The 72,089-nt window shown below is 41.2% G+C and overlaps 1 protein-coding gene across 1 annotated transcript; it reads right to left on the reverse strand.

The window, feature by feature from the left end:
* Window positions 1–11,503: 11,503 nt before the first annotated feature.
* On the reverse strand, window positions 11,504–55,284 carry KDR (kinase insert domain receptor). Its single transcript, XM_036085200.2, has 30 exons — window positions 54,927–55,284; window positions 50,686–50,779; window positions 48,190–48,386; window positions 45,094–45,224; window positions 44,692–44,860; window positions 43,981–44,120; window positions 43,147–43,324; window positions 41,618–41,732; window positions 41,364–41,527; window positions 39,370–39,523; window positions 38,329–38,452; window positions 37,721–37,829; window positions 36,529–36,870; window positions 34,260–34,406; window positions 33,787–33,918; window positions 31,180–31,286; window positions 30,615–30,750; window positions 30,140–30,244; window positions 28,715–28,828; window positions 28,051–28,139; window positions 27,327–27,480; window positions 25,321–25,418; window positions 23,026–23,148; window positions 22,768–22,879; window positions 22,320–22,419; window positions 21,812–21,917; window positions 20,404–20,555; window positions 15,543–15,642; window positions 14,948–15,033; window positions 11,504–13,185 (listed from the first exon to the last, which is right to left on the reverse strand). Exons 1-30 carry the CDS (start codon window positions 54,991–54,993, stop codon window positions 12,963–12,965), a joined length of 4,068 nt encoding a protein of 1,355 aa, XP_035941093.1. The 5' UTR covers window positions 54,994–55,284; the 3' UTR covers window positions 11,504–12,962.
* Window positions 55,285–72,089: the final 16,805 nt, after the last annotated feature.

The raw sequence follows: 72,089 nt of genomic DNA on the forward strand, positions 1-72,089 counted from the left end.
TTTCGAAACTACTTTGTCAAGCGTTACCTTTAACACAATGGTTTGACTGTATTTTAGTAATTATCGAGTCTAGTTTTAACTATCAAGTGAATACAATATTTAAATATTTTATGTGTTTGGTACCTTGTGAAAGGTACAGGGCTCTGGAATCTTCACACATTCCGTTTTTATAAATTGCCAGCAAGCGTCGAAAAGATTTTTTCATGCAAGAATATTCGTAAAATCACTCTTAGTGAAGAGGCTGTTATGAATGGTGCCTGCTTAAAAGAGGAGTTCCACAAACTCTCAGAAATAAAATCTGCCACAGCATCAAATCTCACCACAGATTATCAAAAGCACCGTGTGGGTCTGAGCAGTTGGTGGGTACAGTGGGGGACAGGTAGGGGTGTGGTGACTTAGATATATTTTGAGGTAAATAGTGGGGAAAAAATCAGAGAGCCACAAATAAGAATGGCAACTTTCAAACTGACCCATCACCCTCTCTAACCAGGAAGCAAGCTGGTCTAAGGAAAGACAACCCTGCACCTCTCAGGGACCAGCTGTTCATGGGGATGGCTGCACAATTAACACAAGCTGTGGGTTGCCAATAAAACATAATAAACCAGGCCCACAAGACGGCGGGATCACTGTGGGAACTCAGTCAGGCCTACCACACTACTGATGGTTTTCATGCCATTAAACAGCGAGTGAGTTCATAATTGCAGTGGTTTATCTCAAAGCTCCCTGCTGCTCTTAACACTTAATTCAAATGTAATGTTCATCAGCTGCTGCCAGTAGGCAAGAGGGAGAGCTTTATCAGAAAATGTAAAGATCACTTTGTGATTATTATTTCACCTTGGGTTACGCTGCCCTAAGTGCCCCACACAGCGCCTGGTGGGACGTTATCTCCTGAAGGCTCTGGAAATGAGTACCTCGGCATTTAGATTTCCCTCCATGCCTGCCCCACTTCACCCCCCCGCCCCCCCCCACACACTTTTTCCATTTAATACTGGGCTGTCTTAAATCACGCAAAACAGCAATTGATAAGATACGGAGTCAGCTGTGTTTTCGTCTGGGCATAGCCTGGCTGACCTTGTCACTCTATTCCAGGCCCACCTGGTTCTTGCTGTCCACAAAGCCACTTACTTCCTTGCCATCCTAAGTCTATTGGACATACTCTGTTATCTGGTGTGCTAAATGCTCTGGACCGTCATACTGTCCCCTTGTGCGGACTCAGTGTTTTACAGCGCAGGGCCCAAGCAAGACCGTGGACCAAGAACCCCAGTAGGTTGTGGCGGAGGTCATTAGTAACCTCAGACTGACTCTTTTTTTTTTTAAGATTTATTTATTTATTTGTGAGAGAGAGAGCATGAGCGGGGGGGGGGAGGAACAGAGGGAGAGGGAGAAGCAGACTCCCCGCTGAGCAGGGAGCCCGAGGCGGGCTCGATTCCAGGACCCCGGATCACGACATGAGCCAAACCAGCCGAGCCACCCAGACACCCCTAGCCTCAGACTAACTTTTAATTAAGTGCCTGGTGGGAAAATCTTCTGTCCTTTCAGAGTAATCACAAAACCTTCCTCTTAGAGTGATTCGGTCCCTAGGGATTTCCTATCACAGGGCAGTGGATCAAGCCAGCATCATGAAGTGAGCCGTTGCGTCACTAAGCAGTCATATCACCATCTGTCCCTGCAGTGAACGCAAACTGGATTCTCAGATCAGACATTTTTAGTGTTCAACGGTTTCTGATTGGAAGATGCATAAAGGAGGCTGGAAGAGAAAGAATGTCAACTCAAAAAAGTAGCATGCCAATCATTACCCTTGAGCATCTTATCCTCTCCAGACACATGAACTCCAGAGAGCCTGACTATTGGGAGTGATAGCTGGCCGTTTCAAAGGAAAGACACTGTCTCTAGATTTTGCTTATTAATCCCAAATTCTAACTTGCAGTGATCTCCCCATCATTCCACCTGACTGTTGGTTATTTGCCTAGAAAACCTCTATAAAATTTGAAGACACTCAAAAGACATGATTACAACTGCTTTTCACTGATCACTTTGTTCTTTCATCATCTCAAAAAGTTCCCAAACAACATAAAGTCAACTATGACAGAAAAGCCCCAAATGAATTTCCAAAGAGCAGGCTAGACCAGGCAGACAAAGAGGAGATATAGAAGAACGTATTGTTATGGACTCTACCAAGGTATTTTTTTAATCCTTTTTATTTTTGGTTGATCTTGATAACAACTGGAGTCTGAGAAATGGCAGATTTTTTCCACAAGGCTTGTGGAGAGAGGTTTCTAATGAGCCTTAAAGTATGATAGAAATTTTAGCTCTGAATCAGCTTCTGGGATTAAAACCTGTATTCACTACTTACTAACTGTATAACTTTGTACAAAAAGTTAACCTGCCTAAACCTCAGTTTCCTCATCTGTAAATTAGTGATGATATTACTACCTAACTCGTAAGGTTGTTATGAGAAATACATCAGATGATAGATCTATAACTGCTTAGTACTCTGCCTAGCAAAGAGTAAGCTCTTAATAATTGTCCATTATTAGTTTATATTGAATCAATGGAAGTGCCATGGAGATGCCATTGGTACACGCAGTGAGGGCCATTTAGTAGCTACTTGGCCACAAGTGAGACTTTCCGTCTGACAGACTGCAGCTTCATCCAGCTGGCAGTTCTAGGGGGGCTCTCAGCCTTCCCAGAGACCACCCGGCAACCTCACCACAGTGCCAAACCCTGCGTTAGCAGAAAACACTAAGTGAGCTGGCTCCATAGTGAGCCTTGATATGACTTATTTGAAGCCTCCCTCAAAGATGACTCTCTGACCTTCCCAGTATTAGAGAAACAAGAGCCCCATGGGCCTTGGGTCTTTCATGGTTGTGGCTCCCCTAGGTCCTGTGGAGTCTCTTGGTTGCTGCAGCTACCATAAGCTCAGCCTGTTGGTCCATCAGCAAGTTGTGATTCTAATGATCTGGCAGGAAAAGATACCCACTCTCAGTTCCCCTAGTGTGGTCTCACATGAATTTGTGAACCAGAAAAGCACCCCTCCCTTGCTACTTAATATGCTTAACAGCTAATTACATCTGTGTAGGGATTACACTTTACATTGTCCAGCTTTATGGAAACAAACCCCCAGGCTTCCTCAGATTCCCTTAAACAGCTCCTTATCTCTGAGAGAGAGATTCTTATCAGGGCCATATGTTAGAGGTCCTGTGCAGTTTCCAAATGACCCCAGGAAAGTCTGGGGCCTAATCCATCTGCAGGCCCAAAGAGGGGACTGAACAGAGTCCCAACCTGAGCCAGCTGGGAGCCCAAAGCCTTCCACCATCCATAAACCTGTCAAAGGCTGAGTCTGGACTGAGATGACCCACATTAGCTCCTCTCCCCAAGTGACATGGGCTTCCTAAGTTGACCTTCATGCAATGTGGAGCTTGAGTGTGCAAACCCCAGGGGATTATGGGGTACCTAACCCAAAGTCAACGTGAAGTCTTTGCCCTTTCCAGGGATGCTGTGGAAGGACCATTTTGGTAGTAACACTTGGCTTTTTAACTCACAAGCTAGCTAAGTGCCCCCAACCCCTGAGGAAACAATCCTACTGTCTTCCTTTGGCCAAGATGGCAAGGTAGGCCCCAGCAAGAGAACCAACTGGCCTCACACGCAATTTTCTCAAAGCTTGGGAGATTCCCAGCCTTGGCAGACACTAAAAACACTCATTCCCTTGGCTTATAACAATTCAGTTAAAGACCTTGTCTTAAGGAACTCTTGGGGGGAGGGGAGGTGCAGGGAGTGCAAAGAGCAGGAAATGTCTCCCAGTGTGAGGAGTCCAGGAGCCAGAGGGTCCCTGCTGGAGCTTTCCAGCCTGTGACTCATGGGGGCCACTTCCCTGCCTAAACCAGCCTGGACTGCAGCTCCTCAGCCGCTGTGTCTCAGTGCCTCTTCCTGTCTCCATCCCGCCCAGACTACCGAACAAAGCAGAAGTCTGGAGTCCACGGCGAAGTCTAAAGTGTTGTGTATATATTCAGGCGTCATCTGTGGAAGCAGCTATTTCGAAAACAAAAAATAACTTCCCTGCCCTCAGAAAAACTTAGGGAGCCCTTGGAAGTGTCTACCTTAACCATTTGAGACTGAAACCTTGGTTATCACCCCTTGAAAAAAGAAAGGTAGATATAGTACATTCATTTTCATTGATTCAGAACAATAGGTGAGGCATTTGTCTAGTGCTTATTATGTGCCAGGCACTGAACTAAGTGCTTTATGTCTATTATTTGATTCAGTCCTTACAGTAAGCTTATGAGATATGCAGTGTTATTATCTCTATTTTATGAATGAAGAAACTAAGACTGTATTACTCGAGAGCGCAGCTTCTTGATCTCTGATGCGCTGCGCTGAGACAGAAGTTGGAGGTCACCTTGTTCAACTGGTGTTCTGATTCCTTAACTCCTTACAACTTCTTAACCCCTCTCCAACAACCCTATAGCACAGAACACTCTCTACTTACTCCAAGGAAGGGAAAATCCATGAGGCACAAAGGAAAGGGCATGTGATTGGGAATCAGATAACACAGGGTCTGCTACTCTCATGGTTTCTGTCCACTGACTGAATTTTCCCTTTGGGAAGACAAAAGAAAGTCAGAGTACTTTCCATGGAAGCCCCTTCATATATTAAAAGAGAGCCCTTGCATATTCCTTAAATCTTTTGCAGTCTGTTTCCAGTTTCCCAGCCATTCTTTATGTAAGATTATCCTGGTAACCTTCCTCTGGGTACGCTACCACTTGTCAAGTTACCCTTAAATGTGGTTACAAGAATGGAGAGTCAGAATCCAAGTGGGTCTGACCAGCGTGGAGACAGTAAAACAATTCCCCCCATTGGTATCTACATGTTTACCTAGTTACACAGCTTAAAATTTTCCTCACCTCTTTGGAAACCCCAACATACCCTGAAAACACAGTCAACAAAAACCCCTACATTTTTTTTGCCCCTGCTGGTGCCTAGCAGAGCAAACCAAAATGTCAAAAATCAATTTGCAGAGAGCCAGTTGGCTGAAATTCTATTCACCAAACGACTGATTTAGTGAACCTACTATTGTCAGGCACTGTCGTAGGCATTGGACATAAACCAGTGAACCAAAGAGACAAAAATGTCTGTCCTGATGGAGCTAACATCCTTAATATAATGGAATTGTGCCAGCCACTCTTGAGTTCTTCTGGTTCCTTTGAATGTCATTTCAACAATGCCTCAACTGGCATATAAGCCTAAATTTGGCATTTCTAGCAACTGGAAAGAAAAATTCATCATTTCATATTGATGTGATTAGCTTGGATCCCTTCACAGAATTTTCATATTAATGGCAATATATAATATAATCTTATGCTGAATTGATGAATGTGAATGAATCCTTGAAAACAATTAAATGTACAATACAAATTGTTGTAAACTTTATAAATAATGCTTAAAGATTTGCATTTATTGGTAAATTTAACTTGATGAGTTAATCATTGGGCAAATTGACTTTTAGCAAATTGGTCATTGTCCAACTGATTTTGGCAAACTGACACTTATTAACCAATTTAAAGCTGTTGACCAGCCACTGTGCCCCATCCCAAAATTGTGCAGAAAAATCAAATTGATTTATTTGACTCAGCATTTGAATTCTGACCAGTGAGGTCTTTCTGAATCCAGACTCTATCACATTACAGTCTTCCCAGGCACATGTCAACCAGCAATTTGTTCCTCATGCTATGAGAGTCCTTATGCAAGTTTTAAAATCTAAAGCACAATGTAGACCATTAAGTTCCATTGGAACTCCATCCAGTTTGTCAATGGTAAATTAAAAATCTTTGAGAAATGTCATTCAACAAGTTTTAAATCTAACTTACCTATCACCAGCATCATCATAAGAATGTAATAATGACTACCTTTATTGAATGCTTTCCACCTACCAGGTAGTATGGTAGGTGCTTTGCACACGTATCTCTTTTAATTCTCATCCAGATGAGGAAAGCAAGACTAAAGAGGTTAAGTAACTCACCCAAGACCATACAGCTAGTAAATAACACACTGTCTTTCCTCTGGTGGTTAGATGTTTATTGCACCACTAAGCTTGTATGTTTAGTCATTGTCTAGTGGATTTATCTTATAGATAAAGCTGCCTGAAAGATGGAAATATTGGAGCCAACACATATTAACTAAGACACTTAAAGGTACCAGGCCACCTTAATATGTACCTTTCATTTGGTTAGTTGATTTATCAGAGGATGAGTCAGCTCACTGCCTTCCATCAAGACAGAAGATTCCATCCTGGTTCCTATCTCAAGTATGAATATGTGCCCAAAGTGTAAGTAGACTGGATTTAATCCTGGCACCACTTTACCTGCTGGGGCTTCACATCTTAACTGCTGATCTTCATGCTGGTGACATGGTGGTAATGGCACCTAACACAAGGGTCCACGGTAAGAATTCAATGAGATGATATCTGAGGAATGCATAGCTCAATGCCTGGCATATGGTAGATGATCAAGGTTAGTCCTCTGCTCTTCCAGCTACTCAGGTCTGAGTGATGGCAGAGCTACTTGAAACATCTATCACCACGAAATAGAGAAACAGAGTGAAAGTTAAATCCATAATATATATTTATCTAAAAATTCTATTCTGTCATGATTAAACTTGCTCTAAGATACATGTCATCCAAAATTAATGCCCACTGGTACTTAAAGTTCACATTACTAACTAATTCTGTAAGATCTGACTCAGGAATGGTTGCTGGCATGACATCCTCGTGTCTTGCTCCTCAAAGAAGCAAAAGCTCTCCTCGGGTACAAACAACTTCAAGAATAAAAGGTGGGCAGAACACTGAAATTCACTGATGAATAAGGGTGATAAGAGAAGAATGGGGATTTTTTTTCTCTCTTCATGACAGATCCTCAAGGCAATTTGCCAACCATACTACACAGGAGAGAGGGGGGAAAGGCACAACAACATACCATGATCTATTCACGATGATTGAATAAAAGAAAGTTCACTTCTATTGACTTCAAGCACAGGCTACTTAAAAGATTCTCAGTGTAATTTATACAGGAGTACACTTTGATCTGTGAAACAGATGTACTTATGAAATGTTGCATGGTACCTGATAATATTTTGAAATACCCAAAAAGAAGTCATTATATAAAAAAATCCCTACTGAAGAATTCCTAATAAAACTAATAACAATGATGGAATTTATTCTTTCTGTACTTTGGATTTTCATCCTCTGGAAAAGTTTAAAATGTAGAACAGTAGTATAAAGGACAACACAATGTTACTTACAATAAAACCAAAGGTGCCCTCTGTGTTGGCATAGCAGGCCTGCCAACTTGGAATTCTGGAGCACTATCAGAATCTCATCTTGCTTTACGAGCCAAATGCAAATTTTGCAACATGAGGTGAACCAGACAAATATAAGCCTAATTTCATCAACCCTCTGTGAGATGGCTTCTTACCCGGTTTTTCTAATGAGCACCCTGACTCTAAAGTCAGGTTAAGTCCCCCCATGGTGAAATCTATGGGTTTTTGAACTCAGATCTTTGTTCAAGAATGACTGAATATACAATGAGCCAATAATGGGAACTATGAATCAATTTAAGGTGAGATCATAAGGATATACAGAGAGTTCTGGAATAAGATTGGAGTGCCTCCTCTCTATGGTTCTGTTGATAACTCTTAACCCGTGCGGCTAAGGGAATAGTTAGGACCACTGCCTGCCAAGGTGACCAGCACATCATAAATGCCTACCAAACACTCGTTGAAACCATCAGTGAGGATCTTTTTGTGAATCCTAGTCTGGCTTGCCACCTGGTCTACCTTGTGATGCCTACATCTTTCTTCAAGGTCCTTATTATTCATTACATGAATTAATATTAATAAACTTTTAAAAAGAGTATCTGGCACATTGTAAGTTTTTTATAAGTACAGTCAAATATAAACAAATAAAATATTACTTGCTTTAAAAGTTTTAGTAGTAAGGGCTGAACCTTGGTACCTGATTTCTGTGGAAGGCCTTGCTTTCCTCCAACACATGCTTCAGGATATTGTCTGCCAATTTTCTTGTCAATGAGGGGGATGAAGGTGAGATGTTGTTGCTCACCTTATATCTAGCCTGAATTCCCTGCTTTGCATCTGGGTTTTCATTTCCATTCATGTTCTCTCTGTGGCAATGAATGGAATGTTTTCAATCCCCTTCATCAGGATAAGGCATTTCAGCCTAAGAGATGCCCTGTGCATAGTGGCAGGTAATAGTAGCTCAGAGGGCACTTGATGAGTCATTTCATGCCCCACATCCTGTGAGCTGCACTCGGGCTCAGTCAGGCAGTGAGAGTCCCTTTAACACTGAAGAACCCAACCCACGTTCCTAAAGTTATTCTCCCTAAATGTCACTTCCTGAAGAAGGGAGAGGACAAACACAGCAAAGAATAGAAAACACTGGAGCAAAGTCCAGTTTTCTTATTCCCTGCCCTTTTTCTACTGCAATATATCCAAAAGTGGAGCTTCAAACAAGTAAGGTATGAGGGTACGCTGTCACTGCTATTGGTAAGTATGTTTGTTATTGGTAAGCATACTGATCATAGGTTTTAAGTCCTTGGAATAAACCAGTGAAGCTGAAATAAAAAATTAAACCACAGATTTTCATTCTTTTATTTCTAAACAAAAACACTGGAGTGAAACTACTGAATTTAATGTTGTTTTTACAGGTGTCAAGATGATACATATAGGTCGTACATAGTGTTGTAAAGAAAATAAAATCCAAGGTGTAATTTGATTCTTCTCACTAACATTTGCTTGATATCAATCACAGTTTACTGTTATAGTTGCCTTACCCATAGTCTTCATTAGACTTTTTTTTTTTTCTCAGAGCCCTTATCTCTGAGCAGACCTCAGCTGGGGCTGGTATGTTCTACTATTTTAGCTCCAGAGCTTCAGGCCAACTTAGCTGTTGAATTTCTCTCTGGGTTGCTCGTCCTAGATTCCTCACTTCTCTCCATTCTCATCAAAATCAGAGTAAATAACTTTATTTTACCTTTTTAATTTCTTTATCACCTAGGAGCATTCTGTAATTTATCCCCCAAAAAATGGACTTCAAACTGCTTTCAGGGCACCTGAGTAGCTTAGTCGGTTAAGCGTCTGACTCTTGATCTCAGCTCAGGTCTTGATCTCAGGGTTGTGAGTTCGAATTCCGCATTGGGCTCCACACTGGGTATGGAGCCTGCTTTAAAAAAAAAAAAAAAAAAAAACTGCTTTCAAGAAGACTGCCCAGATTTTCACTTAGACGTAAGTGAAAATTTGGGCAGATTAGATTAGAACAGATTAGAGCCCCCTGTACCTGAGAAAGCATAGACATGGTATGCACTGCCCCTACAGGGAAAGAGAATGCAAATATGCAAAGGTGTATATGAAAACCCAGTCTCTGAAAGGCTTTAGCCTCCGGAGTTTGCCTACATTTTATCATCTTAGAGGTTAATATGTGAGTGAGAGGTAGAAAGAAAGACATGGTAGGGGGAAATAGGAAAATAGGGTTAACTACAAAGTTGTGGGTTTGAGATTTTTTACTTTTCTACTTTTCTTTCATTGAAGAGGACAAATGAATGTGTCTTGGTAGGAAAACTTAGTGGGGTAATGAGTTTAAATCCCCCACAGCTCTCTCTGTCCCGTGATGATGGAGGAGAAAGGCTGCAGTGGGTGGGGTCGAAGGGTGCAGGGCAGAGGAAGGTTAGTGGAAAGAGAAATGGAAGGTGAAGGGCCAGAGGAGTTTGAAAGGAGGCAGAAGGACAAAGCAAGTAAAGGGAGAGAATGAGGGAGGCCAGGAGCCAAGGGGTGGGGGTGGCCGCACCTAAAATACACCAAATGTCTCCAATTAAAGCTCTGAAAATAAGACCATGCAGGAAGCACTTTCAAAAGCCACAAAGTTCTCTTCAATTCAAGGGCAAATGAAGAGAGAAAAGTAGCTAAGAACGAGGAGCACGGAAGACAGAAGAGAGAGGAAGGAGAGAGCCAAACCTCACCTCCTAATCATTCTGCCTGAGGTGCTAAAAGCATTTCTTTATGAAGTGTGAAGTTTCAGCTGAATCCAAATTCCCAGCATTGGAGACAGTGTCAGGGGCCGCTTATTAGAAACAAAATCTCTTTTTCCTAAACTGAAGAAAATTCTGTTTTTCTATGAGGGCGTCTCTATCTTGAACCACCTAGACTCTTCTTTCATTCATTTACTGGATGCCACCATCATAACAGGAAAAGACAAGGCCAGCCTGACAGATAGTGTTAACAACGTCTGTCAGAGACCCTAACCCACTAATCCTGGCCAAGAGCCCACATCTGTAAGTGCTGCCCCAGGAATCACACATGCCCATGGCTACCCTCTCCTCCATCATAAAATTGTACAGAATGTCTCAGTGAGATGATAGGGTTTGAAAATGGCACAATGCGTATTTCCCCAACCACGGAGGCAAAGAGGTATATTTCATCAAGAGTACTGCTGTGATCGACAACTAGTTGAAGAAAACAAAGCCGGATTCCTGCCTCACTCTATATGCATTTAAGTGTAGCAGAAGAAGAACATTTAGAACTTATTTTAGAACTGAGAAGACCTTCTCCACTAAGATTTAAAAACCCAGAAGCCATCAAAAATGATAGGTACATTTGAGGGGTACTGGGGTGGCTTAGTTGGTTGAGCGTCCGACTCTTGATTTTGGCTCAGGTCATCATGTTGGGGTTGTGACGGATCAAACCCCATTTCGGGCTCCGCACTCAGCACGGAGATTCTCTCTCTCTCCCTCTCCTTTTGCCCCTCTCCCCCACTCACGAGCTCTAAAAATAAATAAATAAAATCTTTTAAAAAAATGATAGGTATATTTGACTGTATAAATATTGCAACACTCGTATAAAAAAATACCACAAAGAGTAGGGCCACTCATGGGTGCCAGTGATTTTTAGTAATCACTGAATTCGGGTAAAAGTAATCACTCAAAATGGCTGACATTGCAAGTATAGAGTTATCATTGAGAACTGCAAGTACGCTCCGGACTTCCCTGCGGTGCCTGGGTCTGGCCACCTGTCTGGGGATCTCTCACCCTCTGATTTTCATGGTTGGCAATGGTAACAGGCACAAATACTGTTAGAGTACTTCTGTGTCTCAGTCCATGGTTTAAGAATCTTAAAAGTGCACAGAATATAATGAGAGTTCACATGTGTATGAATTATTTGTGTAACAAAAAAAAAAGGAAGGGGAGAAGCAACTACACCTCAAGCCAGAAGTACTTTCCGTCGTAACAGTCGTGGTAATATTATACCGTTGTATTTTGTTTTTTTACTAAGCATACATGTACTGGTTTAAAAAGTATAAACTACTTTATGAAAATATCCCTTATAAGAAGAATAAGGAAACAATTAAAAATGAAAAACCACGTAGCAATTATGTCTGAATGCCCCTTCTCCACCTTAGGAGAGAAATGATAAGAACAGAAATGCAACCTTGCAAAGGGACTCGTTTAAGTTTTTCAATTTTTTTTTTAATAAAATGGCGTCAATTGCTGAAAGCATTATGGCCTTTGTTATGCTACATAATACTGGTATAAAATGTGAATAGTACAAAGTTCATCATATATAATATAAGGTTTTAATATATTACATTTGTTTCTACATAAACAGACTATAAATATATGTGCCATAGCATGTTTTACAGTCATGGTTCCCAGCATCTCACACTATGGTACCAAACGAAAAATACATTTTCTTTTTTAAAAAGGAAAGAACAAGGGCAGAAACCAGTAGAAATAGCTTGATGTGTTAAAAGTCTAAATAATACAATAGATGTTGTTAAAACTTTGGCTATACAATTTTGAAATCTGGCTAATAGTCATTCAGAGAGTGAACAAACCAAATCAGCTCTTACTAGAGTGTAGAGGCCAAATTACTAAAATACTGTCTGATTGGGGTGAAAAGAGGGTGAAGGTTCAGGGAGGGGAGAAGGAACAAAGGAGTCAAATCCTTCCTGAAGCTTTGACACCACAGCTTGATACGGAACCTACTGCATTCAGGCTCAGACATAGATCACATCAGGACAGATAAGGGGGTATTCATCCAGAAGAAACCAGAAGCTGGTTTATATAGTCAAAACTCTTCAACACGACAGGGAGCCTCCGTCTGAGTGTCCTTTCTTTATGGGGTTCTGAATAAAGGATCGGCCTGGGAGACTAGGAGCCAGAGCTGCAGCATTTCCTTCCTGGGGCTTGGCCAGGAGACACGTAAGAGTCCGGAAGGAACTCTCATTAGGTGTCGGAAACAGCCCAAGGAGCTCTCATTTAGCCCAACTGGGAAGAGCACGCAACCTTCTAAAACCAGTAACCTCATCTGAAGCCTTTACATTTCCTAACAGACCCCATGCCCACCTCCACCAGAGCCAACACAATGCATCTGCAGGCTCCAGAATGCTCTCAAAGCAAGCCAACATCTTCCTTTCTGTCAATCCAAACCCCACACATAAGACTTGGCTCAGGACCCATATCCCAAACCAAGCTTCTTAGATGGACTCAGCCCTAAAGGTCTTTCCCGTCTTCAACACCTAAAGCACTTGCATTGCCTGGTTTATCTTCTGGTTTTACAGGGAGGTGTCAACTCCCCAGATGCTGCCACTGCATGGAGGATGCAGCCATTTCTTGAACTTCTTTTGTCATAACCCATGGGGAGCCCCACAATAAGGGGCATCATACATGCTTTCTAAATGCATAAACAGAAGGTCAACACCGGGACAAAACACAAACACATTCTTGAGTCACAAACATCTTCTCAGGAAATGCCTACGGGACTGGCTCCCTGCAGTCTGAGGTCCTTTTTTTGAAATGAAAATCAAATGTGGCTACTTCCTAGTGATGGAAAGAACAACACTTGAAAATCTGAGCAGCACCTCTCATGTGATTTCCAGGAGTGGGGGACGTGGATGCCTCCTTTTAAACAGGAGGAGAGCTCAATGTGGGCCCAGAGTCAGGCTGGAGCATCTGGGCTGCACTGCCAACTTGTGGTCCAATCTCCACCAGCTTTAACAGTTCGGCCTCCTCGCTGGAGTACACAGTGGTGTCCGTGTCATCGGAGTGATACCCAGACTGGTAGCCACTCGTTTGGTTAGAGCCTTCGGATGCCACAGACTCCTTGCTTTTGCTGGGCATCAGTCCACTGTGGAAGAAATGGCAACCAAATGAGTTGGTGGAGAGAAAGCAGTTCTTTCCCCTCTTACCCTAACCCTGTTCCCGACCCCGTGTGGGCTGTAATCTCCCTGGAGACACCAGCCCCTATCTCTCCCACTTGTTAATCAACGTATCAGGTTTACTCAGACAATGTCTATTTTCAGGTACTAGCATGAGCTAGTGGTTTCAGATAAGTCCTCTTATTCAGGTCCAAGTCTTTCATGCCCGTGATGAGATGAAAGGCAGTTCTCCTGAGTTATGTAAAGGCTCCAACCAACGGAGCATTTTTATGGCATTGAAGATTGACAGGTTTGTATACAATGATATGGGGCTGTGACGATGTGAAAGGAAATTGGGATGTTCTGAGAGTCCACTTCTGCTTTCCTCCCAGTGTTGATTAGGGATTACAAGGCATCTGTACGGTGTTAATAAAGTTCTTGAGCAACTTTAAACTTGAATAAGTTGAAGCGTGTGTATGCCATCAAGCCAGAGTGTCAAAAACTGCTTTTTACTCATCAAAACCACATTCTTTGGAAGGACTGAGGACCTGGATCACTCAGCAGCAACTAGAAAATGTTTTCAGTGTTTCAATGGAATCATGACAGACCATAATCATGTCAAAGCCTAAAAGTGTAGGCTGTGTTGATCTAAAAGCTTCAGGATTTACATTTTCTCAAGCCACTCTGAGGTGTGGGTTTTCCCCCCTTAATACGTGTTTTACCAAATTATTTGTGTTAAAAACTACAAAAAGGATCTCATTGACTCTGTGTCCATATGTGGTTTAAAAGTTATTTCAAATGACTAGAAGTGCAATTTTTCTTTCAATCCAACAAATGAGTTGAGTGTCTCAAACAATAGCATGGTACCTGGCACATAGCCACCGCTGAACAAATATATTTTAAATCAATGAATGAAACATATAATTGACTCTAACAATTTCTCACTTTGGACCTAAAGCAAACAGTAAAATTGCACAATGGCTCGTTTCAATTTTCTTTTTCTTTACAGGAACATCCCTTAATAACCCATGAGTGTTCCCATTTTATACAACAGTTAGATTATAAGTACATCAAAGTCTTCTGAATTCTCACCTAGAGTGAGTTCACTAAGCAAATAAATAACTGCTCACTATCTCACTATTTTTATAGAGATTTTCATTTATATGTTAGGTTAAAAGCAGGTACATCTATTCAAAACAACTACAAATTCCTACAGAACCACATGGGGGAAATCATATTCAAAACCAAATTTAGTATTTTTCCCACAACTAAGCCAATAATAATAATAAGCCAAATAATTCAGCCAGTAATATTTAAGTATCTCAAACAAGTAGATATTGGTTTATTTATGCATCATACTTCTAAAGACAGATGTGCTCATTTATGTACAGGTTTGAAAATTCTTCAGAGTCCACAAAGATTTTAATCATCTCAATTTGAGGGATTACATCCAAAGAACTTTGTTATTTAGCCAGTACCATACAAACCACTGACCATATAAACATAAAAATTCCCGGGTATTCAAAAATTCTCATTAAAACTGACCAAATTCCCTAATTAATTTCAGATTCTTTTTCAGATGTGCCATATAATTTATTTGTTTGATTAGTTTCAGTTATCTATTAATTCAGTTGATGTGAATTTGCCTAAGCAACAGACACAAAAAGGGAAAACTGCATCTACATTGAAAGTCCTACGTTCCTTCCAAAAATTCCTGTTGAGATTTGTCTTTTCTCTTTGGCTGAGCCTTACCTAAAAGATGGCGCTAATTTGGTTCTGTCTTCCAAGGTTTTCAGCTCTTCTGATGCAAGGACCATACCACTGTCCGTCTGGTTGTCCTTTTTAAGAAATAAGGAGATGGCACTGTTGATTGAGTGTGCACACTGACCAACTATTCAATTAAATTGATTTCTTAACCCATCTATCAGACAATATGCTCCAGTGTTCCACAGAGGGAGGTAAAGATAGCAGAGCCAGAAATTGTACCAGCTACAAGAAGAAACAACTGCTTCCTAGTAGTAAACTCAGGCCTGGAAGAAAAGAATTTAGGAAGAAGCAGCTGAGGAGACCTGTTGCCATCCCTCTTTTCACAGTGATACTATTTACACTTGAGTGGAATTGGGCATGAAGCTAGACTATCTGGAACCTTGGACCAGGGGCTGTCTTTACGGAAAATCCAGTGGCAGGGGGGAGGGGAAGGGACTGATCAGTTCCATCTCCATAATGACCCCATGACACATACCTTTATAATGAGGCTCCAAGACTCTAATGCTTAGGCTAATATTTATCTAGCTAATGTTTCATCCTTTGTGTTATTTTTAAGACTATTTTTAAGAGATGTACTTACATCTGGGATTACTTTTACTTCTGGTTCTTCCAACGGGATATCTTCAAATGTTTTTACACTCACGGGCCGACTCTTTCGCTTACTGTTCTGCAGATACTGGCTGCAAAAGAACCAATATTTATATTTGGGGGGTGGTATATTTGGCTGCAGAGACCAAAAGTGATACCTAAGTTCATTATCTTTCAACCACAAGTTTAATAGCAACCTTCAAAACATCCTTTGGAAAAGGAAAAACAAATCAAAACAAAAATCTTTCCCTGCTAGCACAGAGTGAAGGCTCCATTTCCTGTGAGGGCCTATTTAAAAGTATAATCTAAGTGAGGGGCCTCGATTAGCTCCTGTTCTTTTGAATCTTACTTCTGAGGGCCGGGGCTGGACTAAAGACAACAACAGCAAACTAAGTGATCAGCCGCCTTCTGCATGGTTTCCTGATTGCCTGAGATTCCTCCCCTGGGCTCTTGACATATTACAGAGCATTGAACATCTTTCTGGCCACCTCCAGAAAAGTTTTTCTAGATAATGCCCTCAGAGCAACCATTCAGTGAAAGATGGGCAGAGGAAGCACCTGGGGATCTCACTGGATCTCACCTGGGTTCTGTAAAAGACACTGAACTCAGCAGGATCTGGAGACAACCTCCTCCTTCTGCATGTAATAGAGGCTAAGGGTGTGTGTGTTGGGCGGGGGGGGGGGGGAGGAGAGGGGGGGCGCGCTGAGTCTCACAATCCCCTATGTTCAGCCCACAGAATTGCTGGTCTTGGGAAAAGGCAGTGGTTCAAGAGTCATGAGATGTTTCATCTATTTCAAAGTCTACCGCTGACTACAAACTTGGGAAAGTCATGAATATTTCTATGCTTCTGTTGTCCTGTCTTTAAAATGTGTTGGCAATAACTTTCCCTCCCTCACTCACAGAGCTATGTGGAGGATGAATGAGGTGGGTGGCAAGTGTTCTTAGAAAGAATGATTCTCTATCAGCCAAAGCTTGTTTTCCTCCTTTGAATTCCAAAGGGTACCATTTTCCTTCAGGAGTTCAAAGAATAGGACTTGTCAGACAACATATCACCTGTTTCCTGGGGGCGCTCCTTCCCTGCCATGTGGCTTTGGGTGAGTCTGATTCTGTTAAAAGCACCAACAGCCCAAGTGGAAAGAAGGGAAGTCCTTTTCACAGCAAGGGACAGCAAATTCACTCTCCACACTTATCCCAGCATACTTCCCCCAATAGGCAGGCTTCTGGACATGTTACATATTCCTGTGTTTTCTATGACCAAGTGGAGTGAAGACACACTTGAGCCAGAGGAGAAAGGAAATCGAGTGTCCTTCCCCTGGACCCAGGAGGCTGGTTCCTCTCCGTACAGAGAGGAGAGAACGAGGCTCACCAGTGACATCCTCACTCAGGAAGCTCCACAAGAAAGAGGACAGGATATATAAGGAGACAGAGAAAAACCCACTTCTCCTGAGTCCAGTCCCTAATGGTACGACAGTTAATCATTCATTGATTCACTCACTCACTCAGGAACCCTTTCCTGAGACTCCACGCCATGCCAAGCACTGTGCTAAATGTTCCTCAACTGTTCTCTCACAGCATCTTCATAAATGGTATCTGTGAGGGGTGGGTGCTATTATCCCAACTTCAGAAGAGGAACTTGTCCAAAATCACAGAACTAGACTATCTGGGTTATGAGCAGCCACGGAAGGATTTGAAGCATGAGATTGACAAAGTCAGATGAACCCTTTAGAAAGATGGCTCTGGTAGAGGAAGGTGAGAACAGGCAGTGAGACCAATTAGGGGGCTCTTTTCCATGTCTCTAGAAGAAAGAAGGGCAGCCTGCCCAAGAGAAGTGATGCCCACAGAGAGTGCAGAAGTAGATCGATTCCAGAGATATGTGGCATATAGAATCAACTAGAGGGGGTGAGCTTGGGCAATAATACAGCTGCCTCAGAAAAAAACAGTTGAGGAAGCTAAGACTTAAGGAGGAAATGGCTAGGACTGTGATTCGAAATTGGCCTTCAGATTTAAAGCCCATTGTTTTGCTTTGTTTTGCTACCCTACTCCACACTGACTCCCTTGGAAAAGTATCAGGAAGGAAAACGTAGAAGAGAACAATGGATATGATAGTTCAAGTCTTTATGAAGGACCTACTATGTGCACAGCACTGCTCTCTCCCACACAGGCACTGACCGTGTGGTGGGACCAGTGCGGGGGAGAAGACGGACAGGTGGAGAAAGGACAGTTTCACTTCAAGCATTCTGATATCACAGCCAAATTCAGGAACATCTAGCCAGGAGGCTGTCCCAGACATCAATCCACAAGGAGCACTTCATCATCACCAGCAATTAACCAAAATGAAGAAAAATGGTATGTGCCAAAACCTTTCTCTGGGAGAGAAAAGAAATCTTTGATAAGCTGCTTGGAGTGGGAGGTGAAACTCCCCAGGGGCAAATGATGGAGCAACCACAGATGGTCCCCAAACTGCCCTCAAAGAAAGATGAGTCCAATTAATATGTGTTTTCTTGCAGAAAGCATGCAAACTTGGGGCCAGAGCTGATCCACAGGGGAAATTAGAGACAAAGCGAAGTCTAGACACTAGTGGTCCATCCTGTTCACCCTTCCCCCACACACCTCTCGGCCTCTTTGTTAAATAAATGTTGAAGAAATATTTTTCAATAATTTAAAGGGGCAACAAATCATGAGGTTGGTACCCACAGTGATGTCTCTGTCCAGCTCTATTTATAATGCGATGAGATTGAAAACTATAAAGACGAAGCAAATGAGAAAGCCTCCTCAGCTTTTCTACCTGACTGGAAATGGGAAAAAGAATAGAACAAGTCTGCTGAAAAGTACCCCAGCCTCATCTCTGGTCTCCCCAGGGAAGCAGAACCAAACGAGAGCCTCAAAAACCAGGTGTGCCGTGTGCAGATGCCTCAACGCTGCGCTTCTTTCAACCCAGATGATTAAAATGTGACTGCGGAGTCTTGTTTTGATAAAAGGGAAAAGGGTGGCAGAGGTGAAAAGGGGGGTGCAGACAAAAGATTCCGATTTCCATTTTATTTTTCAAATTATGGCTGGATAAAAGAGAAACTGGACTGGAAAGACCAATTCGAAAATCACAGACAGAAAATAGGAGCCAGGCCTATGTTCAGAGTGTGGTATCACATTTGTCCATGCTTCTGGGGATAAATGTTAGCAGCCCTGATTTAGATCCAGCATCGCATTTGGCACTTCCATTACACAAACATGACTTCATCGACTCTCAGCACCATATGCAAAGCGTCCAAGCAAGCCAAGAGGCTGCCGCTCGGGTCCTCACTCCACCTGGTCACACAAAACCCAAGGAATAGAGTTCACGATCAAATGGCTTTCTGATAAAGAAGCCAGCGCTGTTGTAGGAATAATTACCACACCAGAAGGCCAGCCGAGCTTGAACTAGAGGTTTTTAAACATGAGAGTGGCACTTTGGGCTTCCAGTTCATTCACCTTTCTCTTTGAGGGTCCCTCTTTGCTGGGGCAGAAAACAGGACATAGAGAGAGAGATCGGAGAAACTGGATTCATCCTAGGGATGTGATTTTAAGCAGCTTGCTTAATAGCTATCACATATCGAGGGCTCCCTAAGTGCCCGGCACATAGAAATATGTTACACCATGCAATTCTCAAAAGAATCATTTTTGAACACCAGTGTCTTCACCTGGGTCAGGATGAAGATGTGCGCCAGGTCACTAAGAGGGAGACTTAGTGGCCCAGCCCGTTCTATCTGACTCTAAAATCTGGATCTTTAACCATAGTTGTTTATTTCCACCAGGTGACTGCTCTGAGCCTCACGTTCAACATCCCCATCAAGAAGGATAAGAGTTTCTCCCTTGCGTAACTCTGCGAGGTATCATGTAGGCAAAATCTGATAACAGGAGGAAAAGTTCTTTGAAAAAATGCTAAAAGTTCTCAACACAAATGTAACCGGCAGCTTACGCGTTGGCTTCTACCCACTCCGGCAGTGTTGCTGCCACCCCATGTGATTCCCCAGAACAAGCTGTCCAGGGGGCCTCCTTGCCCACGACCTGGCGGCCGGGCTAACCTAGAGCCCCATGCCCCCCCTTCAGTCACGGCACACTCACGAGTGCAGGCTGGACCCTGCAGTCGGGCGGCGGGGGGGGGGGGGGGCAGTCACAGGAGGAAAACACCCGAAAGAGTGGGGGGAGGGGAACAAAGGCTTAGTAAAAGGCAATTTTAATATCATATTGTAGACACTGTATCAACTCTTTCCTCAGGCACAGGTGCTGGGAGAGAGAAAAAAGAAAGCTGCCTTCAGAACCCCTTTACAAATCAGGAGAGGACCGCAGCGCATGTGTTTTAAGTAAGTCCAGAAGTCCCATTATGCAAATGAAATGCTGAAAATCAGACTAGGGAGGGGCTTCTGAAGATGTGCTGCCCAGTCCAATTCAGGACACATCCCCATGGCACACTGCATCCTGGCCAGGGACACATGTGTGTTCTCATATATGCATAAAACTCTTCCTTCCTGAATCTTTCCTAAGCCATTTAATTCACATTAATAAAAGAGTACATGGGGATAATTTAAATACAGATGTCTATATAAAATTGGTCTCTTTTTCTGGAGATTAACAAACTGCGGCATTCCAGCTATTTGCAGCTGCAGGGCTTAGAATTCTAAAGAAACAGCTATGGCAGCAATGTGGACCACAGATGGGAACAGCTCACCTACCCCAGCCCTCTTCAGGGAGCGCTTCCCTTGACAGCAGTCTCCGGGCTAAGGTTCAATGTGGAAGTGAGATGCAGCCTTCCTTCCACCCCCTCCCCAAATGACCTTGAAGTGCCCCCGTCCCCTGGGGATGCTGACCATATACAGTACCTGATCCCTGCTGTGTTGTCATAATGGAATTTGGGGTCACACACTTCCTCTTCCTCCATACAGGAAACAGGTGAGGTAGGCAGGGAGAGTCCAGAGTCCTCTTCCATGCTCAAAGTCTCTGATATCGGGAGAACAATGTAGTCTTTGCCATCCTGAAACAACAAACACGGAGTTCTATTGCTATGGCTCCGGCCCCTCAAGAGCCTTTTCATGAGAAACAAAGGCCATGGGGTCTGTCGCTTTCATATCTGAGTGCAGAACTTAAACACAACATTAAAAATGGTTTGTCAAAAACAAAAGGGCCCTTGAGAGGGATATGTATATATGAAAGTAGGTTAAAGGAGTTAATATAAAAACCAGAGGAGTAAGGGGACCGCAGAGGACTGTGGTCACGAGGAAGACAAAGCAGGCTGTGGCCAGTGATGTGGCAACAGAACACGGACGGCTGAGGAATCATTTCTTCACAAAGCCCCACCTACAAGAGCCAGGTCTTTTAAAGGGTATGTCACCCAGTGTCAGCTTCTACACGTCCAGGCAATGGAAAAGCTGATGCCAGTCTAGAGAAAAGCAATAAATGTGCAGGAAAATGGGTCTTCTGAGAAAAGGTCGCACAATTTAACATTACTTCATCAAGAGAAAGAGAGAAAGGGCAATGTGATACCTTTAAATGTTTGAAAGGCTTACTGATAAAAACAGATTTGACCCATTGTTCCCCACCTGTTCCAAAGAAAAGCAGGAGGAAATTGGCTTCCATTCATGGTATTAAGAGGCGCTTGACTGGAGATTAAATAACTTTCTAATGGTAAAGGTTACAATTCTAAAATCCTCCAGTGGAAGTTATGGGGGTCTGGGATTTTACTGAGGAAAAAGCCATCTATTTTGCAGGGTTCAGATATGGTTTTGCCTATACAGTGTATTAAAAATTCCTTGAAATTCTGTTCATTGTTGATATTCTGTGGACCAACTCAGTTTTATTTTTTTATTTTTTTAAAGATTTTATTTATTTCTTTGAGAGAGACAGAGATAGCGAGAGAGGGAATACAAGCAGAGGGACTGGGAGAGGGAGAAGCAGGCCTCTCACCGAGCAGGGAGCCCGAAGCGGGGCTGGATCCCAGGACCCTGGGACCATGACCTGAGCCGAAGGCAGACGCTTAATGACTGAGCCACCCAGGCGCCCCCCAACTCATTTTTATTGATCAATTGATTAATTTCACTTCAGAAGAGTATCTGAAGACAAGAAAAAGATATTATCAGGAGGAATGAGTGGTTAGGATCTCATCTGTCTAAACAGGGAGTTATAGCTTTTAAAAAAGCATTATTGCTCAGATCTGTAAGAATATGGTGGCTATGAGAAGGTCTAAGGAAGAGAGGAGGCCTTGGATATACTTCTTGGATGGAGGTCACAAACCTGCTGAGCATTAGCTTGTAACAGATTTCCCAAGTGTTCCACCAGCTCTGAAAACGTGGGTCTCTGATTGGGCTCCCCATGCCAGCAGTCAAGCATGGTCTGGTATCTAGAGAAGCAAAACACTAATGTCATTAACTGTCTCCTTCTTCCTCATCTGATGCTGAAAACAAGCACTTGAGTGAGTAAACATTTATGAAAAGTCCACCATGAGCCCAGACACTAAATAGTAATACAACACCGTATAAAACACAGAGCCCTACACTTGGAGCATCAAGTATGTACAGGAAATGTTATAAATTGATATCTAATAAAAACTAACTCGTGAGTATAGATAAAGTGCTGTTGTTTCCAGAAGAGATGACTCTCTGCTTGAGATTATCAAGGAAGACTTCCAGGGAGAAGCAGCATACAGATGGGGCCGTGAAAGAGGTCTGTATCATGGAAAGTCTTCTGGGCAGGGGGAGTTTTTGTGAGCAAAGAAAGGATAGGAAGATGTTTTCAGTCTTACATTTCTGGTGTGGCATAATCAGGGGCCCTCATTCTAGTGCCTTCTTTTAATCGCCTACAGAATTCCTCATCAATCTTTACTCCAGGATATGGAGAAGCACCTAGAATAAAACAGGAATGGGACATAATTTGATTTGATTTTTTTCTTATAGAAAACCGTGATTCTTGAACATCTTCCCAAATACATTCATACATACATATATATGTATATTTATATATTTTTTGTATATTCGTATATGTATGTGTGTGTATATATATGTGTGTGTGTATATATATATATATATATATATATATATATATTTTTTTTTTTTTTTTAAACTATCCAAAGCTTCCAAGTAACTTTCACCAGATCAAGGTGGAACACAGGAGAGGAAAAGGTGCACTGGGGCCACTGACTTCTATCATCCTCTTTGGAGTATGGATGGAGGAACAGAAAGCAAGTGACTTACCTAAGGAAAATATTTCCCAGAGCAAGACACCGAAAGACCACACATCACTCTGAATTGTGTACACTCTGTCAAAAATTGTTTCTGGGGCCATCCATTTCAAAGGGAGGCGAGCCTAAGAGGGTAGAAGACGAGGAATCAGAACCCAACTTAGCACATATCTGAAGAAAACATTTCCTTTGTTCCCAAAGAAGGTCCCGAAGCTTGCAAAGAGGAATTTGGATCCTGCAACTTAGCACTGGGCTCATCTTTGAAACTTACATCTCCTTTTCTGACATAATCTGGGTCTTTATAAATATCCCGGGCCAAGCCAAAGTCACAGATTTTAACCACGTTCTTCTCCGACAAGAGGATGTTGCGTGCGGCCAGGTCCCTGTGGATACACTGCAAAAAGAACCGTGTGTGCGTTAGGTGACGGCGCAGCTGATGTCTTCTGCATCTGTTGTGACCTCATGCTTAAAAAAGCCCCACATCAGAAAACCAACTGATTAACAAGCACTGGGCTAATATCTTTCATCAACACTTCAAGAAAGAAGTCTGACTTTTGTTGAGACACACATCTGCTTATCCCATAAAGAGTCCCAGATTTTGGAGTTAAATAATTAAGTTATAGTATGATGATGGAGTCATAAATAGACTTCTCTTGGACACAATTAAGAATGTGTTTCTGGTCACATCCACATATCCCTTTCGCCTGGCACCATATACGGTTAAAACCTGTTATTCTAAGGAGGCCCTAGATAGAATGCCCTCCTATTCTGAATGAATGCTCAGAAATCAGGAACAAGGGGCTCTCCTTGGTTTGGTGCCTTTGGTTGGTTTCTCCGTTCCATATGGAACTGAAAATGACCGGCTCTGATAAACCATCCCCCGTGGGGCTCATCCTGTTTGAAAGTGTTGGATTATCATAAAGGTCTATGAAAGAGATTTCAGCTTCTCACGGGTCAAGTTGATTCTCTGGTGCCCTAAAAAAGGAAAACCTAATTCCCCCTGCTTTCTCTCCACTCTTTTCTGGTCCTCAGTTTCTCTCGTCTAGATATTCCCCATCCTCATTTAACTTCCTACTACTGAGCAGCTTTAGCTTCACCTGGTAGATTTGTAAGGGAATAAAAGTCTGGGGAACATTTATAAATGAATGAAGGGCTCAGAGGAGAATTCTGAAGCCAGGGCAGGAGTGATCCCGGGAACCGGGCATGGCTGACCACCCCACACCCTTGTCTCTGTGCAGCACTTCCTTCTGAAAGAGGCCTATTCAAAAGCATTCTGTCAAGCATGACTGAGCAAGACAGGAGACTCCAAAAACTAGAGAGTCCTCTCTACTTTTCCCCCAATCAAAGAGCTTCCTTTTTCAGCCCAACAACCAGGTAGTCTTCAAGACACCAGCTGGTAGATGCAAGGGAACTTAACGGTCCCCACCCCAGTCCCTTCCCAGTCGAAAGATACCCGGATGAAACAGCAGCCTCTGGCCTTTAAAAATAATAATAAAATATTATTCTCTCCTTGGGAGAAAGGAGACAAGAGCTCCCAGACAGAAACTTTCGAGATCCTGAGGCTCTGAAAGCTGTGACAAGGTTTAAGCTTCAGAAAAATAAATGGGTTTGAGATTTCACTCTAATTTAGAAAAGCAAAAATGTTAAGTCTTTCTTCCCCACCCCACCCCGGGAGGGTGCAGCCAATGCATTCTGTCAACTGATCATTTTTCCTAAAACTTAATTTGAATTTTCCTTGTTTAATATAAAACCATCCATTCTACCCTTTCCAGAGGGGTGACTTCAACCGACCCCGCTCCCGCCGTGGTGTTTACAGCCTCTGGAATATTTGTAACTTGTCACGTCCCCACCTCAGCCTTTGTTTGGCCTACTTTTCTAATTTTAGCTTTTATAATCGCTCTCATCTGAAGCCTGTCCTTCCTGCTTTCTAATTATACCATTAACAAATACTTTTTGATGGATGGTGATGAATGTAAAATAAATTAAAAATAGACTCTCTCACGCCAAGATATCTGCAAGGCTCAGTCCCTCACCTTTTCCAGGTCGCTGCTCAGATGTCACATTCTTATAAAGCCTTCCCTGTTCATTCTGTTTAAAATTGCTGTACACAAACACAGAAGCATATGCACACACAAACACAGCACTCTTGTATACTCTCTAACCCTTTCCTGCTTATTTTTCCCCATAGTGCTTACTTCCCTTCCAACCTACTATGTATTTGACCTGTTTTTATTGTTCACCACTTGTTTCATCCAATAGGATGTAAACTCCATGAAGGAGGAGAGTTTTGCCTGTTGGTTCACACAGTATCCTTAGTGCTTAGAAGACTGCCTGCACTTCATAGATGGTCGATAAATATTTATCACATGAGTTAGTTAATTTCATGAAATCCTTACACCTCCTTAAATTAGCAGACACGGGGTCTCTCCAACAGAACTCTTTGAATAGTCCCAGCAGTGGAGAACAAATTACAGTCCCTAACAAACTCCAGTGGCTGGCACTGGAAATCTTACTTCCAGATCTGTGATCTGAAGAGATACTTCAGGTCCCCCCTGAGCTGTCTTACCTTCCGTGATGCCAAAAACTCCATGCCCTTAGCCACTTGGAAGCTGTAACAGATGAGATGCTCCAAGGTCAGGAAGTTCTTGTACAGATCTTCAGAAACTGTCAGAAGATGTAGGAGGACAGAGATCAGTATTGCCACCAAAAACTATTTGTTCCTAAGTTTGTTAGAGTAATCTTCACCTTAACACTTGGGAGTTAAACTTCTGGAAATAGAAGCAGAGAGAAAAATGCCTGTATCTTCTGTAAATTTGCTGAATCCCGGTATTATTAGCTTTCATCATACCCCTTAGCAGAAAAAAAAAAAAATGTTGGTTTTTTTTTTCCATCTTAGTCAAATTGAACTAGCAAATCCAGGAGGCAGAAGGGAGCTACATTTGGCAGAGATGGCAAGGAGAGAAAGAGGACTTTTTTAAGTTTGCTGTTTTAAACTGTTGTTTTTTTGTCCATGTACCCAGAGGGATAAACAATAGTTTCATATCAAGAAGTCTAAAAATAAAACAACAATATTCAGGGTCATTGAATCATTTCTCTCCAGGCTTTGTCCTGGGACAAAGGCCAAAGGTCAAATTATAATCTACAACAGATAACTAAAAATACCAGAAATATATTTACTTCTCTCACTTTCAAGCTGAGAAAGTGCTGTAAACACATTAAAACAGGCCTGCGAGGATGCTTTTTTCCCTTCAAGGATATGAATGAGAGGTGACAGGAACATTGAGAGAAAGATGGTTTTACGTAAATTGGTGGTATTTATTTCCGCGCAACTGGTACAAATAAACACTAAGACATTAATGGGTGTTTCAACATGATCTCTTAACTTTGGTCAGATAAGATAAGACATGGCTTCTCTCCTAGAGACAAATACCAGAGTAAATGAAAACTCACTTGTAATAATAACCTTGTAAGTATTAAAAAGACTGAGAACCTTTTTCTCAATGATTTTTTTATGCTTAGGGCTAGAGGGCTCTCAGTTAACAATTAGTGAAAGACAAATTCCAGGCCAACACCCTTTCTACTCCAACTGAGTATCCCAGTCCTTCGGGTTTCCAGTGCACTGGCCACCGTTTTGTGAGAGAGAAGGATGGGACAGAGAGGGCGCCACTCAGTGTGGGCCCAGTTACGTGAGGTCTAGATGGCCTCTCCACACTCTTCTAGACCAAGTTCCAGCTTTGCACACCCTGCTCGGCTTCTAAGAGAAAGAAGCCAGATTTAAGTTCTATCTGTAGCCTCATGTCTAGGGAAAGGGAAGCAAGTTTCTCTCACTATTTCATGACTGGATTCCTCTAAGCTCATGCCTCAAGAGGAGCCAGCTGTCAGGAAGCTCCATCTCTACATCCATGGAGCTGTCTCTGCTCCTTCTAAGGGAAGCAGAAAGACAGTGTATCCTGGAGCTGGAAGAAATCCTGGAAGTTAAGACTGCGAACACAGCTCTACTCAGAGAAAACACTAAAATATCACTGGAAGCATAACTGGATAAAGAAAAATATGCTTACCAAGACTCCTCTGAGGAAGTATGGTTGCAAGAAAGACTTGAGAAGCCACTTGGAATCGGGTAGAAGCAGCAGGTGATCCCTACGCTGCCTTGGAGAGGTCCAGTGACTCAGGGAGTGTGGGGCTGAACTGCTTAGGGCAATGGGGAGGCTAATCAACCACTGGAGAGCCTCCTTTGTCCTCCGGGAATAAAGTGCTGAGTCTCTCCTGCTACTAAATGCTGAACCAATAGTCTCAAAGCATTGGTTTGGTTGTTGCTGACTGCTTGGCCCTCCTGGGATACTGAGATTTCTCAGGCTCGCCCCATGCTTTGCCTCACAACTTAGCCAGCTGCTTAGTTAGGGCTTCCACAACTCTCTTTTGGGAAAACTGAATGGAGGAGTCTAGAAATTTAGGTCTCTTCCAAATATGAGGGAGTATTGAACTTGTCCCATGACAAAATTCCTCGTAACACTCTATCACTTTCTCTTTCCTGCAAGAGCACGCATTAAGTGTGGAGAAAGCAATGGCAGGTACCTTCCTCTTCCTCCACGTCACTGAGGGACTTCTCCTCAACAAATCCAGAGCTGGCTGAGCTCTGACTACTGGTGATACTGTCCAAGCGGCGTTTCGGATCCATAGTGATTTCCCCAACGTATTCTTTCCCTTGACGGAATCGTGCCCCTTTGGTCTATAAAGAAGCAAATGCACAAACTCCTTGAATACAAAAGAGGTCTCTAGACAATTATAGCTATTAAAAGCAGATAAGAAGGACATCAGTTTCAGGAATATGGAATCTTTAGGCTGGAATTTGGGGTAAGTGTTCTACATAATAGATTTTCTTCCATAAAGCCTAGTTTCTTCTTTAGCTTAAAGAGATAAACGCATTGTTTCAAGTGTATTTCAGACACACTTCCAACATTAGGGTGCTCTTTATGGAGGGACTGACACTCCATGGGGCCAAATACTGCTAGGAGAGAGAGAGAAAATAATCCAGAGATATCCTTCCCTTTCCTTAATCATGCCCACCTTCTCCCCTCCTCAGGCACCATCTCTAATGGGTCAGTAGATTAGAGTCACAAAACAAAAACAAAAACAAAAACCAACCACGAGAAGATATGTCCCCCAGCAGGTAAAAGAGGAAATTAAAACAGCCAAAAGAAGACTCCTCACAAGTTCTTCACCGCATTTTAACAGAGAAAGATTAACCTATATCTTCCTCCATTTTACAATGCAGCCAGAGCTGAGTTAAATGACATACCTTGTAGGGGACAAATTCATTTCTCTTGTTCCTTAAGTAAGTTGACAGGTTTCCAAACTTGCAAAACTCCACAATCACCATGAGTGGCCCTGCAGACAGCACAGCATGTTAAGAAAGGAAAACGTTTCCATTCATGTATCTCATCAAGTGTTTAATTCATGGATGAACCAGAAGATATCATCGAAGGACACTACAAACTTTCACTGGGCCAGGATCATTGAAATCAGCTGGTCACAATGCCCTTATAACGTAGCTTTTCTTTTACCAACTGGCAATTCCACAGCAAGATGAACCAAATTTTTGGAAGAAAATCCACCCACTTGCTTTTCAACACAATCACCTAAGATGATTCCATTTTAGGGGGAACTACTCTTAAGGTCTTTGCTTTCAAGTTTTTTGAGAGGTTTACTTTTCTCATCTGAACCTCTTACACAAGCAGCAAACTGCAGTATAGTAAGATGGCATCTTCTAATTCACAGGAAGTTCTGGAATAATTTATAGTGTCCATTAAACCTCCATGAAATATATCTATATCTAGGAATCTGGCAAAGCATCCTAAGTTAAGGAAATCAAGGCCATGGGAGCTGAGGGGTTTCCCTGAAATACCAGCAGAAAATTATATGCCAAAATCATCAGGCAACCAGAACCATCCACAGATACTCACCTCCTGGCTTGGTACAGGCACCTAGAAGATTGACCACATTGAGATGGTGGCCAATATGAATGAGGATCTTGAGTTCAGACATGAGGGCTCGGTGTTCACTGTGTGTTGCTCCTTCTACAAATATATGGCAAAGAGGGAAATCATAAATGTGGGCATTAGCTGAGGACAATCTGTGCCCCACTGCACTCATGTGTACCAACTACCCTCTAGGGATAATACAACTGTGATCCAATTTACAGACTAGGTGCCTTGAAAGTCAAGTGTAAATTATATTTTCCAGTTCTTACTTTAAGTGCACCCAGAACGTTTGATATTTAAAGGAATCCATTGTGAAGTCTTTTGCAAAGTGGAGAATACATCTGCAAATGGAATCATGCCCAGATTTTCTTCTCTTACAAAATTGGATTTTCATATATCAGGTTGACTATGCTTCTTAGGGCCTGATTATTTCAGTCCTTCCCCGTAAGGAAGCAACACCATGTATTAAATATCCTTATGTGTTAGGGGCTATGCTGAAGTTCCCGCCAATCAGTGCCAAGCAGGAAACTTAACAGGGGCCAGCTGGCAAGGCCAGTTGGCACAAGAGGCTGATGAGGCTAAAACTGCAAGTGTGATCCTGTACACACCGGTACACTTCCCTCTAATTCACACACACGGTCTACACCTCAGACCCTGATGAGCCACCTCAAAATTGCACACACCCTTAGCCGCAAGGGAGAATAGGTTAAAGGAGAGAGATGGCTTTGAAATGCATAGGACCTACTGGCCAAGGGTCCGCAGCCCTGCGTCCATCAGCGGAAGCACATCACGACTGGAGCTAACAGCTGTGTATGCACCACCTCCCCAAATTAAAATAACAAGACCAGAATTCCATTCCTATTAGGATTAAGCATTGTTTATAAAGCTTTTAATTTTTAACATGTCACCTGTGGTCCTTTTTTTCCTAGTGCAACCGTTATCTTTATGGGAGAAAATCTTTCACATATTCCAAATCTAGGAAACATGCTGTTTTTGCACTCTACTATTTTTACTGATTATATTAAATTTCTTTCCATGTCTCTACATGGTCCATAATTACCTCACTAATGCACCATAATACATTAAGAAACAATTTTACATCACCGAGGTATTATTTTCCTCTAGCCAGGCCACTAAGTACAGGTGTATAAGCTATATGCCCTGCACAAGGGGAAGTGGGGGAAGCTGCAGCCCATCCTCAACTTGGCCTGCCAGGGCACGCACCCTCACATGAGGCTATGAAAGAGGAACCTTTTCCCAAACTGTACAAAGGTATCACCTAAGCCAGCCACAAGCTTGGCTAGTGGGCTCACCTAACCACAGAGCTGCCGATACAAGTCTTTCATCATGTTTACAGACCGGATGAAACAGATAGAGGGATATATCGCCATATAATTTTGCTTTTACCTTTTAACATTTTGACGGCCACCGTCCTGCAAGTTGCTGTCTTGTCGATTCCAAAGGCATCCGCTTCAATCACTTGGCCAAAGGCACCACGGCCGAGAGGCTTACCTACAGTCAACGATGACAGCAAACAAAACAGACTTAGACTCTGACAGCACCAAAGTGACACGCAGAGATTCCGGCTAGATTGGGTCACCAAACATCCCAGTTTAACTCGGAGAAGCCAGCTCAACTCCGTTATCTTGGCTTCATTATTTAATACCCCTCCCCCTTTGCTCTCCAAATGTCCTGCTTTGGATAATTGTACACGGACCCTAATTCTAGGTGACTAAAAGGATGATTACTCAAATTCAAGAGACAGAATGAATATTCTGAACCTGGATCCAACATGTGAATAAACTAGATTTGTCATCATCCTAAAGGAGGAAGAGATGTCCTGGTAAACCCAACATCAACTTAATACCACTTGAAAACACACCTAGTTTCAGCCGGTCTCTGGGGAACTCCCATTTGCTAGCATCATAAGGCAGGCGTTCACAGTGCTCATCCAAGGGGAGTTCATCTGGATCCATGACGATGGACAAGTAGCCTGTCTTCAGTTCCCCTCCATTGGCCTGGAAAGCATTATTCCTTCCAGTCACATACGCTCTGTTGTCTGGCTGTTGTTTTTTGTGTGCTTATTATTGTTTATAGAAGCCCCATTCCTGATGTCTCATTTTCAAATAAAACTCATGAAGTTTGAGAGTGAGTCCTATTATAATCCTGCATCCAGTGTCCCCTCAGCCCCCAAATGAGCTTGGAATGAAGTACTTAAATCTTAATTACACTAGACAGTCCAAGCCCTTTTCTCCTCTAGTGGCTTCCATCAATTAAAGCCCAGTGGTCCAGCCAAAAGAAAGTGGGAAAGAATGTTATTGTATTGAAATAAAACTGTGCCCATTGAGCCAATAACAATGGGAAGAAACAACTCAAAGAGCCCCAGTCAGCTTTCATTAATCATGAAAACCAACGTACATGGGATGGAAGGGAAATGATTTTGTTACCCGCTTAACGGTCCGTAGAACGATGACAAGTAATAACCAGAAGAACATGGCAATCACTGCCGTGCCTACTAGAATAATGACTTCCAGGTTCGTCTTCTCCTGGGCACCTGGAAAGACGAAATTGAATGAGCATCAACAGTTGAAAACCCGTACCTTTTTATATAAGACGACAAAGTTCAACACTAAAGCAAGATCTCAGGTTTACCAACTTGGAAAAAGTCCTAGACAATAATAGTCACAAGCCTCTAAGTAGGAGGGAGTCTATAACATTCTTAATGGATAATTTAAAGTTTGCAAAACACTGCCCATGAAAACCTCCAATGATAAAATTCCAAAGTTAAGGATAGAAATTAAGGATATCAAGGATAGAAATGCTGATGTCTTACAAGAAAAACATATGAAGTGTTTGGAGGAAAAGCAGTCTTTGATGGAAAGAAAACAGATCACATTCTACAGGGAAGAAAAGAAGCATGTTTTAATTCACAGTAAGTTCTAGAATAATTTATAGTGGCCTCTTTCTAGGGAAAATAAATGTCTCATTTTGCATGGATAGTCTGTTTTCATCTGTATAGAGTTTGAGAAAGGATTATATAAGAAAACAAGTGGTTGAGTGATTGGTTACCATGCACCCCCTAGGTGCTCATTACTTTAAATACGTCATCCCACTTAATCTTCTCAACAACGCTCAGTTTTCAGATGGAGAAACAAGCTCAGAGAGGTTAAGCTCTTTCATAAAGGGCACACAGCAAGTTGGGGCAGTGGTCAAGAGTAAAGACTAAACAAAGTCTGTCCAACACCAGTTAGCCATCACACTACCTTGCCCTTGTGTGGCAGGAGCCTGAGTTAGGAAAAGAGAGAAAGCCAAGATGAGAGCATCCCGCGTGGCCTGGCAATAAAATGAGTTTAAACCACCCATGAAAGGTAAGGTAGAGGTCGGCAGGGAAAGCTGCAGATGCTCAGGGCTCCAGAGGACAGCTCTGAGTGGGAGAAATTAAATGCCAGAGGAGGCTTTCAACTAGGAGTGATTAGCAAAGAGGCGATAAGGAGACAATTATCACCTAGGGCCTCCCATCGGATGAGTGCAGCGTGAATCGAATAAGCTGTCCAAGTGGCCCAAGGCAGCCTCAAAAAGGCAGAAGAACAAGGAATTAACTAGTTAGCCAAGTAAGATCTAACAGTGGAGAACCAAGTACCAAGTACGGCTTGGAAGTCAATTCTGTTTCCCTGGTGGTCCTATTAAAATAAATTTCATTACACAGAGGTCTAAAAGTCCATTATACATAGTAAAAAGTTCAAAGATTCAATTGTCTATATAAGTTAGTGTGTTAATATTCCCATACTAAGATTTGGGAACCTAAGAGAAGAATTAAATATCTACCTTTCTTTTTCTTAGTACTCCCTTTTGGGTACAAGTAAATACAAGCTCTGTGGGTAGCCCGATGTAAACACCCCAACAGAGGTGAGGCAGAGCATGGGAGAGAGCTGGAAGTCCCTGCTAGGATCTGCCCTCAACATGAAGCCCTTTGGAAGTGACAAAAGCACCATGTCACTTGACATTTTTATTTATTTCACACACTTGAAATCTTTTTTGCAAGTACAGTTCATGAAATGGTAATAAGCCTACAGATTGGAAAACAAGTCATCAAGATGTAACCGATTTGACAGATGAAGGGAACTAAAATCTAGACATTGAGAGACAAGTTAGGATGAGTTCATAAAAATTCATCAGTTATTCCTTCTGTCACCATCCTTCTTTCTTCCCCTTGTATACCATTCCTTCACCCACATAATAGAGTTTCTTTTTTTTTTTTTTAAGATTTTATTTATTCATTTATTTGAGAGAGTGAGAGAGAGAGCACATGAGAGGGGGGAAGGTCAGAGGGAGAAGCAGACTCCCTGCCGAGCAGGGAGCCCGATGAGGGACTCGATCCCAGGACTCCAGGATCATGACCGGAGCCGAAGGCAGTCGCTTAACCAACTGAGCCACCCAGGCGCCCCCATAATAGAGTTTCATTGCTCCCCCAATAGATTATTTTTTTAAATTGGAATACACTTCTGAAGAGAAAATATCCTGTCACAAATTACCTTTCCCATCTGGGAATATGCCAGATTTCACCTCACTCCTCCATCCACACAGGAGTTTCCTTTAACATTTAGACACCCTAAAACTTCCACATCAGAGAAGCAAGGGTCTATTGTTCACAAATAAATTTTAATTGTCTGTAGTCCAGTGAAAACTGTGAACCCTTGTGATTATCTGGATAGCATGGATTTTGATGGTTGAACAGTAATTCTAATGTTTTTTCAAGTAAATATAGGGGTATCACTTGGTTAACCAAGCCATTCAAATGAAGAAAAAAATAAGGGCAAGGAGGGTATTTCACCTGTCTGGCTAAGAAATTTTCCAAAGCGAGAACTGCAAGGATAGGAAATATGATACAAGCAAAATTAAAATAACATTGATTATGGTTTCTGGTTAAAATAATACGTACTTAGAGTAGAACATATACAAAGTACAAACATTATCAAAAATCACCCAAAGTGTGTGAGTATATATACAAGCTAAGTTTTTAAAACCACCTGATGTGTCCATGCATCTCCACTGACCTTCTACTATGAAAAATGCCTCCACTTTTGCACAACCAAGAACACTGCATGCCTGGCAGGTATAGAGGCCTTCATCCTCCTTCCTCACCCTGCGGATGGTTAAGTTCCGGTTCCCATCTTTCAGTACAATACCTAAGAGAAAAGAAAAATGATGTTTCTATTTGTGATGTGATCTGGTGGAGTTTTTCAGGAAAAAAATCTAAAAATATAAATGGTGTCCTTTTCTTGGACTAGTATCTCATTCCAAAGAGTGGTACAGGATGCACTGCTGACTCATCACCCCCATGCTTCCATGAGAGCTCAACAAGGCTCTGAATACTTTAATTCTGAATCGAGGAAATGAGCCAGACCATGGACACTAATATTGCCTTTTTTTTTTTTCTACCTAAAACAAATCAAGACGTAATGTGGGGTTTAGAGCATGTCTCCAGGAGAATTCTGCAACCAATGAGAGATAAACATATTCTATTCACCTGAGTCTTCTACAAGTGTCTCATTGTCTTTAAACCACGTAACTTGTGGAGCGGGATTCCCAGACGTGGTGCATGAAACTTCAATGGTTTCACCAATGCTTGTAGTCTGATTCTCCAGGTTTCCAGTGATCATGGGTGCCACACGCTCTATGCACACACAAAAATCACACAACGTTTAGTTATAACTTTTGAAATGGTTTTAACATCAGTAAACTAATAAATAGTTTAAACTTCACAAACAGTAAGCTGTTGATTTACTAAACTGCAAATACATAGAAGTTGATGACAATACCGTTGCTCACTGAGTAAAGTTAAATAAAACAAGTCAGTTCAGTTGAGATAGATCACTACACCTCTTTGAACATTCCTATTAGTGATTCTAGCTGGTTGTCACATCACAAAATAAAGGTTGTCACTTTTATGGGTTTTTCCTCTAATTAGACACAGCTTCCCCAAGGGGAAATGTTCCCTCCCATGAATGTTCTAGCCAGTGACACCCATGAATTCCACCATATTTCTTTTGAAAAGTGTGAAACTTCGCTGTAATTTAACAAAGAATGCCTTCTATTTATTTGACACTTTTTACAAAACTCACTTATACTATTTCTGTTGCTCACTATCAATCCTAGGATGGACAAGAATATTAACCTTATTTCACAGATGAAAGAACTGCAGTTCAGAGGGGTAAACAACTTGTCCAAGTCCTTATAACTGAGTAAGCGTTTGAACTAATGATAGAATCTGGTGAACCTAAAGGACTAGTCCAGTGTCATTTCCACTAAAACACAAATGAACAAGACAACAATTCCTAAAGAAAGTCAGAGATTTCAAGAAAATTAAGCCCATGGGTATTTCTTTCAATGTATAGCAAAACTTCAGATTTGCCATACCATCAAAGGGTTATAGAAATATCTTTTCCAAAGCAATCAAAAAGAATCTTGCTGAAATGATCCGCTTCAACATTTAACAAAATGAGATTACCTCAGTGGTGAACCACATTGGGGTTTAAGCAAATGTCCTGGGCTCTAGTCTATTCTAAGAATAATTTTAGGAAAACAACTTAGGAGTCCTTAGAGAAGCAAACCAGCTCATTGTGAGCACAGATTTCCTGGGCATGGCCTCCTTCACATCTCTCTCTAAATTCTTCCATTAATTTGAAGCCAGGCTAGTCACTAAGGTGAACAGAAAACACATGGTCATATATGTGATAGGATATGAAGGGCCCGGGGAATGACTTCACCCAAAAATACTCCTTCTTTTGACACCTAAGTCTTAACACCAACAAACACTACCCTAGTGTCTGTCTGACGATACCTCTTAAAATATGCCAAGACCTCCGAAGAAAATATTATTCCTCTAAAACCATGGTATAGCTTCATTCACCTGGGCGGTTTGTTTCCCTTCTTAAGAGTAAAGTCAGACAACACATGTCTCCCAGAAACTGGGAAGGGACACTAAAGAGAGGAGAAAATGGAGAGAGTGGACACAAAGAGAACTTCCCAAATTTGTCTGATTTCCCCAGAGACAGAGGCATGGCTGCACAGCTTTTGTGCAAGACACAGGTTAGAAGAGGTGTGGAGAGTGGCTCCCTGGGGAATTTACAAAGCTATGTGCTCATTAAAATTATCATCCCATTGATCTTTATGCTGGCCTACATGGGATGACCCAGAGGTACAGGCAGTGAGTGTAGCAGCCCTCCCAGGGGCTCTCCCAGGTCCTGAACAACCCCATGATCACACTCTTCATGCTGCAGACACCTTACTGAGCACTTAGCATGTGCCACTATGTTCTATGATGTGAGCTACAGCAAAGAGTAAGACAGAAAACAATCCCTGTCCTCATGGACACAGAGACCTCAACGTGCCATGACCACCCAGTGGTTGCCTGTGTCCTCATCTCGTCTACCTACTCACCACTGTGAACCTCTGAAACCTTCTTAGCTCGTAGTAGGCATTCCATGAATACGTGTCTACTAAAATATACGAATGTCAAGAATAAAGGAGGAATTTTCCCAGTTTAAGCTAATCCCTTGGTGGTGCTAGTGAAATCCTATCATCAGAGCTGGAAAGAAACATGTTATTTTCTCTTTTTAATGCATCATTCCATCACTCTTCACCTCTTTCTGCCTCAAGAACGTTCAGTGAATAAGGTAAGTGTGCACCAGTCTACTTCATATGCTCCTATAGGACAATAATCTTTTTACAGTCCCTGAAAGCACTACACTGAAGGCATTCCAACTGTCTTTGATGACCCAGAATTGCCTCCCTACCTAAAACTGTGAGCTGTCTGACCACACAATGTTTTTTCTTTGTCTTCCTGTCCTGGGCAAAGCACACATAGTCTCCTTGGTCCTGCAAGGATGCGTTCTGGAGCTCCATGATCAAAATGTCACTTGTGCCATTAGAGATCTTGGTGGAGTTCATTTTCCAAAGAGCATCCAAGTTCTTGCAAACAGGTGTGGGCAACTCTCCTGAACGGACTGGCAGAGCCTGTGGGCTAAACTTGTACCACATGAGGTCCTCAAACATAGTTCTGTCTGCAGAGCACCACAAAGACACGCTCTCCTGTTCAGTTGGCTGGGTGTGAGGTTGCAAAGTGATTTTAGGGCCCCCTGAAATATAAAACCCAAGGTTAGAAAATGATGATTTAATTTGGGCAGCACACAATTCTCTTCTTGTCGCCTTTGGACTGCTATAAAGTACCAAGAAAATTGAAGCTCTAGCAATCCCAGACAATGTAATACAAGAAGACAACCAAACTAGACAGTTCGGGCCCCAAAATGTACTATTTTACCAAGATGCATTCCGCAGATACATATCAAATCTCCACTTTGAGCTCTAAATACAGTTTTTGAGATTTTAAAAAAATCCAAAACATATTCAAAGCAGATAATTACAACATGGAACTTTATAAATTAGTTCCTTGTTGACGTATCACACTCAATGACATTAAAGCTATATTTATGACAACAAATTAGCCCAGACTGAACTCTTTCACCTAGTCCAGTCAGCTAAAGCTTATCCATAAAACTAAGATGAACAGGCAGAATCAGCAGCATTGGGAGGAAACTGCCCCTATGTCATTACAATTCCCTCCAGAAAACTCAATGCTGTCAACTGTTCAGCAGCAGGCCCACCAATACTGAAGGAACCCCAAGAAGCCAAGCGCTGTGTTACACTCGGGTGGTGGAGACATAACTATGAGGCAGGACTTGTGGCTAAAAACTATATGAAATAGTTTTTTCATAGTTCTGAGGGAATGGGAGAGTCAGTTGTACGGACTTCACATGAGCCCAGAAGCTAGCTGAGGAGTCTTCATTTATGAACGAAAGCACCCAGATTCAGTCCAAGTCCTCTCCTGAAACACCATGCCACTCAGGAATGGCAAGGACCACAGAGCATCAGACAGCTTAGCACCCACCTGGCAAGAGACCCAACGCCCCCTCGCAGAGTGGTACTCACTGGTCACGTGGAAGGAGATCACCCTCTCTCCTCTCCCAACTTTGTTGATGGCTTCACATTTGTACAAAGCTGACACATTTGCTGCTTGGATAACAAGGGTACTTACAGTCTATGGAAAAAACAAAACAAAACACAAATCCCGGGCCATAAACAATGGAGGCGGTGTGAGACCTGTGAGACCTGCCTACTCCATTCATATTACTGCACTGACCTTCTCAAATCCACACAATTATAATTATGCTGGTGTGGCTCATGCATTACACAAAACGAGCATTGGAAACCAAAAGGAAAATAAAGTGTTTTAACATGTACACATTTTCTCATTTCCGTATTTGTAAAATCAGAATCACCTTACAACAGATGTACAGATTTAACGGCATACTTGTTTTACCTTTCTCTGATAAGATATTAATAAGTCAGTGGTGCTTCTAAAAGTCATTGGTGTTTTCAAACTAACTTAATATGTTAGTGTTTTATTGTACAATTAATGTGACTATCAATCTCCAATATCCCTCACATATGATTGACCCCATGCTTTCACTCCATCCTTCTATCCTTCCAGAAAAGAGAGAGAGACAGATTTTTAAATTAAAGAACTTCAAACTCACTTTGTTTTTTCCTTCAATTATGGCAAATTGATTTTTGTTGACTTCAATTTTATTTCCCCCCTGGAAGTCATCCACATTTCTCCATTCTTTACAAGTATATGGGTTTGTCATTAAGACAGCTTGGCTATAAGAAAGAAATAACAGCTCTTATTATGACTTAATTTTTCTTTAGTTCAAGTCCATAGCAAGGAAAGGAGTCTGACTTTGGTTATTATGTTCTTAGAAATAACTTTCAACGCACACTACCACGTTACATGATTTGGCGCCAATTAAAAATAGGCCTCAGAAAAAAAGGAAGAGGTTCTAGGTAGATTCATTCAGGATACAGGAGGGAAACAGCTATTCTGGGAACAAACCTCCATTCATAAATTGAATCGACAAGACAATTCAAGCTAATTTAGTTCAAAGGAAGACAAGGAAACTAAGAAGTCATTGGGCTTCTTAAAGTAATCTCCCTGGGACTGTGGCCTCTGTGTAGGAAATGGTCAGCATCTGAGGAAGAAACTAGTAGTGGCCATCTCAAAAACAACAACAGGAAGTGAACTGCTTGGGGTGGTAGTGGGTGGCCTGTTGTTTTGTCTTCCTAAGGATGTCTGGATTTATGTGAGAACCTGATAAGCTGGGCCTGAGAATCCAAAGGCTGCAGCCAGACCTGTGGCTCCCTCATATCCATCAGCTCTTCCTCTGAGATGGACCTTCTCCCAGATAAGAAGGAAAGAGGGTGGTATTCACCAGTTGATTGGTATAAGGAGAAACACCAAAGATTAGCAATTGGCAAAGTGATCGAAGAGCCTGCGTTTGGAGAGGTGTGCACACCGGGGCTAAGCTAGGAAGAGAGCGCTAGCTAATCTCAAGGTGGGGCACCCCAAGGAAAGACATGTCCTAAAATATAAGACATAGAGAAAGATGGAAGGATAGCAAAAGGACCACTTGGGGCATAACTTTCTTAGGAATGGCCTTCTCGGGGTGGAATGGAGTCATACCACAGCATACTGTAAGAAATGCACAAGAACAGGCAAGAAGAGGCCATGGGCTACTCACGTGGGCTTGTAGGCGCACTCCTCCAGCTGCCAATACCAGCGAATGTGATGCGGGGGCGGGACGGAGTAGACCGTGCACGTCAGCATCTGTGTGGTGCCGTACTGGTAAGAATCCACCAGAGAGATCAGGGACTTCTCACCGATCTGGGGTGGGACTGGAGATGGGAAAAGCCACGTTTTAATTGTCAATCCGCTTTGAGGAACAGAAAGTGGAAGTTTTCATCAACTGAAGCCTATGCTTCTATAAGCATATGATTTTGCCCTCCTTTTGTTTTTCAAAGAACATCTAGACTTGGACACGGGAGATGTGACTTCTAGTGATAACCATCATCCTCATAAGTGGAGGACTGTGTGCAAGTCTGGCCACCCTCTGCCTCAGTTTTTCTTGGTCTACATGATAAGGATAACTCTCCCTGTGCTCCCAATCTCAAAAGATCAGAAAGAAAGAAAATCATCGTGACTAGCACAGCAAATACGTTCATGATGTGCAAGCCATTGTTCTAAGTGCTCTGCATAGATTAATTCACTTAATCACACATGAGAAAAATGAAACAGAAACATTAAATGACTTGCCCAAGGTAACCCACCTCTCTTCCTTCTCCCTCCACTTCCTCCACTCCCGTCCTTCCTTCCTCCCTCCCTCTCTCCCTACCTCCCTTCCGTTTCTTCCTTCCCCCTCCCCCTCGTCCTCACCCTTTTATTCTCGCTTTCCTTTTTTGGTTCCAAAGTCATTAATGCAAAACTATTCCCCCATCACTATCAACTTAAAGCCTCAAATTATACTCTCAAATTTAGACTTTTTTATGTTTATTTTATATAGCAGGGTAAATGTTAGGGTGAATCAAATGTTTAGTAACTTCATGAATTCTTGAGATGGGGTTATACACTGTCCATTTTTACATCTTTATTTTGTGTTCATTTTCTTCTCCCTACCCTACTTATTAGCTTTCCAGCTTCTCGCCATTCCCCAAGGCCCTACTCCTGAGTGGCTTCTGAGTGACACTTTAAAATACTCCCTGAAGCTGATGTCCCAGAAAAGAAATGAAGCAGAGCTCAGCAGACATACAGAGTGGTGGCAGGATATATGGGGAAACATCGTAATTTACAAAAGAAGATCCCAAAGTTTTCCTATGCCATGCCAATAGGGAGAACAAAGAATTCCAACAGAAAAGCATTTCCCAAACTGTGTTTGGGACAAGAGATTAGATGGATTTCCAGGGTCGGAGGGGGATGCTCTGGTCAAATAACTTTGTCAAACCCTCCATACTCTATGTCTCTTCCCCTGGAGAATGGCAATATACACGAACACATTAAATAAAGGTCCTGATAAGTCCTGCTATAAAGACACATGTTGTACATCGATTTTACATCTCCTACACGTTCCATGATACCATTTTATTCCCCACCCAGAACACTTTCAGTTTGGAAAAACAACGTTCAAATCATCCTTAAATCATAAACTTAGTATCTTCTCTTTATAGCCTCAGAGTCAGATAGATCCTAGACTCCTGTTTTTAAAAAAAGAATTTTTTTTTAAGTTCCAAGAAGCCAACAGTGTCAACCTGCAAAAGCCTTCTGAGTTGGAACCTGCCTGTGTATCAAACTAGCAGCTTCCCACAGAATCAAAAAGACACTTGCACATTTGCATGCCAGGTGCGCAATTTCGTGAGACAAGAGCAAAGGTAGTATGGCAACTGTCCCTGTAGGCATTCTTATTTCACAGCGTAGAGCCATCAAGTGTATCATCTATGTCAATACTGCATTTGACACCAAACAGTCCATTTACATGGCCCCTGAAGCAAACATGTCCGGAGCGCTCTGCCCTATACCTCATTTCAACTCCACTGATCTGGATCATTTTTATAAATAGAAGCCCATTCATGATGTGAGTGAAGCAACAGGTGACAAAGGAATGGTGGCCTGGCTGTTTAAGAAGATATAATCGTACTCTTTATAATCAGTTTTGGGCAGAGAAGGAAAACTGAATAAACTCACCATTCACAACCAGAGATACCACGTGGCTCTGTTTCTCCTTTGACATGGGATTGGTGAGGACAACAGTATAATTTCCTGTATCTTTTTCACTCACTTCCATAATAATCAGTTCCTTCTCCCCTTTTATTGTGTGATTGGACTCAATGGGTCTTCCATTTTTATACCTTGGGGGGAAAAAAAATCCCAGGAATTAGTATAATTTAAGGGTTTTCTTTCAGATGGAACAACACTTTGCATTTATTTGCAATACTTACCATTTTATTTCAGGGGTAGGGTAAGCAAGGTACTTCACGGGGACTTTAACACGGTCTCCCACTGTGGCTTCCACCAAAGATTCCATGCTACTATCAAAAGCAACAAAAGGTTTTTCTGGAAGAAAATAAAAATAATTATTCTCATAAATGTCAACTTATTATAAATGGTCATTTGGTTTAGTTTTTCATTTCAAGGGAAGAGACAAAGATCTGGGGAGTCTGAGTTGCCCCAGTGTAGGGATTTCCCCACACTTCCTTTCCTTGTTCACAGTCCAGCTTCTCCCACACAACTGGCCTCTGCATTTGCTTTTCTCTCTCTCCAGGTGCACACTGCAAGCCTACTGACTGCTCAAGTCTCAGTTCAAGCATTTGCTCCTCTGTGAAGCTTTCTCCAAGTCCTCCAGGGACCTTAGGGTGCTCCTTCTCTGCTCCTATGGCGCCCTATCCCTATCCGCTATATGCCCCAGGACTCAGTCCTCAGACCACTTCTCTTTAGCTACACCTTCCTCCAGGCTCAGCCATAAAGTGCCGCCCACATTCCTACTAAATTTGTATTTCTTCCCCTGACTTCTCTGGGTTCCAGGTTTATATATTAAATATCTCCATTTGGATGTTTAGTGGGCATGTCCAAATAAACAGACCCAACCCTGTTTCTCCAAATCTTACTTCCTGTCAGTCTTCCCTATCTAAGTAAATAAAATCACCATTCACTCATTTGCTCACACTAAAAATTCAAATCATCTTCCATTCTTTTTCTCTTACCCCTTACAGCCATTGAGTCAAAAGGCAGATCCTGCTGGCTCTATCTTCAAAAATGTATCCAGAATCAGATCATTTCTCTAAGCCACTCACCATCTCTCACCTGGATAACTGCAACAAGCCCCCCACTGGTCTCCCTACTTCTGCCCTTACTTCCCAAAAGTATTTCTCAAAAAATACATAGTAATCCTACAAAAACATAAACTGGAGCATGTCTTTCTGCTCAAACCCTTCTATGAATTCCCATATTATAAAATCCAAAATCATTACCAAGGCCTATAAGTTGGGTGCCATATGAATTATCACCTAAACTGAGACATTTATGTGTTATTATGTGACATTAATGGAAGAGAATAAATAAGAAATTAGGTTATTTGTTCAAAGCCCCACAGATAGTAATTAAATCCAGGCCTCTCCAAATACAAAGCCCATGCTTATTCACACAGGCCTCTCAGCCTTGCAATAAAATGAAAATTTAAAGACTATCTTAGATAATAATACTCTGCTTATTATACTATTAGTAATAGCATTAACAACAAACGCAACAAGTAAAATTTAGTGAGCGCTTACTGTATTAGCTCGTCTCATTATTAAAGTTGGGATTTGAACCCAAGTTGTGCTCTTGACCTCTGGGTCATATGGCCTCCCTAGCAGGAGCTCAAAAAATGTCTTCTGAATGAACAAAATAGGAATCACTAGCTGACTTAAATTTATTTAAATGATCTCACTTTTCAAGGCACAGCATAATCCCAAAGGAGATCTTAGCTTACCATGGACCCTGACTGATGTGTTGCTCTTCATGGTCATCATCCCACTGGAAGCCTCACAGATATACTGCCCTTGGTCACTCCGGGTTACACCATCTATAGTCAAGGTGCTCAAAAATTTCTTCATCTCACTCCCAGACTGGGTTTTTAGGTCCCGGATAACAAGTTTTTTATGCCGATGCTGAAAAAGAGTTCACTGAACTTTCAAAGTCCAGCATAACATTACCTGGTAGCTTCTAGATACCCACAAGATCAAGTCTTGGCCCTTGGCGAACACTATTCATGCTAAAAATAAGGGACTTCAGAACATTTCATATCACCTAAGCAACCAATATATTTGGTTTCAGGAGAAATAAATGGAACCAACTGAATTAAGGTTTTTAAAGCCTCACGTAGCGGGAATGAGATGGATATGTCTACCGGAACACAAGCAAATATGACCACTGCTTAAGGAGAAGTATGTTTTATGCCACCTCTTGAAGACAAATTCCCTTAAAGGGGAAATATAACAAAGACTTTGGAGCACAGAGAAATAACACAACCTGACAAGATGTAATCACCTAGAGAAAATTCATCTTCACAGCCTGAAAGTAGCAGAGTGGGACCGAGTTCTTGGCATTGCATCTGTTTTCCATGGATGTTATATGTTCTGCAGTTCTTTTAAACTGTGTGCGTGTGTGTGTGTGTCTGTGTGTGTGTGTGTGTGAGAGAGAGAGAGAGAGAGAGTTAAGGCCCTTATATTTTATCTGGCCAGAGAGGTCCCTATCTCTTAAGCCAATTCCATTGGGGCTTATTATCAAAGTATTGAGAGGTCTGGCTTTGAATTGTTAGTGTTACCTTCAAAGAAGGATATTCCCAGTTGAAGTCAATCCCCACATTTAGTTCAGTCCTTGCTGTACAATTTAAGACAAGCCTCTCTCCAACAGACAGCTCAACTTCGAGAGGGGGGCTGACAACCACATCATAAATCTTGTACCCTGGAGCAAGTAAATTGAAAACACAGAGAAAGAGAGAGAAAACAAATCTATAACTTAGCATGGATTTTTTTGAAAATGATGCAATTTCAAAATGTGCCACATCATTTTTCCCTGAGGGCCTCACCAATACTTGGTACCTTCCAGCAAAATGGCCTACAAAGACTTACAAAGCAAACCTGCAGGAATCTCGAAGATGTAGCCCAGTGGATAGAAAAGCAGTAAAATTTGAACAGTCAATAGCCAGCAAAGCCAGCCTTAGTAAATTACTGAACTTTCCATAAAATAGGTATAATTAAAAGAATTGATGCCAAGCAATGTTCTGAACGTTGAACTTTCCATAAAATACGCTCTTTTCTGTCCTTGGTTTTGGCAAGAAAAGAGAAAAACTGAATTGCACATAGGTTTATTTGGTAGAGAAGAGCAGATGTAATGAATTGCCCCACACCAGATCTTGAATTAATATATTTTTCAATATCCTTTGTCCTTCCCCCAATACCTTAATCTCCAGGATCTTAATGTAGCAAACCAATCTTTAATGTCTGATTTAATGATAAGAAAACTGTCCACTTACCTACAACCACAACTATGTACATAATAGACTGGTAACTTTCATCATTAATTTTTGCTTCACAGAAGACCATGCCAGCATAGCTGATCATGTAGCTGGGGATAGTGAAGCCTTTCTTACTGTCCCAGGAAATTCTGTTACCATCAGGAACAAACCTCTTTTCTGGATACCTCTGGGTAGAAAAAGAAATATCAAATATTGAATAAAGTGCTATCCAAAAGTGAAAACCATGTAAAATGATCACTAAAGAATTTATCACTAAAGAATATAAATTGGTTTTATTTGTTGTCATTTTGACCCTTTCCTGAGGATCTTTAAAACACGTGCTTGGTAATATATTACATAGAGGCTACCCATCTTAACATTATGAAAACATGAGAGATGATTGAAAAAGATGTAACTTACTGCACAAAGTGACACATTGAGGTTGGAAACGGATCCAAGACATGGAATCACCACAGTTTTGTTTTTCTTCTCAGTGATGTACACAACTTCATGTTGGTCACTAACAGAAGCAATAAATGGAGATCTGTAATCTAGAAGAAAAATTAATTCCCTTAGTTAATGGCATTTACTAGAAAAGTTGATCTTGTTTCCAGTTCATAAACTCTAACCAGAGAAGCAAATGATTGAGAATGACATTTCACACCAGGCAAAGGGATCCACAGGTTGGTCTGCTGGTAGATATCTGACTCCAAAGATATGCTGCAGAAAGAGTGTGTGTGTGTGTGTGTGTATGTGTATAAAAATCTGAAAGAAAATTCCTAGAGTGAAATCGACTCCTTTCACTAGGATCATCAACAAGTAGAGTATATTTTACAGGTTCCACATTTAAACAGATGGATCATTATAATTTTTTTCAAAATGAAGGAGCATACTTCATTTTTCATATACACTTTCATATACACATATACATTCTTCATAGATACTAAATACTTTTCAAGTACATAAATCTTAAAATAATTTTTTTAATTTTAAATTAATTTTAAAGTTAAATCTGTACTTTACCTACTGAATTTTATTGATGCTTAAAAAAAAGTATATTCTCTCTTTAGGCAAATAATGTCCAAGGGCCATGAAAATAAACTAATGGATTCCAAAGGATCTTTAAAATAAGCAGAAAATAACAACTTTTTGATTTAATTATTCAAGAGAAAAATTGACATGGGTATTTTAAGATTGTGAACACCAGATATGAGATTCTTTATAAAATAATGTTCAGTGGTTATTGAATTCAGTTTAAAATTCAGCAATCATTAATATCTTCAATGATAAAAACTCAAAAAACCACCATGGCAAAAAGTGAGAAGAACAAAAAAGAGATTTTAATGTCATCCTAACATTGTTCCTACAATGTGAATACACCGCTGGGAAAAGAGTCTACTGCCCAGAGATAGAGTCACCATAGTGTGAGGTTGTACTTGAATCTCACAGAGATAATGGCTCAGCCTGCTATGCCCAACACACCTGATCCAGCATTTCCAGAGCTCTTCAGGATGGCTGGTCCAAGTAAAGAAAGAGTTAATTAAACCAAGGGGAGAAAGGCAGATAATTCCCTGCAACAGCAGAAGTTTGATTTCCTTCCCAGCTGGAAAGCACAGAAAGGCAGCCAATCCAGCCCACCACATGCCATAGCCATTATCTTATGAGGCCAAGACCCACTTCCTGGCTCCATCCATTGCTGGAGGGAATGGGGTCAGAAGCCTAAGGAAGCAAGGTAGGGACCAGAGGGGACATTAAAGGGCCGCCCATAGGGAATACTTCAGTGCTTTCTTTCTCAGTGTTAAAATCTTGGACAGCTCACCTCCTAGAACATTAGGCTTAGACAAGAAGCAGAATTTAATGGTATATCCAAAGACAGGCAATGTACAAATAAACAGTGCCTGGGATTGCTACTTCTGAATATTACCTACCTTTCATCCACGTACTGTGAAATATTACCAAGCTTGCTTCCAACAAGTCTTTGGAAGCTAAGTTAACCCCTTACGTAAGACTAAAGCTATTCAGTAAATCAATTCTATTTCAGTCTTCCGAAAAAAGGAAATAAACAAAAGAAACCCAAACAACCACCCATCCTCTCAAAATAAAATATTTACTGTAACTCATGAAATGGATTTTCACATGTCTCCAGGTTTCCTGACTTGGGGAGAAGGAAATAACGAGATATTACGGGAGAGGTTCATCTTGTAGTATTTCCAGACAGGCTAAAAGCAGGAAATCCTTGCAATCTTCTGAGAAAGCCTGATCTCCCAAGACTGCCAGATCAAAAGGAGCCAGAAATTCTCCAAGATCTGAGCCTTGTCTCTTTCAAATTCTGCAGAGGAAGGAGAAGGGCACAGAACTCTATCTTGGACTGTGCTCACCCTGGGCAAAAATAATTCTCAATATTGTGCAGTCCAGGAATGACATACGTTATTTTGATGTAATCTCCATTTTCCCACTGCACTGGCCATATTGCACCATTGAAATGTAAATGGAGATATGCAAGTGTGTTTCCCAAAGCTAATGAAATTCCCATTCTATAAAAGATGCTCCTGGAAAAAAGTCTAAGCCATCTTCACCTGCCTCAAATCCTCTGGGATGCAAAAAATATATATACAAATGTATAAATAAAATGTCTAAACAGCTCAATTTCACTGAAAAGAAAAATATTTAGATTATCCAAGAAAAGTACTATACAACACTAACATTCCCCAAAATTGTCTGACAGAATTATAACTATCATCAGTTAGGTCAGGTTCCCACATGAAAATTAAGGTAGTATAAGATTTTTGAAACACAAAAGAAAAAATAATTTATATTATAAATACTAAATACATGTAACATTGTGTTTTATTCTACATGGATGTTAAATTGACCTCCATGGCGTCAATCCCAAATTGCAAACTCTGGAAAGATGTTGCATATCATCCAAGATCTTGGACCACACAAGCAAAGGAGAGAAATACTGTCCTCAAAAAGCCCTTTGAGGTAGTATCTTCATTTGCACAAGAAGATGGAAATTGTTTTTCACAAAGTATAAGTCGGAAAAGAAAAGTTCTCACGTACATAAAAGCTCCAGAGCCCTTGGCTGTTTCCCTGCGCATTCTTGAGAAAATCTCCTACCCTGTTGTAGATAACCTATCTCTCCACAGAAACTTCTCCACAACGCACCCCTGAACCCTCCTTTTCAAGGATTTCAGGTTCTTTTTCTCAAACATCAGAAGGCTCTTTATAAATCCCTATAGCCAATTGTGAACACAGATTTCCCTTAGAAACAAAGAGCAAAACCCCACTAACTGGGCAAAAGAGATGTAACGGGGCCCAAGTTCCAGAACAAATCAGTGAGTCTTATTCTCAGAGGAAACCTTGAGAGAGAAGAATTTTGTGTATGCCTGTTAGCAAACAGCCTTTGGAGCGAGCCTTTTGTCGTACTCCATTGTACTCGATTCTTCTCTGCTTATCTAAGTGTTTTATACCTGGTAAATCAGCTTGGGAAATGAATTCCATGTAACTACTTACCTTGAACGTAGACATAAATGACCGAGGCCATTTCAGTGTCCCGGTAGAAGCACTTGTAGGCTCCAGTATCATTTCCAATCACTTTTGGAATCATAAGCATCTTACAGAAGAGGCTGTCCCTGCACTCGGTCACCTCCACTCTTTTCTCAGAGCCACTCTGATTATTGGGCCAGAGCCAGTCCAAGTCCCTCTGTCCCCTGAAAAATTAATTCCAGGGAAGTGATCATGGGAAATGCGACACTATGAGGCTGTTTCTAAGAAAACAGAAGGTTTGTTTCTCAAACTTATATAAACTCAACAGACAGATTCCCAGCCTTCTACCAACAATGACAGGCTGAATGGACAAATGACGAAAAGCCATAAACTCAGCTTCGGACACCACTTATAAGGATTCCTGAGTTTTCTATTAATTAACTCGTTCACTCAACAAATGTTTCTTAAGCAGGTGCTATATGCCAAGTGTTGTTAAAGTCTGGGGATACAGCAGTGAACAAATCAGACAAAAATCAATGCCTTTATGGAACTTCAGTCTAGTTAGAGGAAACAGGCAATGAAATAGTAAGTAAACCTCAATAAAGCTGAATTTTTTTAAAAGTAAGTAAAATATATAGTGTAAGTAAAATGTAAGGTAGTGATAAGTACTGTGGAGAAAATATAGAATATACACAGAGTAAAGAGTTCTGGTGGGAGGGGCTTGATGAAGCCATATGAATATAAGGAGGAACAGTGTTCCAGGCAGAGGGAACAGAAAATTTAAAGGCCTTGGGGCAGGAGTATTTGGAGTATCAGGGGAATGGCAAGGAAGCCAGAGTAGTCAGGTAGCAGTGGGCAGGCAGGACAATAAGAAGTGAGGTTCAGAAGGAAGAGGGTGCAACTGTCTAAGAGCCTCATAGGACCTTATACAGACTGCATTCAAACAAAGATTACTTTCATTGCAGCCTTTTCCTGCAAAGCCCTAAGAAAGATAGTCCACATCAAAAAGCATGTAACATCATTGATTCTTCTTTCAAAGAATTTGAAATTTTCATGAAGTTGCAGGTACATTAGTGAAGTTACTTTAACATACTCCATGGCTTTTTCAGGACATAAAAAATTCTTTTGAATGAGTTTTAAAAGGGAGTACAGAATCTTTGAGGATTTTAAATAGCCTCTGTTATTGAGGATGGGTAAGAGGAAAATCCACTAAGAAATGTGTCTTCTGATAGCAAAGCTGGAGAAATAGCACGGTTACTATGTCTTCTCCCAAGGGCTGGATATTGGTTACCTACCCTTGATAAGGGGATGAGAGTATCCTTCACAGTCTGCAGTCTAAAATAGATCTGTGTTGTGATGAACATTGGTGTTCATCAAGTGTAAGCAATGGCAGTAAGCTGCCCAAGGTTCTCTGTGGACCCCTGGTTCTCTTCTCAGAGGGCAACATCACCTCCACCCATCTCTCCATATCTCTGCCAAAGACACACTGAGAGGTTCCTGAGAAGCCTCCGGGTCACTGCATTAAACCCTAAGGTCTTCTGCCTTTCCTTTTGTGGTCGGAGCTATGAGACAAAAACTAAATACATCTTCTTCCTTTCAAAGAACCCAGCTTCCCCAGTTAGCAAAAAACAGTAGCATGACTTCTTGCTAGCAAATGAGAAGAGAGGCATTCCAGAACATCAAGCCAAAGCATGAAGTCCATTACCTGTGCAGAACATGTACTCAGTAATATTAATGGCTGAATATTAAACTGCTACTACAGTCATAATTGTATCATAAAATAAAATTCCTGGCAAGGGCTAAACAAATGTCCAAGAGCCATTCTGAATATAATAAATATGGCCCCAAACTCCTTCATCTCCATCCCTTAAGGGTAAGAGGGTAAGTCCTTAATTTCACTTATTTATTCAATATTTATTGAATGTCTACTATTTACTATGTGCCAGGTGCTGTACTGTGTGCATGTGTGCGTGTGCATGTGCGTGTGTGCATGTGTACGTGTGCGTGTGTGCATGTGTGCGTGTGCATGTGTACGTGTGCATGTGCGTGTGTGCATGTGCGCGTGTGTGCATGTGTGCGTGTGCATATGCGTGTGTGCGCGTGTGTGCGTGCATGTGTGCGTGTGCATATGCGTGTGTGCATGTGTACGTGTGTGCGTGTGTGTGTGCATGTGTGCATGTGTACGTGTGTGTGTGCATATGTGTGTGCATGTGTGTGCGCGCGCGTGTGTGCATGTGTGCGTGTGTGTGTGCATGTGTGCACGTGCATATGCGTGTGTGCATGTGTACGTGTGTGTGTGCGTGTGTGTGTGTTGGCAGAGAATAGCAGGAAAAAAATTCCAGAAAAATCATACAAAATTTTTGGGAGAAGAGCGTTCTAATTTTTCATTATTAAATCATTTATTAGAAACCTCACTACTTACAATTACTACAACTGTTACAATTCTGCTTATGTAAATTATTTTCCCCTCAATAACAATGAGTTACTTAACATAGGAAATGTGAATCTAAAATGAATCCTTACCTGCAAGTAATCTGAAGAGTTGTATTAGCCATAATTGTAAGTATGTCTTTTTGTATGCTGAGTCTGGGTGGATCAAGGGAAACACTAGGCAAACCTAGAAACAAATTAAATAAATGAATATAGTTGCCACTGAGTCAGACCCAATAGGAAACACCTTCCATAAACAATGCACACTCTATACTTTAAAAGGCCTCTTCAGCAATTCATTGTGTAAAACTGTGAATTTACTTTTCACCATTCCCAGTAAAAGTTCACAAACTGTGTCATAACAGGAAGAATGGGCAGATGGTCATAAACCAACACAAAAGTTCTGCAATTCATGGAGCTAGGGTGGAGTTCCTGTTTTCCTGCATTGCCAACTTCAAGGTCTTACAAAAGGATATAGGACATTGAAACCAAATGAACCTTCATCTGATGATCTCACTCCCTTGGGAAAGGACCCACTGACATTTCTTATAAAGCATAGGATGTACACAGTTGACTAAATTGCTGATTAATGAATACTACTAAGAGAGATTTCTATACAGTTCATCTATGTACCCTGAAGGGGAGAGGAGTGCCCATGACATTGTCTCATTTTCCTTTATCAATTTTCTAGTGCACTTCCTGTGGTAACTGAACTGCCAAAGTTGGAAGACTGTACATTAAAACTAGGTGAGAGGAATTGAGGGAAAAGAAAAAAAACATTTGCCAGTGTCCATATAATACACCTATTAATACACTTTTTCTGAGAGAATGTAACTAAAAAAGTGTAGTGTTAATGAATTACAATTCGGGAAATCTCAACTTATTAATCAAAGCTCTGAGCTCATCCTGATACCAAGTTTACAATACAAGAAAGCTGTATTTACCTAAAAATACCACTGGACAGATTCCTCACCATGGATCACTCCACAGCAAGAAAACAGAGTTCTCTGTGAACTAAATGCAAAGAGCTAGTAAGTGATGGAAAACTATCAAAGAAAGAAAAACTGTCCACCATGCTAGGGCCTTAACTAATATCCAGATTCCAAAACATCACCTTAAAAAGTGATGGATGCTGGGTAATCACCCAAGCTTAATATGATCTTTAACTCACATCAACTAAGAACAAAAGACTCTCTACCCAAAGAAAATGAAAACACTAATTCAAAAAGATACATGCACCGCTGTGTTTATTGCAGCATTATTTACATTAGCCAAGATATGGAAGTAACCCAGTGTCCATCAATAGATGAGTGGATAAAGAAGATGCAGATGCTATGGAGTATTACTCAGCCATAAAAAAGAAGGAAACCTTGCCATTTTGCAACTACATGGATGGAGCTAGAGAGTATTATTCTAAACAAAGTCAGAGAAAAACAAATACCAAAGATTTCACTCATTTGTGGAATTTAAGAAACAAAACAAATAAAAAAATAGACTCTTAAATATAGAGAACAAGCTGATGGTTACCAGGGGGAGGTGGGTGGGGGGATGGGTGATATAGGTGATGGGGATTAAGAGTACACTTATCATGATGAGCACTGAGTCATGTACAGAACTGATGAATCACTATATTGTAGACCTGAAACTAATATAACACTGTATGTTAATTATACTAGAATTTTAAAGATAAGTAAATAATTTTTTTTTAAAAAAGAACCACCGACTCTCAAGGCCTAAACTGGCACTAATCTTGTTGGGTAAATAAGACAGTATTAACAAATATGAAAAAGTATGAGTAAAGAGAGTGAGCAAATATCCAGTGCAAATATCCAGTACACTGAATCTGTGGACCTCAATGTGAACAGCTGCAGGCAAAAATGAACAGCTAATCACCCATATTTCTACACACTCACCCAGATGTGCAAAATAGGTTGCTGACACAACTGTAAATTTGTTGATCAATACAGTTTTTTTAAAAAATTTAGAACTTAAGTTATATCAATAAATCTCAGAAATTAATTGGTATACTGATTTGTGTTTGGGCTAGTAATTCTTAAACTTTAAGATGTGTAAGATATCCCTAGCCCTACAAATCTGCATTTTCACGAGCATTTCAGATGACTCGATCACACATGGCCTATGGGACACTCTTGGACAGCTATTGATTTGGCTTACCATGTTCAGTTAATTACCATAGCCCTTTTCAATACGGAAGGAAATAACTGCCCCCAAAGTAGACAAACAATGAAGCAAAGTTTTTAAAAACAATAGAAAATCCTTCCAACAATGGAGTCTCACTTTAAGAAAAGGAAAATGAAAACAACTCGTTTGGATGAGTATAAGTATCAAACTTGGCTGGGAAACACTAGGTTGAGAAATATGTTGAAAACAGTAACTTAATACAATGTGTACAGTGATCCAAATGAGAAAGAACCCATTATCTGGGCACATTTATGTGAGAAAAAAAAACGGTAGTAAAGGCAAAGCTCTAAATAAGCCATGTTCGTTCTGCCACTGAACTAAGAGGTTCTTGAAGATCTCTCATAAATTATTGTCACAGATTATCTCACACTCTAGACACACTTTCTTATGTTAAAAAATTAATTAAAGATATGTTCTCCATTCATAGGAAGCTAAGACAATACCATACTATTCAACAAAAATCTTTTCAACAAGGCTATATCAATAATGATAACTTCAAATTCATATCTGTAGACCAACCAACGTTCAATTTTGTTTTGCTCCATTAAGCTTCATTCATTTTCATTGGCAAGTTTAAGTTCTGCTCTTCAGAAAATTCTAAAGAAATAACTATAAGAAGTACATATGCTGCTACTAAATAAAAAGCCCTTCTATGTTCAAATCCCCTAACCAAAATTAATTAATTTGTGCGCTATTACCCTTCCAGCTCAAAGACAGGAAGGAAAAACAACAGTGCCTCTGTCTCTAGAATTTGATGGCACCAATTACAGCCCAATCCAATTAAGCAAGTCACACACTCCGAAAGGGCAACCTCATCATTATATTCAGGACAACCCGATTACAGTTACTACTGCTGCGCGATGAAACACCCCAGGCTTAGAAGCAACTCACTTCTTTGTGGGATACAGAACAACCACATGTTCCAGACCATAAAGGGGGAAAGAGAGGTCTTGTCAGGGACAAATGAGTGTCCATGGTGGAGCTGGCCCTGATGAACCAAGTCATTATTAAGAAAATTTAATAACTATACCCAGATGATCTTGTTACTGTATACGAGTGTCTTTTTTTAAAGACATGTGATTCTTTTATTTCAATATAAGGAATTTTTCCCTGAATTATTTGACTTTTTTTCCCCTCCACCCTCTTCCCTTTCTCACCCTCCAAAGAGTGGAAATCTGGAAATCAGCAATCTGTGGCTACAGAAAAGAGATATGAGAAGGGCGTTGTGGGGGCGGGTAAAGCGAAGAAAGACAGACATTTATTGCATCAAGCGCATGTGTGTTCCTAATCCTGAAGAAGACTGAAATTTTAGGTGGCAAGGAAAGTGCGGGGCGGCGCTAAATCTAGCTACCGAGTCCCGCAGAGTAAGTTTTCAGAACTTGAGCTTCTGACCATGCGCTTATCCCAAGGACCAAAGCTTTGAAAGATGTGATTGTTTTACATAAGAAGGTGACTGTTACTTGGAAACATTTTGGGAAGCTGTCACAACCCCGGCTCGGAGCTCAATTTCACCTTCTCTCTGCAAGGACAGCAGCATCCTGCACCAAGGAAGGGAAAAAAGTTTCCCTCCCTGAACTGCACCGCATACAGTGGATGTGTTTGTGGGTTCCAGCCAGAAGGGAACCGCACACCGGCGTCCGCCTGACTCCTGCAGAGGCAGAGCTGAGTGCACGATGCAGGCGATCGCAGCGAACTGGCTGGCTCTCCCTGCAAGGCTTCCTTCCCCGCGCCCGGGCTAAGGACTGTGCGCCCAGCCGGACAACGTTCCACAGCCTGTTCCCGCCTGCGGGGGCACCTCTTGCCTGCCAGCCCCGGCGCCTGCCTTCCCACCCCCGCCTCCCCGAGGGTGTGTCGGCTCCGCAGGACTCGCTCCAGCCGAGGCCCGGGTCGGAGACCAGAGTCGTGGAAAAGGAACTGGGCTCGGGAGACCACCAACTCTCTGGATAATCTTGGGCCAATCAAAGAGCCTCGGTTTCCTCACTGGTAAATGAAAAAACACGAAGTGTCAAGTCACTTTTCATCTTTCCAGCTGACTCCGAGTTAGATCCGGCCTCCAGGACCTCTCCGCATCGCCCCATCTCTCCGCCCGCACCCGACCTCTCCGCCTTCCTTCTAGGGAGTGGGCTCCTTACCCACTGAGGCAGCCCTGGTCTCCACGCAGAGCCACAGAGCGATGGCCAGCAGCGCCTTGCTCTCCATCCCGCACCTCGCGCCGGGCGCGGTGCCCAGGACTCGGGCGCCGGTTCTTTCTCCCTGGGCCTGCCCCGCGAAGAAGGCGCGGAGGTGGAACGAGTGCCGCAGCGCAGGACTGTGGGGCGCAAAGGGGAGGGTGCCCTGGCTCCGGCCACGGCTTGCAGGGGCGTCAGCGGGTGCCGGGAGGAGAGGAAATCCCCGCTGCGCGACAGCTCTGGGCTAGCCGTAGCGCGCAAGTGATGCTCCGCGCGGGCAGAAGAAACCCAACCGTCCACCGCCAGCTCTCCCGGGGTCCCGGGACTCAGTGCGGGGTGGGAGCTAGAGGTCGAAACTCTAGAGCTTGGGGGCGGGGCTACGAGGGGCGGGGCCGGGGCGGGGTTCCCCTCTGCCGCCGGCCCCGCCTCTCAGCCGGTTACCAGGCCGGGACCCGCTGCTTCCCCAGCGCACTACATCTCCCGGTCTCCCCGCTTGCCTGGGACCGCATCTGGCCCCGAGTGTCCGGAGGGGGAACGTCCCAGGCGCAACAACCCCATTTCTGGTAGAGATGAAATGTAGCCCGTAAGGGCTTCTGAGACACTCCAAGCTTCAGTAGGTTGGGGCCCTCCGAGATGCGGGTGGGGGCTGGGTGGTGCCGAAGGAGGGGACAGCGCGGCGAGCGCAGGCGAAGGACACTGAGCCTTCAGGAGGCGCGCCAAAATTTGCGACCGTCTTCGGCGTCCGCGCTTTTCCGGTGGATCAGCCGCAGGTTGAAGCAACCAGAGAAAAGCGGATACTGAGCCCAGGCGAATGCAGGATCGCAAACCGGCAGTGACTCCAGCCAGTGTTTTGCTTGGCTAGCAAAACTGTAGTTTAAAAATCTGAATCTGAATGCCTTTAGTCAGAATATACACATGCTCAGTTCTCCAAAGTTCCCCCTATTTCCTCTTATATCTGGCAGCTTCAAATGTTTTTAGGTTACCAGCCTAGCCCCCAAAGGCTCTTAAATTTGAGACCCTTTACCGGGCTTTCACCAAAAACCTCCATCAAGGACTCCAGGGAGCTGTAGGTACCCAGGGCTCTAGTGTACCCGCAGCGTGAGAGTCACCTATCCCTGAGTGAGGCTCTCTCCTTGAGAAGGGCCTTTTGTCCACCGTGTTACCTGACAAGGAGCCCCTCCCTGACTCTTCTTGGGCTTTTGACCAGGCCCCTTTTCAGAACAGAGCTCCCAGCCAAGATACCCTTAGGCTAGGAGAAGGAGGCCAGCTTCGCTGGAGAAGCAATGAAGCGAATGCTCCCAGACCCCGGGCACCCAGAACACTCCGTACCAAACCTCACAACTATCTCTGCATGTGTAGACTCCTCATGGAGCTGTTTGGAGAATTCAGATTCCTTTAGACATTTTTTTTTCCCTTCTTTTCTCTCCATTTCTCCCCACACCTAGAGAGCGACACCAAAAGTCCCTTAATTTCTTTAAATAAGGATCTTGCAGATCTCTCTGTCTTAAAGGACCACCACCTTCAGGGAGATGAAGAAGTAGAATTATTATTTCTGCATCTAGGCCAAACCCCCCTTCCTGAAACACCCAGTGTAAAGTGATGCTTTTCTTCTATGTTTAAAATGTTTGCTGTATTTACTCTTCTACTTTGCCAGGTTGACAACTGAAATACTTTAACTCTGAAAAACAATGAATATATGTGCTTAAAACTTTTTTTATAATATGAAAAAGTTTTGAATGAAAAGCCCTTCTTCAGCAGAGGCAAGCGTTTTCACCTTTCCTCTTTTTTTCCAAGCAAAATTTATGCACGTAGAGCTATAGGAGTATCAGCAAGGGTGGCCTGGGTATAAATACTGTGTGTTGGCTTTTTTCACTTTAAAATATAACTTGAGGGGCTCCTGGGTGGCTCAGTTGGTTAAGCGTCTGCCTTCGACTCAGGTCATGATCCCAGGGGGAGCCTGCTTCTCCCTCTCTCTCTGTCCCTCTCCCTGCTCTTTCTCTCTCTCTCTCAAATAAATAAAATCTTTTAGAAAATAAAATATAACTTGAAGATCATTCTACATCAACCTATAAGGCTCCATCTCATTCTTCTAATAGTGGCATGATGTTCTACGGTAGAGATGTGCTGATATTTGACCTAGGAGATAATTATTTGTAAGAGGCACGGGAATCCTTAAAGAAACTCCTCTCTTCCTGCTAGTAAACTTAGCAAGTAAAACAGGACAGGCTCTGGCAAAGCTGGACACGGGGGAGGGGGATGGAACCTGGTTTGGAAAGGCCATTTTTCTCCATTTCCATCTCCAAACAGTTCTTTTCTCTCAGGCTTATTTACAATTCATGACACTTCCTCTTCCAGGTCTCACTTAGGAAGATAGTGTCTCCTCCGAATGCAAACCAGAACTTGCAGGCCCGTGGTAATAGCCCCCTTTAGAAGTCTTGGAGGAAATGATGCGTCTTTGATGGCCACAAGACCAGAATTTGGCAGGGGCTCAATGAAATCAGTCTACCACATTCCCTCCCACACAGTACTTAGAAGTAGCCTTATGTTCATGAAAAACGACAAAGCCTGTTTTTTGAAAAACGTCTGGTCTAGGGGCGACACCCCCCCATTATCTGGCACCGTTGGAGTGATTTTGTGAGTTAATCCTGCAGTATAGGTACAACCACGACCTACCAAAGTGCTCAAGTATGTTTAGTGCTCCAGAGATGGGATTCAGACACATTTGGGGTGAAGCAGCAAAGAGTGTCGCTAAGTGCACAGACTCTGGGGCCGCACTAACTGGGCTCAACCCCCAGATCTACCCCTTACTATTCATGTGATCTTGACCCACTTACTGGTTGCATACCTATAAGACACAAAAGGTGACAATAGTACCTTCTTCCTAGGGTGTTTTTGCAAGAATTAAATGAGTTACTGCATGTAAGGCATTTAGAACAGGACCCAACAGCTGGTGAGCACGGGCAGCTAGCACGTAGTAAGCACCTGATATATTGGGAAGCATTCTGCGAGGGTTAGTCACGCCACAGTGTGTGGCCTCCTTTGTACTACAGAGATCTACACTGCAAATAGGGCTCCTTCAGTTTTTGAGCACCTACTATGTACTAGGCACAATAATAGAGACTACAGTTACAATGGTGAAAATAAAGGCAGTATGAGCATAAATGAGCAGTCATCATGTAGCTCCATCTAGGGCAACTTTAACCAATCGTAGACTGCTCTGTATTCCAGCAACTTCTTTGGCTCTTGTGCACACAGAATATACATTGTTCATATCATCAAAGCACACTACATAAATTATACTCCATGATGCCAAATTTGGCTCCATCACCACAAGCATGTTGGACTTCATATGTTAAAAAGTAAAAATGAAAACTAGCAAAAATTTAATAATTGTGGAAGTTGGTTGCTGAGTATATATGGGTTCATTTTACTATTCTTTACTTTTACATGTTTAAAATTTTCCACGCTAAAAAAATTTTAAGTAACTATAACCAAAGTGATGCCTGATCTAGATACCATCACTAACTTTTCCACTGTCAGTATCTTGACATAACCTCTGGGAAACGGTTGAAGCAAAGAGGCAGATGGATGAGAATTTGCACGTTTTATTTCATATATTTCTATAAGACTTAATCAAAAGAAGAAAGTGTTGCTTTTACAAATAAAAAATATAAAGATCAACTCTTCTAGTGGCTGTTATATTTTCAAATACTGCCATTTGTTGATTACATATTTGCATACTTTCTCATGTTTACTCCTTTTGTTTCCAGTATTTGTTTATGCTGTAACTTACAAGAGCCTGTGACTTGCCAGATGTTGGCTTGATTTCATAGCACATCTGTACTCACGACTATCATGCCATGGGAAATTATGAGCATACCCTTCATCTCTCATTCACCTTCCTTCCACACCCACATTTATTTCACTGTCTGTGTGATTTATTTTTTCAACTTAAACTCAAAATATATTTGTATATTCAAGGGAAAAAAAGGCTAGGTCACCACAAAGCCAGGCTTGACTTGCATGTTTCTATTAGTGGTTGGTTTTATTCATAAAATCTTACATTCTAATAAATACAAAAAAACTCCTCATCCTTTTTGTGAAACAGATGAAACAGAATTTCATCACTTGTCACCCACAAAGGAAAAATCCCAGTTACTTTAAATAGGTATGTCTATGTGCCCTCCCTAAACTATCCCATATAGTTTCTTGTTATAGCTCACATAGGATAAATACAACAATTTTTAAATGTGGAAAGCAAGCAGGGAATTTAAATAATCAACTGAAAATTCACACAGCTCCAGAAAAGGATGTTAGAAAATAATAAAAGTAGCCAACACTCATCGAGCACATCCTTTGGGCAGACACTGTTCTGAATACTTCACTTCATCCCTTGCTTTATCCTTACAACCTCCCATGAGGGCAGTGAGCACTATTAGCAATTCTTAGTAAAGAAGAGAAGTAAAGACAAGAAATTATTTTTAACTTTCGTAGTATTCCTTTGCCTTCCTAAAAGTCTTACCAAAAAAGTTGCTTTATCTGTTTGCAAACAATTGATACATAGTTTTCTCACCATTAGTTAATGACATAATAGAAGTCAAGACACTCTTTATTTTTTAAAGAAGGAGGAGGAGCGTTGGGGAACACTTATTATATGCCAGGTAGTTTCCTTGGATTATCTTATTTTAATGTTCACAATAACCCAATGTAGAAGATACTCATAGTGGCTTGTGGCAAGGGCGGGGGGCGGGGTGAGATTTAGAAGGTTTAACTTTTCCAAAATCCCACAACAAGTGGTGGAATCAGAATTGGAAGGCAAAGAGGTATTAAACATCTAAGAGAGACCCCCTCCAACCATATAGAGACAGTTTCTTATTGAGGGCTGGTCTCTTTCAAGGGATGAGACTGAGTCAGTCAATGCCACCGGCTTCCTTAGCCTCTCTATGATGATCACTTCCATTTTCCCAAGTAGATAGAAGGCCAAGGGTGACTTAAGAGAATCACTGTGGGACAAACAACCAAGAAAGAGGAAACACACTGAGGGTTGCTGGAGGGGAGGTGGGTGGAGAGATGGGGTAACTGGGTGATGGGCATTAAGGAGGGCATGTGATGTAATGAGCACTGGCTGTTATATACAATTGATGAATAACTGAACTCTGCATCTGAAACTAATGATACATTATATGTTAAGTAATTGAATTTAAATAAAATAAGATAAAAAAAAAAAAGGAAGATACTTTCTACACAGGGAAAAAAAAAATGAGTGAAAGGCAGGTAATAAGATCTCCCCTTCACCCACACCAAGAATCCCAACCCGACTGGATCTTCACCTTCCACCCAACCTCTGTACCACTGATCTTTTCCTTTAAAGAAAGGTAGTTGTTACTATATACATAATCATTTGTACATTTGGGACATTTCTTTTCCACCATGGATTTTTTTTTTTTGTCCTGGTCTCCTGGAAAACTTTTAGTCATCCTTCAATACTCAGTTCAAATGTCCTTCCCAAGTGGTATGTTTTACTTTTTTGTTCCAAGTCTTCTTCAGTTGAAATCTTCCCAGAAGAAACAGTCAGGGGTTAAGTCTTACCTGAGCAGGTAGTTGAGTTTAAAAGGATGGTTGTTAAGTTTTAATAAGAATTATTAATAAGAATTGTTAAGTTTTAATAAGAATGGTGAAGTGCATAATGATGATGCTTATTTAATAAAATGTATCTTGTATACTATAGACTTCGGGTGACATGTCTAATTAAATAGAACTATTGTCAAAGATACCATGGAGTGCAAATTATAGATGCTAGCTATTTATCATGTACATTACATGATCATTCTTAAATTCATATTTTAATAGTCATACATTTAATAAATATATCCAGAGCTATACTGAATTTATACTTTATCCTAGACAAATTAATACGAACTACTATGTTATTCACAGAGCTCGGAAATTGCTTTCCTTTTCCTATATACACACAGCACTTATATAATATGATATATCACATATAATATAGTCATATAGTCATATGTTTATGTGAATGATTCTCCCTCAAAAGCAAATATTGGGTCAAATTCATTTTGTATCCTCCGTGCCTAACATTCCGTGCATACTCACCCCTCAATACATTGATGAATTTCAAATGATTTTTGTCATTTTCCTTTCTGCTGGTCTTTATTTCTCCTTCACCTTTTCCCCCCAGAATCACATGTCTCTTGGGTATCCATCACAGTTATCTTTACAGAGAGCAACTTGTTGAAATAAAGAGAACTATACAATGGCAACAGAGACACAGACAGAATGAAAGGGTTCTTAATTTATTAGGCAGGGACGATTGGAGTTTTGTTTTTGATTTTAAGTAATGAAGAAAAAGAAAAAAGCATTTATTAGATTTGCATGTGCTATACAAGAAATGTGTGACTTGAATTTCATGTCTGTGCCTTTTGTAGATTGTAACCATTTTCCAGTGAATTAAGACCATCTCCCCTCTTAAAAGCTTATCAAAATTTTTTCAAGAACTGAATAGTGCATTTAAAAAAAAAAAAGCCTTTGTTTCCCAGAGAATAGTTACAAGTCACTCATCCTTCACAGGAAAAATATATACACTTCCAGCTTAGTTGTACCAGTTTTCAGTGTTGTTCACATTTTTACAGAATAAAGAGTGTTTCCCAGTAATGTTGCTTCACCAACATTAAGACCTAGTCAATGACAGCAGAAAAGTTTTATGTTCTTTGTATATAAATATAGTCTCCAAAGTTTCCAAAACATTAATGAGTAGTCCCTTGAGGCACAAATAAAAATTCTCTCTCTGAGCTGTGTTTCTGAATGTTCACTTCTAATACTTCACTACCTTGATGCACATAAAAAAAAAAAAAAAAACACCAAATGAAACTACTCACCAAGGAAAACTCCACACAGAGGGAAATTTTTAAATAGGATAAAAAATACAACTTCAGATCTAACTGATAATCATCTAAAAATTGGTCAGGCTGGTTATAGGCACATGAAAGGCCATAAGGGAGTCATTTCATGCATCTGACCACATAATATAAATAGAAGTTCCAGATGTGGAGAAAATGAGTCTAGCAACAAAGCAACACATCAAAAATATTAGACATTAGAATGGTCTTTGGATTGTGTACAAAACACTTACATTTCCTTATCCTAAGAAAACTTGACCTTGCTTTTCCCTAAAGCTACTTCCTTGTCTGTGACTTTTACCTTTCCTTCATCATAGAGGTTCTTGAAAGAGCAGAGGCCATCTTTCACCTTCTCTCTTCAAGGACAATAGCTTCTTCTCAGTCTTGACTCTGCCCAGCATCTCCACAATATCCATCCTGTTGTCCATCCCCTTTTGAAGCTCTGCCTTTGTTTGATGCTCCTAATACTGTACATACCTACTTCTCCAGCCAACACCCTTCAGAGGCTTGAGCTCCTTTGCTCAACCCTAAACATAGGGAATCTCCACATCCATGTCTGGTCATCATCCTATGTACTTTTCTACAACTTTCTCAGGGATCTCATTCCCCTTCATGCCATCAATTACCTTCTTTGTAGGAATCACTTGCAAAATTGTGTTTTCTAGCTCTGACTTCCTGCGGTAGCTCCAGACTCTAATCTCCAACCCTTCCTACACATCTCTATGTGTATGTTCCACTGATGTCTTAAATTCGAAGTGTCCAAAAACTGAACTCTTCATCACTTCACTCCTACACTGCCTCCTCCAGCCTTCCCAAGGACAAAGTCCTTCTAGACACTTATACTCCATACCTGGTAGGCATGACATTCCCCTACCTTTTCCTTTCCACCCAAATCCAATATGGTCTACAGTCTTTACATCTTTCATATTATCCACCCCCTATTTTTGTTCATCAGACTGCCCTGATTCATGACCATTTTGCCTTTGTCCTGGAATATTCCAATCCATCCATCACTCTGCTGCCAGAGTTATCTTTCTAAAACACAAGGGTCAGCTGTCTTTTATCTTTGACAGTTGGCATTTACACACAGCATAAAGCCCCAAATCCTAAGCCTGGTGTTCAAAGGCTTCATTCTTTGCCTGCTTCCTGTTTTTCTAGGTTACCTTTCAATGTACCACATACATACTGTATATTCCAGCCAGACAGGGTCCACTGACCACTTCCAGAAAATGCCTCATATTTTCTTGTTTCCAGGCTTATGCTCAAGGTGTTTTCTTTGCTTGGTATGTACTTTATTCTACTATCTGCCTGTAGGAGGCTGGCATCTCTTCAAAACCAGGCCCCAAGAAGTTTCTTCCATCCCTACCCTTCCTGCCCTGCCCACGTGAATTACTGTCTCCCAGACTACAACAGTCAGGATTTCTTGGGTTTTAAGCAACAGAAAAGCCAACTTGAGCTGGCTTAATGTATAGGATCATGTTGCTTTAAGTTATAGACTGGCTTCAGATAGTTTTGTCAAGAGTCTCAGTGTGTCATCCTGCCATTTTTCTGTGATTTCTCAATTCTGCTCTCAGGATTTCTTCATAGTTGAAAAAAAAAATGGTTGTACATCCTCACAATACACTGTCCACAGAAAGAGAAAATTCTTTGCTGGAAGCACTTGAGAAATACTGAGGAAGACTCTTTGTCTTCAGCAAAATTCTCCTTGTATCTTATTTGCCTACATCCCTACACCAATTACAGGGGCAGTGTCTTAGCCCATTTAGATTATTATAACAAGAAACCACAGACTGGGTGACTCATAATCAACAGAAATTTATTTCTCCAAGTTCTGGAGGTGGGGAAGTCTGAGATCAAGGTGCCAGCAGGTTTGGTGTCTAGTGAGGTCCACTTCCTGCTTCATAAAAAGCCATCTTCTTGCTATGTCTTCACACGGTGGAAGAGGTTGAGAGGGTCCTCTGTGGTCTTTTTTATAAAAACACTAATCCCATTCATGAGGACTCCACCCTCATGACCTAATAAATCTCCCAGAGACCCCACCTACCAATACCATCAACTTTGGAAGTGAGAATTTCAACCTATGGATTGGAGTGGGGGGCGGGGAGGAAATAAACCATTTAGATCATAGCAGGGAGGAAGGATGCCAATAGGCTTAGATCAATCAGAGTCCATCCTTGCAATTCAGAGTGGGGTTGATAACATCAAAAACATATCATTGAAATGGGGAAGGGATTATTTCTCAAAGAAAAATCTGGAGGATTTTTTTTAAGTAGGCTCCACACCCAGTTTGGAGCCCAACCGGGGGCCTGAATTCACAACCCTGAGATCAAGACCTGAGCTGATATCAAGAGTCAGATGCTTAACAAACTGAATCACCCAGGTGCTCCCTGGAAGATTTTAAGAAAGCAAGGGGAAACGGTTGTTAAGGAGACAACCAATCAATGATCACAATATTCCTCATACTCCAAAAACCCATTATTCAATATCTGTTGTAGCATATATGATACTCTGCCTTACATCAGATTTATTGGGGTTATGTGTGTCTTTCTTCCCCAACATATTGTGAGATAGAGGACAGGCTTTGTGCAGTTTTCATAATTGCTTTCTCTAAACTTCTAATTAATTGAAGACATGACTTTTTGTTCTTCCTGTGAAATACTTCCCCTTCATCCAATGTTATTATCATAGCAATAACTAACATTTATTGAGTTACCATGTGTCAGGCCCTGTTGTAAACACTTTACATGTGTTAACTCCTTTAATCCTCACCAGCAACCTGCAAGGTAGGTACTATTATTATCTTTATTTCATAGATGTGGAAAGTAAGACTCAGAGAGGTTAAGTAACTTGCCCAATGCCGTACAGCTTGTGTGTGGTAGAGCCAAGATTTGAGCCAGGGCAGAATGAATCCAAAGTTACACTTGAAAGAAGACTCTTAATGCTGGTTCATCGCTTACTAAAATGTACCTCCTGGTAAAACAGTCACAAAGCTACTTCTTATCTTTCAGCTCTCCCATTCGGAGCATCTCACAATCTTGCCAATTACTCTTTCCTAACATATCTGTTCTTGCTAGTTTGTTCTTATTTTAAATCAACCATCCAAGTTTTGACCATCTCTTGACGAGGCTCCTAGGATGATATATTTGAGGATCAATCAATTTCATATTTTCACCCAAAACTATCCTCTGTGCCTCGATATCTTCTTCCTGATCTGATGTCCAATATCAAATGCTTCATGTCTTTCAGCTCATGATCATAAGAGAATAAACCCATGAGGGACTAATCCTGGGTCATATTTGGAGTTACTCCTGACAATAATTCTTAGGGGACAGTGTGTCAGTTGACTCCTTAGTGCTGTTGATTCTATGAGATGAAACTCCTAGTACTATGGGGGCCCTCAAGAGATTATAAGACCCAGTCTCCTGTCTTCAGTCAACGAGTCATTACCTTCTAAAGACAGATCTTGATTATGTGCATCTTAAGGAAGTATTGAAAAGATCCTCCACAGCCACATTTGGCAACACAAAATTTCTTCCAGCATGTGACTGTGACAGAGTCTTCCTGATATGTCAAAACCATGAGGTTTTGCGCCATGCTCTGTACCCAGTATTCTGCTGTAGTGTCAGAAGCCTGCTCCTTGAGTACAAGTGGCAGACTGTCCAGCAATCTCAATTCACTCAGCAAATTATTAATTTACTTTTTAATGGCAAGGTTATTATGACATATTGATGCAAGCACCAGAATTTTAGACTTTTTGAAAGTATTGCCCATGAATTAGATATATTGCTCTTGTTTTGTGTTAAAGAATTTATCTTTATTTCTATTTCTATTTATTATATAGTTATATTTATCTTATATTTATGTAATATATATATAATATATAATATAAATTATACTATGTATATGTATTATATACCTACATAATATATTTTATTTTTATTTTAAAATTTTGTTTAGTAATTAATTTATTTGAGTATTTATTAAGGTTAATCTGGGGGTTCTCAATCCTGACTACACGTTAGAATCTCCTGAGTCTGGAGAGCTTCGAAAAAATCCTGGTACCTGCCACCATCCTACATCAAATGAATCAGAATCTCTGGGAGGAAGACCTGAACAGCAGATTATTCTGTGTGTTCTAATGTGATTCTAATCATTCTAATCTCGTTAAACCCTTGTTCGTGAGAACAGAAAAGAGTCTTCCAAAACTTAGAAACAAAAACATTATAGCTACTTTACCCCTTGAATACTATAGTCGCAGTGAGCTTTCTAAAGAGTACCAAAAATATACGAGAAATTTTAAAAGTATGACTCATTAGAGCAAAATAACTTAATCTTAGCAAACTCAAAATTATTTTTAAAAATACTTAGCAAAAAAAACAGCTACAATAAATAGCTAAAATAACCAAAAAAAATCTTTTTAATGTGAATGCATTTTAATGTGTTTGCCATGATTCAGCATAAATTTTCCAAAAGTAAGAACATCCACAACATTAAAAAGTCTTAAAACACCCTTGAATACTTCAAATGACAATTCAATATTTACCACGTGTAATGTTCCTATCTAGGGCTGAGAAAATACCAAGAAAGTAAGGGTCTGAAGTCAACAGTCTGGTAACAACAATTCATTTTGATAGAAAGAATTACAACTTTCCAGGTCTTAGCTTCAAACAGAAGATAAGGCTTTTATGTTTACTGAAGAAACTCTCCCATTTTTTTTTTCTGAGTTATGCTTTTTGTTAAATGCTATTCTGAATGAAAGAACTGCTTGGGGGAGGTCAGGAGGGAGGCAGACACCAAAATTGAGTTTCAACAAAGATGAATCATCCAAATCAGTTTCTCTGATCTAAAAACACTGCTGAATGCAATGTAGTAGGTGATGCTGTCTTTCACCCTTCCTAGCAACTCAAGTCAAAAGCTAAATTCCAACGAATGGGAGCAATCTGTAGTGCTAGCTAGCTCTTACATCCAGTTACAAGAATTCTTCGGGGTCTAAAATGAGGACCCCAGGCTACAACAATCCTTAAAATTCTTTATGAGCTTGTGTTTCAAAAAGTTTTAAAATCTCGGTATGCGTGTGCTTGTACAGCAACAGACTAGAAGTGTACACATCAGAATTTTTTTAAGGACTGTTTATTTATTTGAGAGCAAGAGAGAACACAAGCAGTGGGGAGGAGCAGAGGCAGAGGGAGAAACAGACTCCCCACTGAGGGTAGAGCCCGATGTGGGGCTGGATCCCAGGACCCCAGGATCATGACCTGAGCAGAACGCAGAAACTTAACCGACTGAGCCACCCAGGTGCCCCCACATCAGAATTTAACAGTGATTATTCCTCAGTAAGAAAAATATGGATGACTTAAATTTTCTTCAAGAACCACATAATATTTTTCATACGTATATGCATAGAAGAAGTCCTGAAGGACACACATGAACCTTGAAAATAATTACCCCTGAGGACCAAGATAGGGATGGGAGCAGAGAAGAGATTTCATTTATTACACTAAACTCTTTTATATTTTTGAATCTTTTCATTGATAAATTATAACTTTACATTATAATTTAAATAATAATAAACATGATAATAAACTCTGAATTTTAAAAAAGCTGCTGTAAGACCACATTCATCTTCTCTAATGTGGAGGTGTCTTTATTAACATGGCATTTGCCCAGGTGGGTAAGAGAATGTGAACAGAAGTGCTTGCCCTTCTGCCTGCAGAGGATGGAATATTTCTGTCTCCTCGTGTGTTCCATGGTAATGCCAAAGCAAAATCTTGACCTCAGAGAAATCATAAGTTATCAGTAGCAATTCATTTTGTTTATTTTTTTTAATTTTTTATTGTTATGTTAATTCCCATACATTACATCATTAGTTTTAGATATAGTGTTCCATGATTCATTGTGCATAACACCCAGTGCTCCATGCAGAACGTGCCCTCCTCAATACCCATCACCAGGCTAACCCATCCTCCCACCCCCTCCCCTCTAGAACCCTCAGTTTGTTTCTCAGAGTCCATCGTCTCTCATGGTTCGTCTACCCCTCCGATTTCCCCCCCTTCATTCTTCCCCTCCTGCTATCTTCTGAGTGGGAGAGGGAGAAGCAGGCTTCCCAAGGAGCAGGGAGCCCGATGCGGGGCTCGATCCCAGGACCCTGGGATCATGACCTGAGCCGAAGGCAGGCGCTTAACGACTGAGCCACCCAGGCGCCCCAGTAGCAATTCATTTTAAAAACTAAAACGTATTAAGCTCCTGCTATACAAAATGTTTTTTTATATATATTATTGTATTTTCTCTTTAAAACAACCCTATGAGGCTCAGAAAATTTAAGCATCTTTGACAGCCAACACCACTGGTAAATGGAACTACAAGGATTTAAAACTAGATCTTCTGGCTTCACAAATCAGTGTCCTTAAATGGAAAGAAATTAAAATTATGAAACAAGAATTTTGAATAGTAACTGGGTATCAGTCTAAGATGGTAATATTTCTGCTGACATAATTTTCTTAAACATTTTGTAGTTCTACAACTCTTCTTTTTTAGGGCAGGGGGGCAGAAGGAAAGGGAGAGAGAGAACCTTTTTTTTTTTTTTTAAAGATTTTATTTATTTATTTGACTGACAGAGACACTGTGGGAGAGGGAACACAAGCAGGGGGAGTGGGAGAGGGAGAAGCATGCTCCCTGCTGAGTAGGGAGCCCGATGCGGGACTCGATCCCAGGACTCCGGGACCATGACCTGAGCCGAAGGCAGACGCCTAATGACTGAGCCACCCAGGTGCCCCCGAGAGAGAGAATCTTAAGCAGACTCCGTGCCCAGCGTGGATCCCAACACAGGGCTCAATCTCACAACCCTGAGATCATGACCTGAGCCGAAATCAAGAGTTGGATGCTTAACCAACTGAGCCACCCAGACACCCCTTTCCTACAACTCTATTTAGAGATTCACTCTATTAGTCAAAATCCACATCCATAAGTCTCTTTGAGATGAGTGTTCCTCTACCTGGGGCTTCTGCTGACACTGCTGGGAAATAATAGTCTTAAAGTTTCTCAGAAGCCCAGTTGTTTGACTGAATAAGCTCTGAGACAGCATCTTAGATCTTTCTGCTAAACTTTCTGCCCCCAGGGTCTGGCAGCTTTCTCAAATGCCATTCTGCTTTTGCCACTAATCTCATCAATTTTCTTTTTTAAAAAACTACAATTCCTTCTACACATACATATTTTAATGGTTTAACAAAAACTTTTTGTGGGAAAGCTTCAATATACAGGGCTTGGTCCATTTTATATTTTAACTTTATATTGATTTATTATATTTTTTAAATTGATGCCTGTTCAATTCTTCAGCATAGGTCCTTTCTTCATTATTAGCTCCTAAGTAACTATCCCCATGACTGGAAAGGGGGAAATCCCTTAAAATATCCTCTACATGACTTTGAAGGGAGAAGAATCCTCAAAATATACAGGGGATTCACATTACCTTACATATATAAGCTGTCATTATTATTTTAAAAATTAATTTCCTATGGAATAACATACAGTAATATTTAGTCTCACATAACTAGTCCTGAAGACATTTTTCTCTTCCCAGTCTTCCACATTTGTTTGAAAGGGAAGTATAGTACCACAGTGGAGGGGTGGGAGCTTTGGTGCCAGATGAACCAAGATTAGATTCTCAAAGCCAGACGAAGACACCCCAAGAAAAGACAGCTACAGCCCAGTATCCCTGATGAGCACTGATGCACAAATCCTCAACAGAATACTAGCAAACTGAATTCAACAGCACATTAAAAGGATTAAACACCATGACCAAGCGGGATTTATCCCTGGGATACAAGGATGGTTCAACGTACAAAAGTCAATTAATATGACACACCACATTAACAGAATGAAGGATAAAAATCACATGATCATCTCTTCAGTATTCTTCAGGCTTTCACTAACATGCTTCTCAAAGTCCTGACAGGCTCTTCTGACCATCCTGATATTCAAAGCCACTCTCACATTTTTTTGAAGATTTTATTTATTTATTTGACAGAGAGATACACAGCGAGAGAGGGAACACAAGCAGGGGGAGTTGGGAGAGGGAGAAGCAGGCTTCCCGTGGAGCAGGGAGCCCGATGCGGGGCTCGATCCCAGGACCCTGGGATCATGACCTGAGCCGAAGGCAGATGCTTAATGACTGAGCCACCCAGGTGCCCCTCACATTTTTAAATATTTATTATGACAGCACCTCAGTTCTAGGCACCAAAACTTGTGTTAGTGTCTATTCCTGCATAAAAAAATTACTCCAAAACCTAGTGACTTCAAACAGTAAGCATTCATTATTGCAAAGTTTCTGTTGTTCATGAGTGTGGTTAAGGGGCTGGGGAGTAATTTAGCTGATTCTAGTTCTGGGTCTTTTTAGAGGTTGCAGTCAAGATGTCAGCCACGGATGCAGTCCTGGGAAGTTTGATTGGGGCTGAGGAATCCATTTCTAGTGTGACTGACTCACATGACTATTGAAGAATAATTCAGATCCCCCACTGAATATCGGGGATCTCCTTAGGGCTACAGCTACTCAAGTGTCCTCGTGACATGGATATCGGCTTCCCTAGAGCAAGGGATCCAAGACAGCAAGGTGGAAACCAATGTGTGCTTTAGGACTTAGAACTGGACGTCATACGCGGTCGTGTGCACAATATCTTATTAGTTATATAGTTTAGCCCTATTCACTGTGGGAGGACATTAACACCAGGGCTTGAATATCAGGAGATAGAGGTCATTGGGGATCATCACGGACTTGACTATAGTTTCTCTCATTAGTGCTTTATAGTTTTCAGCATCCAAATCTTGACCATTTTGATAGATTTAACCCAAAGTATTTTATGTTCTTTGATATCATTATAAATGGTACTATTTTTTAAGTTCTAATATCTAATTATCTTATGCTACTATATAAAAGTACAATTAATTTTTATATTGTCCTTGTAACCTGTGCCCTTCTAGACTCACAAATTAGTTCTCATAACTTTTTGGTTGATTCTTTGGGATTTTCTATGATAATCATGTTTCTGTGAATAAAGACAGTTTTATTTCTTCTTTTCCAATCTGTGTGCTTTTATTTGTCGGCTTATTACCTGGGCTAGTATCTCCTATATAATGTCAAATAGAAATGATGAAAGAGGACATCCTTACCTCATATCCATACATGAGGGGAAAAAAGCACACAGTCTTTTACTATAATGTTATAGATTTTTCATAGATTCTTTTTATTGAGCTGAGGAAGTTCCCTTCTATTCCTAATTTATTAGAAGTTATTATGAATGGGGGCACCTGGGTGGCTCAGTTGGTTAAGCGACCGACTGCCTTCGGCTCAGGTCATGATCCCGGAGCCCCAGAATCGAGTCCCGCATCGGGCTCCCTGCTCAGCGGGGAGTCTGCCTCTCCCTCTGACCCTACCCCCTCTTGGGCTCTCTCTCTCTCTCACTCTCTCTCTCTCTCAAATAAATAAATAAAAAATAAAAAATAAAGAAGTTATTGTGAATGGATATTGAATTTTGTCAAATGCTTTTTTCTGACTCTATTAAGATAATCATATGGTTGTACTGGCAAATTGCATTGATTGATTTTTAAATGTCGAACCAAATTTGCATTTCACCTGAACATGATGTGCTAATTTTTTTTTTACGTTTGGCTAGCTATGATTTGAAAATATTTTGTTAAAGATTTTTTAATCCATGTTCAGGAGGAACATTGGCCTATAGTTTACTTTCCTTGTAATATCTCTCTCTGGTTTGGTTATCATGGTAATGGTAGTCTCATAAAATTAGTTGGGAAGTGTTCCCTTTTCTTCCATTTTTCTGGACCATATATATTTACAAGAAAAATGATATTATCGTGGATTTGCTCAGAAATAATTTGAGGATGGGGGAGGGATGAATGTGAATATAGATAAAACAAGATAGGCCATGAGTTAATATTAAAGTTTAACAATAGGTATATGGGGATTTGTTATACTTTTCTCTGCCCTTCAGGATATGTTTGAAATTTTCAATAATACAATATTTTCTCTTAAAAATAAATCAGTGTCCTTTCCACAGCTCTATCCTACTTACCAGTTAGTATGCTGAGAGATGAGAGTGTCCTAAAATTTCATCAAAGAGGGAAGCAGAGGCTTAGACACTGAGAGTTCCCGAATCCTTTTAAAGAGTGGACTAGTCATGAGTATCCAAATGTATATTGAGAG

The sequence above is a fragment of the Halichoerus grypus genome, chromosome 3 (genome assembly GCF_964656455.1).
Source record: "Halichoerus grypus chromosome 3, mHalGry1.hap1.1, whole genome shotgun sequence".
Classification (NCBI taxonomy): domain Eukaryota; kingdom Metazoa; phylum Chordata; class Mammalia; order Carnivora; family Phocidae; genus Halichoerus; species Halichoerus grypus.

Coding starts and splice junctions, on each gene's coding strand:
- KDR (XM_036085200.2), bottom strand. CDS start 54,993: ATGGAGAGCAAGGCGCTGCTGGCCATCGCTCTGTGGCTCTGCGTGGAG. Junction 30,751..31,179: donor TTCTACGGACCGTTAAGCGG/GTAACAAAATCA, acceptor AATGCTTTCCAG/GCCAATGGAGGGGAACTGAA. Junction 22,420..22,767: donor CTGGGAAATATTTTCCTTAG/GTAAGTCACTTG, acceptor GTTTTATTCTAG/GTGCTTCTCCATATCCTGGA.